The 72,089-nt window shown below is 38.6% G+C and overlaps 1 protein-coding gene and 1 pseudogene across 3 annotated transcripts; both read left to right on the top strand.

The window, feature by feature from the left end:
• Positions 1-36,615: 36,615 nt before the first annotated feature.
• On the top strand, positions 36,616-61,916 carry Ndufaf6 (NADH:ubiquinone oxidoreductase complex assembly factor 6). 3 transcript variants are annotated; one of them, XM_005328668.5, is made up of 9 exons: positions 36,616-36,854; positions 38,665-38,764; positions 40,965-41,087; positions 47,684-47,740; positions 50,536-50,638; positions 51,811-51,944; positions 52,792-52,893; positions 57,333-57,389; positions 60,885-61,916. In XM_005328668.5, exons 1-9 carry the CDS (start codon positions 36,655-36,657, stop codon positions 61,011-61,013), a joined length of 1,005 nt encoding a protein of 334 aa, XP_005328725.2. In that variant the 5' UTR covers positions 36,616-36,654; the 3' UTR covers positions 61,014-61,916. The 3 variants fall into 3 exon arrangements, with proteins under 3 accessions (XP_005328725.2, XP_021584349.1, XP_077873018.1); XM_021728674.3 differs by having other exon boundaries at positions 36,714-36,854; positions 38,665-38,768; XM_078016892.1 differs by lacking the exons at positions 36,616-36,854; positions 38,665-38,764 and adding an exon at positions 41,558-41,680.
• Positions 41,687-47,744, top strand: LOC120892946 (peptidyl-prolyl cis-trans isomerase A pseudogene; annotated as a pseudogene).
• Positions 61,917-72,089: the final 10,173 nt, after the last annotated feature.

Here is a 72,089-nt window from a genome sequence, read left to right as displayed (position 1 = left end):
AGTGCAATTAAAATGGTCAAGAAGGTAAATTTAATGTTATGTATTTGTAACCATAACTAAAAAAAAATAAATAAAACTTGAGAAAAAGAAGGAATGAACAATTCATTCTAAAAGCACTGGGAAACCATTTTAGAGTTTTATACAGGTCAGTGACCTGCTCAGTAAACCCCTGCTCATCTACTAGTCTGCCTTCAGTTCTTGCCTCTACTTGTCAAGTTTGGGTCTGGTCCTGACTTCTCTCCAGTGTTCCATGCTAGATCACTAACTACCTTTGAACAGCTTTTTTTCTAGGTGGTCAAAACAACCATTTTAAATTTAGTGGATTTAAATTTAATAGATCCTGGCCCGTGCACTGTGAATTTAGTATGATAGTCCCAAGCCTTAAGAGTCTCCTGACAGATAAATGTGACAGCCAGCCACAGGACAATAAAACAAATGCTGCTCTTTTTTGGGGGTGGGTGGGTGGGAATGTCCTCTATCTTTCAGCCCTGCCTTTGCCTAGGAACCAGGTCAAGAATCACACACCTCTTCTAAGGTCTCTTCTTGGACTTTTCAGATTTAATCATTCCCTCCACAATTTACACTTGAGGCCATTATTGCTATTGGGTTGTCTGTAACTGTATTTTCATGTGTTTAACTAATTTATAAGCATTAAAATGAGATATTCAAATGGGAATTCTTCATTTTTCTTTGTATCCTAGGGATAATAATTATTGCCTCTTAACTAACTAGAATCAATAGTTGATCTAATTCAACTTTCTCAAGAAAGTTGGGGTGATGCAGCCTGTGTTCCAGCAGACCCTGGGGTGCTAAGGATAATGTATGGTGTTGCTCACATGGCAAAGGAAGTAAAAATGGTGTTTGGGGATAAAATATGCCCCCCCTCCCAAATTCTTATGTTCAAGTCCTACCCCCAGAACCTCAGGATATGACTGAATTTGGAGACAAGCTCTTAAAAGAGGTGATTGTGTGAAAATGAAGTCATTGGGATGTCCAATCCCCCAATATGACAGATAGCATTTTAAAACAGGCACCGAGAGAACCCCTGAAGGCACCAGGAGAAGATGGCTATCTGCAGGAAACCAATCCTGTTGACACCGGGATTCTGCACTTTCCAGGCTCCACTACTATGAGAAAATTAATTTCTGTTTAAGTCACTAGTCTGGGGTGCTTGGTTACGGCAGCCGTAGCAAACTATCACAAAGTTATACCATTGCTTTACAATAAATCAAGAAAATAACTAATTTCAGAAAAGAATCTGTGTTTGGAAACACAAATCCAAAAGGGCCCATCTCAAGACCCTCCTGTTTGGAGTTCGCTCTCCCTTCTGAAGAGGAAGATGTGAGGTAGAAGGGGGCAAGTGCTCTGTGCCTACACACATGGCTGGCTTGTGAGTCACAGGGCAGGTGCTGGCCAAGGGCCAAGCTCACTCTGCCAGGATTTCATCAGGAACTCAGAAAAAAAAAGAAGAGAGGGAAAAAGAAAACACAAGAGAGAAATTTGGAGTATATAACCTAAGAAGTAAAAAAAAAAAAAAAAAAAAAAAAAAAAAAAAAAAAAAAGATTCTATTATTCTGCTAACAGCTATGTTTGCAACATCATGATGATACTCCTAAAAGTAGCCATGGACATATTTTTTGACTTAGAATCATTTCAGTGATTTTAACAGAGAATGTTTTGCTTGGTCTAAAGAAGTTTGAAGATCTCCACAGCCATTCTTGTTCCAACATGCAGAATAACTGGCTCTCAATTAGTTGTCTTGTTAAAAGGATTCACAGGGCTACCTATTATTAGTGTATATTATTTTTCTCAATGCTTCAGACACTTAGGCATTTATTTTACTGTTGCCATGGGAACCCAGGTCTGTAATAAGCAGCTCTTTTAATTCTGACAATTAGGCTGATATAAAAGAATATTTTAATGAGGTGAAGAATATTGAGAGCCCAGCCAGAGGTCTGGCAGAAGAACTTTGTTCTCCAAACAGTTTCAAAATTAGCTTAGACTGTCCTTTGTTACAATTGTCTTCTTTGACATCTGCTGAGCATTCATTAGTCAGACCTCCCTAAGGATCTGTGGTTTTTCCATAAAGATTGGAGGTTTGCTTATTTCTTAGAAACTGAAGTCTTGTTCACCCCAGTCTCTCTCTCTCTCTCTCTCTCTCTCTCTCTCTCTCTCTCTCTCTCTCTGAACACCTGGGCTGCTCTCTAGTTAGAAAGAGAAGCAACTTCTCCTTTGTGCTGTAAATCAGGAAAGACTAGGTTAATCGTTAGGCATCACAGACAATAAAGGTGTCCTCTCTCTTTTTTACTAATATAATTTTTAAAAACCATGCCTTTATATATTATGGAATAGCTGAAAGCCATAAATTTTGTTTTTCTTTCATTGCCTATAAAATATTTTGGAGGACTATTTATTAATTTAATTAATTTTAGTCATAGATAACGTTTGCTTGGAGCATAAAAATCAAGAGGCACCCAGTGAAATATTAGTGTTCCTCTATCCCTGGCCACAGGCGGCAAACATTATTACCACTTTCCTTTGTATTCTTCAGAGATATTGTCTACCATCAAACTCTGTCTCTCTCTCTCTCTCTCTCTCTCTCTCTCTCTCTCTCTCTCTCTCATCTGCTGAGCATTCATTAGTCAGACCTCCCTAAGGATCTGTGGTTTTTCCATAAAGATTGGAGGAAAGAGAGGTGGATGCACACGGAGGGAATCTGGCTTTGCTCAGGTAGGTGACCCGAGGGCTCAATGGCAAGATACTTGAGCAGCATTTTGAAGGGTAATACAGGGGCCTTCAGGTAGACAAGGAAGGTAAGTTCATTACAAGTTGAGGGAACAATAAATGTCACGTCTTATAGTTATAACAGCCTGGTGTTTTGGGGAACTGAAAGTGGTTTGTTATGGCTGGAAAGCAGGATAGGGGTTTGTGTGTGTGTGAATTAGACTAGATCAGTGGTTCTCAAACTTTCTGACCACAACCCACAGTTAAGAAACACATTTTACATCATCACGTTGTATGTATGCAAATGTCTGTGTGCATATACACATATGTAAGACAGAAACAAAATTTCATGAAACAACACCCCTATTAAATGTATTCTGGTATTTTTCTACTAAATTCTATTCTGGTTAATTTTCTAAGTGCTGGTTGTGACTCACTAAATTGTTTTTTTGTAAACCACTAATAAGCATTATCTGCAAGTTGGAAAACTCTGGACTACACTGTAGATTCTGATGCATTAACCCAGTCAGCCTTTACTTGACTCACATGACCAGGACTACTTTTTAATTTATAATATGCTGAAAAGCATCAAGAAGTTTCATTTGGACATTCATTCAGAAATATTTATTCAGCACCTGCAATGTCTCAGACACTATGCTACATACTGGAAAGACAGTGGCAAGGGAAACTACTTGACCTATACCCCCACAGAACCAAAGACTGGTGCCACAGATGCATTATTTACTGCAATAATTTAAAAATGCATATTTTAAGATGGGCATGGTGATACAAGACTATAATCCCAGCTACGGGAGAGGTTGAGGCAGGAGGATTATAAGCTTAAGGTCAGATTTGGCAATTTAGGGAGTCCCTGTCTCAAAATAAAAGGGCTGGGGATGTAGCTCAGTGGCAGAACACACTGGGTTCAGTTCCCAGAACTTAAAAAGCACATTTTAGTCTCAAAGTAGAATAAGCTTGTTGTAAAAAAATTCAAACTATGTAAAAGAGTGTAATATAATAAGCAAAATTAAATTTTAAAGTGCCCTTACTTTTTTGTGCATAAAGTTTTCTGAATTAATTTATTTTATTAGGACAGAAGGATGGAACATCTTGAATTTCTGGCCTTTGAGAAGTTTTTGGGGGTGTGTGACTCAGTTTCCCAGAGCTTGATCACCCCCACCCCCATGAGAGAGCTAGTCTCATCAAGTTTGTGATCTCAACAAGTTTGTGATCTGAATGTTTGGTCCTCACGTTGATAAGGTTGTTCTTCAGCGACATCCTTCCCAGAAGCCAACCAACTGGACTGTCTCTATTTTCACTGCAACAGGAAAACTTTTAGGGGACTAAAGACACCCAGTGTTTTACTGCTGAGATGACATAATCACTTCTGGCATATTTGCCCAGATGCTTTTAGCCTGATCCCTCCAAGCTGTCCAAAGGTTAGATTAAGATTTTTGGATCTTTGGATAAACTTCTGCTTCGATTTGGCTATCAAGGACTAGACTCTCAACCTCTGAAGTGGGCCAAAGAGGAAACAATGTGAGGAAGTTGGATATAATCACACATTGGGGAGGAAGATTTAATTTGAGTTACTTGCCGTCTATTCAACAGATATTCCCAGAGGAATATCTGTTTTCCACAAGTCTTGAGGCCCCCAAGACTTGTGGAAAAGTCTTGGGGGCCTCAGAGTTAAAAAGAGCTCTCCTACCCTGTCTAAGCTGGAGCCGGAGCAGCTGGAACACAGGAAGCCTTATCGAGAGTTCTCTGGGGAAACAGAACGTTTTACAGCCATTGTGTTTACCCAGGGTTAGACACACATCCAGGTCAGATTAACCTGCCCCGATTTAGTTGCAAAGAACCTTGAAGACATGGAAAAGAGCATTTAGTGAGTCCTACGGTTATTAAATTATGTTCAGTGAAATGTGTCTGACTTTAAGAGTGGTTTTATGTTTCCTGTTTGGTTCCTGATCTATTTATAAAATGTTTCTGATCTTGTTCTGCATTTTTTTTTGATACTTCTGATAAAAATATCCTTTTCTCTCAGTCTAGAGCTTTGTATCCATAAAGTATATATGTTACTTTTTCTTCTCCATTATTCATTTCCTATTCAGGCCAAGGCAAGTCACAACATCACTTGTTAAACATGTGCTGCAAGCACCTCAGGAGCAGGAACTGTCTCGCCTTCCCTTCTTTTTATCTTCTGCACAACAACTGGCAAAGAGGAAGCCAATTTAGAACAGTTAACTTACTGAACTTCTACTATGAAGACCTAAGCCCTGCCACCAACTTATCATCTGACAGGGAGAAAGGGCCGAGAACACAAACAGCTAAAATAAGAAGCAGGCGCTGGGAGTGGAACTTGGTGGTACAGTGCATGCTTAGTATGTGTGAGGCCTGGGTTCAATCCCAATGTCAACCACACACACACACACACACACACACACACACACACAGAGAGAGAGAGAGAGAGAGAGAGAGAGAGAACATACAGAGCCTATAAAGTGCCACCAGAAGTTATAGTATTTGTTTTAGGGTTCTGGGAATAATTCTGATTCCTAAATGAATTTAGTAAACCATTTTAAAAAAAATTAAGTTTAAATTATATCTGGAATGATTGTTAGGATTTTAAGTTATTTAACATTATTGAGCCTTTATTGTGCTGTGGAGACTGTGATGGGACAGTCTCCACATCTAATAGAAGACCTAGCGACTACTAGGGGAGACATCACATGTAATCATCAAGACCCTTTTGGCGGCAAGTAAGCAAAACCAGCTCCTGCTGGTCTAAGCAATAGAGACCCTTGATTGGCCCATAGAATTGAAAAGTCCAGGAGGGGAGACACTGTCAGGCATAAGTGGATCTGGGAAGTCAAATAATGTGGTCCCATCTGGGTCTCCTCTGTTTTTCTAGGCTCCTTCCATGTGGCAGTGGTTAGAAATCATGGTGTTGAAGTCAGCACTTGTGATACATGCCTATAATCCAAGAAACTCAGAAAGCTGAGGCAGGAAGATTCCAAGTTTGAGGGTCGCCTGGACAATTGAGCGAGGTCCTGTCTCAAATGCAAAATGAAAAGGATTAGGGATGTAGTTCTGAGGTAGAGCACCACTGGATTCAATCCCCAGTATTGGGGGCGAAGGGAAGAAGAAGAAGTCATGGTGTTGAAATTGGCCACAGACAACTCTCGACTTTCATCATCTCGGCTAGTAGACCCAAAGAAAGAGATCTTTAGCCGGATGTGGTAGCACATGCCTGTGTAATCCCAGCAACTTTGAAAGCTGAGGCAAGAGGATTGCAAGTTCAAAGCTAGCCTGACAACTTAGCAAAACCCTATTTCAAAACAAAACCTGAAAAAAAAAAAAAAAGAACTGGAGGTGTAGCTCAGTGTAGAGCACCTTTGGGTTTGATTCCCAGTATGAAAGAAAGAAACAACTGAAGGAAGAAAGAAAGGAAAGAAGGAAGGGAGGGAGGGAGGGAGGAGAAAAGAAGGAAAGGAGAAAGAAAGAGGGACCTTTTATTTTCTGACCCTGAGAAAAGATGTTATGTGCCCACATTACAGCTGGAGGATCCTGGAGCCCTATTTGGACCCCACAGCAGAACCAAAATGAGTGACCGAGGGGCAGTTCTCTGACTGCAGGGTGGACGTGTTGCCCAAGGAAGGGGTGCTGGGTAGAGGAACACAACAGATCCCCTCTAAGTGCAAACCGAAAATTACAATAAAATGTGACAAAGGCTGTAATGAGCATGTGTAATAAGTACCATTAGAACACAAATAAAGGAGTGATTCACTTTTTTCCTTAGCAGTTTTTATTTGTTCTTTTTAGATATACATGACATTAGAGTGTTTTAAAAATATTTTTTAAGTTGTTAATGAACCTTTATTTTATTTATTTATATACAGTGCTAAGACTCAAACCCAGTGCCTCACACATGTAAGTCAAGTACTCTACCACTGAGCCACAACTCCAGCCCAGCAGAGTGTATTTTGACATGTAATACATACATGGAGTGTAACTTCCCATTCTTGTGGTTGTACATGATGTGGAGTTTCACTGGTCATGTGTTCATATATGAACATAGGAAAGTGATGTCCAATTCATTCTACTGTCTTTTCTATCCCCATCCCCCTCCCTTCCCTTCATTTCCCTTTATCTTATCCAAAGAACTTCTATTACCCTCCCCCTTATTGTGTGTTAACATCTGCATATCAAAGAGTGTATCTGGCCTTTGGCTTTTTGGTATTGGCTTATTTCACTTAGTATGACAGTCTCCAGTTCCATCCATTTACTGGCAAATGCCATAATTTCATTTTTCTTTATGACTGAGTAATATTCCAGTGTGTGTGTGTGTGTGTGTGTGTGTGTGTGTGTGTGTATGTGTGTGTGTGTGTATGTGTATAGTAAAGGAGTGATTTATATCACAGAGAGGATACTCCTTGGGGAGCAAAATATGTAAGCAATGACAAAGAGGTAGGAAAGCAACAGAGATATCTGTGGTCCAATTGGGCTCAATATGGGTAGGTATGCCATGGAGCAGAGGAGACGAAGGATGTGAGATGAGTCTAAACTGCCGTTTTAGGGGCCCTCAAAGATAGGGCTCAGCCTATATGTACCTCAGGGATTTATTGGGGAAGGTTTTTAAACCCAAGTTTAGTCTATGCTTCAACTGGTAGGTTCAAAGGACGGGCTGGGATTGGATCCTAACCCTAGAGACAAGAGTGTGAACACATAGCAATGCTCCACACTTCCTAGTCCCTGACTCAGTCTGTCACTTCCCTGTTCCAGAACCCTGGCCTCCTGGAACAGCTGCTCTCTTCTATTCCCATGGAACATATTCACTGTCCGGACTCCTAAGCCTCCTCCAGCCACGCCTCCCTTATCCCTTTCCTCCTCCCCACAGTCAGACTCGGCCAAACTCAGTCATGTTGTCTCCTTTCACTTGCTCCGCAACCTGCTGTGCCTGGCTTCTGCTGCCTTCTTTCCACTGACCAGTTCTAAGGTCATTATTCACCTTTCTTAACCTTTGTATTTTATTTTTTTTCAGCACTGGGGACTGAACCCAGGCATGCTCTACCACTGATTATGTTTTGAGACAGAGTCTCTCACTAAGTGGCCAAGGCTGCTGGAACCTGGGATCCTCCTTCGCAGCCTCCTAAATCGGAATTATAGACGTGTGCCATCTTACCCAGGCTTTTTTAACATTCTTATGGTTCTCCTTCTGCAAACATTCTTTTCCTTTGGCTTCCAAAATGCTACACTCTCTGGCTTTCTTACCAACTCTCTGGCCATTAGTTTTTTATTATGATAAAATATACATATCATAAAATTTATGATTTAAATTATTTTAAGTATTTAAATTCGGTGGCATTAATTACATTCATATGTGAATTTGGTTCATTAATTTTATTTGGCTTCCTTCAGTGGCTTCCATGAGACTGTAAGCTGGGTGATGGAAAGAGGGAGATCAGCTCTGCTCCCGTGGTAGCCACCGCGTCTGTACCAGGCTTTGTACATATGCACTTGTTGAGTATATGAATAGACAGAGAGCTGGTTATTCCCCATCTGCCCCTATCTGATCCATTTTCCACTTGTCTGCACAAGAAGGCTGACTCCTGTGGACTTGGCCCCCTGGCCAGCTGGCATCTGACCAATTTCAAGCAGAGAGAGAGGCCAGCAGATCCGAAGGTAGGAAGAAATGGAACTAGGTTTCTGAGCTGATCCCACCACGATGATAGCTCTACCTGACTACGGCTCCCTACCGGCTTGGGGACCCTTTAGCCCCAGGTGTAGCCACGACATCCCACTGTTGCCGTTTTCCGAGTGTCTCATCACCACCGTTTTGAATTCTATATCCTTCCAAGTAGTTCCTCTGCGATCCTGACTAATATAGCAGAAACTGGCTATAAGGAAAAGAACAGGTAGCAAGCTCCTGTACCAGGGAAAGAGAGAAAAGAAAGATAAGGACTGGTGTACAATAAAGCATCCAATAGTTTGCAGCTGATTCTGTGTATAAACTATAATCTCTCTGAGGGCAAAAACCATTTAATTCATTCTTTAACTCCATAGCCTAACTCTTAATAGGTGCTCAATAAGTATCAGTGGAATGATTGATCAGAAGAGTCAAAGATGATTCCAAGGTTCAAAGCCGGGTGATTCCCCCTAAAGAAAAGGGGAGTCAGGTCAATTGTCAAGCAGTAATTAAAGTCACAGTAACAATGACACAGAATGATAGTGTAGAAATAGAATTTTTAGGGTCAGGTGGATCTAAATCCCAATTTCCCATTCAAACTTTGTCAAATGACTTGACATCCCTCTTTGAGGGAAGTTTTCTTCTCTGTAAAAAGGGGCATAAAAATCTCCAACTCATTCTGTTTCTGTGAGGGACATGTGAGATTATATATGTACAGCATACATCCATCCTGAGAGAGACTCTACCAAGCTGAACATCTTCAGATGTGATACAGAGACAGAAAGACATCAGGAACTATTCACAAGGGTCTCCTTTGAAATATATTTCTTATCACCATGAAAGAAGTCATTAGTTACCTGTATCTGAATGATCCAAGGCAGAAGAGAAAGTCTTTGTTAGTGAACATTGTTACACCTGTTCCTGGAATAGCATTATATTTTAATTTTTATTTTATCTATTTATTTTAAATTTTGATACTGGGGAATGAACCCAGGAGTGCTTTACCACTGAGCTATATCCCAAGTCTGTTTTGTTTTTTTTTTAATATTGAGACAGAGTCTGGCTAAGTTGCTAAGAGGTCAGTTGCTGGGACTGGCCACCTTGTGATGCTCCTGCCTCAGCTTCCTGAGTGGCTGGATTATAGGCATGTGCCACCATGCCTGGCAGCATCACAAATTTTCTAAAAAATCTTTCTCCCACCTGTCTTTTGTGGAAGCCTAGAGAGTTAAAACCTGTGGCATCGTTACTCAATAGACTGTGTTTTAGCTTTCAGACCTCTGTGCTGCCAGGTAGGACTGATGCTCTGAGCCTTTCTCCTGCTCTTGTGCCTTTGTTTTAAGCACTAGAGTCCATTAGTGACACATCAATCCTGGAGGAGGGATGGAATTCAGACCCCAAACTTCCTTTCACCTTTGGTGTCCTTTGTATCTTAGTCTCTCCTCTTCTCTAAGTGCCCTTAGTCAGGCTAGTTCTTATTGATCTCAAAAATATCATTCCCACAACCCAACGAGGCAGTTGGCTACACATTTAAGTCATTAAGAGGTACCAAAATGACTATCTCTGACACTACTGAATTTGTCTTAGTAACTACAATGCACTTTCAGGAATGGGGCAGACAGGAGGAAGAAGTTTCTACTCAGGGTATTTGTAGGGTATTTATAATTCAAATAATGACTTCTGTTGACCAGTCATATAGAAGTAACCTTCCTTTCTAACTCATGAGAGTTAATTTTTCTATTGGTTTACTGCCAGTTCTTTCTCCTTGTAAGACTTCTGTAACAATTAACTCTCAATCTCTATGTACCAGGTTTTATTTTAGGACCCTAGGCCTCAGTATCCAAGAACACTAGCTCATTATCATACAGTTTACTCCAGTTGAACATTCATAACTTTATACACATGCTATTTCTAAAAAAATCTACCAAAGCAATTTAGTAACTTCAGACTAAAAATCATAAAGAATGCTTTAAAGGTGCAAATTTTGCATATTTTAAATATGCATTAACATGTTGGAATAGTAAGGATGAAAGATTCCTCTGAGACATGTGTTTTTGGTGATGCCGAGGATTGAATCTAGGCCTAGCACATGCTAGGCAAGTGCTCTACCACTGAACTACTTCCCCAGCCCTTAAAAAAAATTATTATTATTTTGAGATAGGGTCTTGCTAAGTTGCCCAGGGTGGCCTTGAATCTATAATCCTCTTGCTTCAGCTACCCAAATAGCTGGGATTCCAGGTATGTACTGCCACACTAGCTTTGGAGTCCTTCAAATCCAACATAAAGGTGGGTGAGGAGTGTATGCTTAGCTTTCATTTGAAATGTACAGCTTGTCTACTATTTTTTCTTTCCATATGTTTTTTATACTGTACTTTCTTAATCTTATACAAATATGCTTGTGGAAACATTTATACTGAAAGCACACGATTCAGGACTTTTCAAAAACTGAGAGAACCAAGCTGCCTCCTTTTTTTTTTTTTTTTTTGAAGTTCTTCATATGTTAACTTCTTTCTTTCTTTCTTTTTCTTTTTTGGAACTAGAGATTGAACCCAGGGACACTTTACCACTAAGCTACACATCCTCTGTCCTTTTTATTTTCTATTTTGAGACAGGGTCTCCTAAACTGCTGAAGGTATTAACGTTTTTTATGCTAAAATAAGCTTTAAAATTGTGGTTTATTTATTTATTTATTTATTTTCAGTGCTGAGGATCAAACCTAGGGCCTTCCACTTACTTGGAAAGCACTCTACCACTGAGCCACAACCCAGCCTCATAGTTCTTTTTAAAGAACTGCCTCAGCTTCCTGAGTAGCTGGATTATAGGCATGTGCCACCATCACAAATTTTCTAAAAAATCTTTCTCCCACCTGTCTTTTAGGGAAGCCTAGGAAGTTAAAGCCTGTGGCATCATTCCTCAATAGACTGTGCTTTAGCTTTCAGACCTGAACCAGATAGCCTTTTGGCTCTGTGCTCTCTTATCCTCCTTTCTTATTGCCACAAACTGAGAATAATTAGTTAATATTGGGAAAGCACAGTATTATTTAATAATAAACAGAAAATTAAAGATGATCAGCAATAAGTCTTATCCATTTTTAAAAAATTTTTTAGTTATTGATGGATTTTTATTTTATTTGCTTATTTATATGTGGTGCTGGGAATCGAACTCAGTGGAATTGAACCCAGTGCCTCATACATAGGAGGCAAGTGCTCTACTGCTGAGCTACAACTCCAGCCCCAAGTCTTATCCATTTTAACTGTGTAAAAAAAAAAACTTTGAATAATCCTATTTGGGGAAAGGCAACAAAAGGCAGATTCTAAAGCAAGTTTCTCCCTCAAATACAGAGGCCTACATTTTCCTTAGCTGATTTTCATGTGGGTCAAATTGATATTTCTCGTTTAGATCACTGCTCCTGACAAAGAAACTCTATCCTGAGATAGTACTAAAAGAGTAATTAATGTTATTGATTAATGCCCATTTAAGATGTTTAAAATTTAAGCTGGAAAACAATTTTCCACTTATGCTATGCTATACTATGCTATGCTATGCTAACATTTACTCATCTTTATTTATAGATGTGGACATTTCCTGAAGTTCATGCTTGTGAACTCAGATACCAGCACTGGTAGTCAACACATCATACATATCCATATGCACACATCAGTAAATATCATTCACCAAATGATTTTATTTCACTTGGAAGCACCCTGTGTCAGTTTTAGTGGCACAGAAGAGATGTTCAACCATCTGTGCATAATTTATAGCTAAAACCACCCTTTTCTGTAGATGAACTGGCTGATCCATGGTGTTGATAAAACCAGATACAGTTGAACATAGGTCATTAGCCATCTTGCTCTGAGAGCTACTGAGTCAGTGGGTCACAGTATAGAGAGGGTGAACAATGCTGCAGAGATCCTCAAAGCAGCAACAGAGAGAAGTTTAGGGGCATGGTCTTCCTGAGAGGCTGAGAATTGTCCAAACTTTATCTGCTTTGGGCCAGCTGGGACAGAAAGTGGATTAATGAAAGTTAAGCAGCCAGGTAGGAAGTTGAGCTTCTCCTTTTTATAAAGGGCCAAGTGGAGATGTAATTTCAGCAGAGATCGGAAAAGAGGGCAGAGAAAAAAGAGTTTAAGAATAAATGGCATTGACCAATATATTCCCCTATTTAACATAAAGAATGAGACTAGGGTTGGGTTGTAGCCCAGATATAGAGTCTGTGGGCTCAATCTGCAGCACCCCTTTCCTGCAAAATGATTTCTCTTTTTCTCTCTTTTTGGGTACTGGGGGATTGAACTCAGGACCTCACAAATACTAAATACCCTAGTAATATCCCAGTAATCCCAGCTGCTCCAGAGGCTGAGGCAGGAGGATCAGAACTTCAAGGTCAATCCGGGCAATTTAGAATGACCCTGTCTCAAAATTAAAATTAAAAGGACTTGGGATCTAGCTCAGTGGTAGAGCACTTGTCTAGCAGGTACAGGGCCCTGGATTCAATCCCTATCACCAAAGGGGGAGAAAATAGTGTTATCTTAGCAGTTTCAAATGAGAGGGTATCTAGCTGTGCAGTTGTGCTTTCCAGGAAGCAGATAATGAGAAGGGTAGGGGTGGCCAAGATTTTTCATGGGGGAATAAAAACTGTGAAGAAGCCCTAAGTGGTGGACCACATCTGTAATCCAAATTCAAGGCCGGCCTGGGCAATTTAGTGAGACCCTGTCTTGAAAGAAAAGATAAAATGGACTGGGGGCGTATCTCAGGGGTAGGCACCTGCCTAGCATGTACAAAGCCCTGGGTTCCTTCTCCAGGTCTGGGGGTGGGATGGAGATGGCTGTGAAGACAAAGGGGAGGGAAGCAGGCTTGGGCGGGGAGCCACTGGACCCATCCAGATCTAACAAACACTCTGGCAAAATGAGAGGAGCTTTAAGTACCGCGCACACTGTGTCTGGTGGGAATGCCTAGGCCCTGGTCACTGCCTGCCTTAGGCAGTACGGGGAATGCCTCCCCACAGAGCTGGGACCTCCCTCCAATCCCACACTGAAGCTGGTCCTGAGGGAGCTTTCAACTGGGCTGTTGCCAAGCCTCGCTGGAGCCCGGAGGGCCTCAGGGACCTGTGCTAGAAGCACTGCCGCTGCACTTCTAGGGAATGCTTCTCCTTTTAGTCAGGAAACTCCTCAAATCTCACCCGTTTCCTTGCCCCTCACCTTCTCTCTTTCCCAAAGAACATCTGGTTTTCTCTCAGTTTGTTGCTCGGAAAGCAGTTCAGCCCAGGAGAGAGACCTCTCCTCTCCCTGCAGGGTAGGGAGTCACTTCAAAGAGGCGCACCAAGCACGTTCCCTGGGTATAAATATGCACTCCCTGGGTGACAGAAAATGCCTGTGAGAAATTCTTGCTCTAAGTAGCACGTCCCCTTCTTATACAGACCCAGGCAACTAGGACAGTGAGAGCAAAGAGGGAAAGTCAGGAGCAAAGCTAAGGATTCCCCTGCTAGTGATGCAGAGGGTGGCCTCCTGTGCACACCCTTTTGATCGGTCCCCTTCTAAGCTCACCTTTGAGGCCTACAGTTTTGTACAGATCTGAGACTGTTTGAGGGAGTGAGATACAAAAGCTCAAAAGACATTTTCTTAAACATTCATGACCTAACTCCCAAAGCAGAATTTTAAGGAATCAGATTTTTACCCCTAGTTGATATTTGATAATTGTTGATTGTGGTGTTTAATTAATAATTAAATCTGTAGAGAATGGGAATTTTACTCTATGGATTCAGAAGCATAAGAGTATATTCTTGCCAGGCAGGGCAGCACATGCCTGTAATTCCAGCGACTCTGGAGGCTGAGGCAAGAGAATCACAACTTTGAGGTCAGCCTGAGCAACTTAGTGATAAAAGAACTGGAGATGTAGCTCAGTGGTAAAGCATCCTTGGGTTCAATCCTCAATTACTTAAATGAAAAAAAAGAAAAGAACTTTCAGAGACTTATTGATAGTATCATTGTGAGGGCTCCCCTTTTTTTGTGTGTGGGCTAGGTCTCTCAATATAGGACTTTCAAGTTAAAGTGTAAGTATATTTTGAATCTGAACACACAGTTCTAAATACTATCCCACTCCCTAAAGCATGAATGTCTGTTTATCCATATTCTCATCAGCCTGGAAGTCATCAATCTTTTTAATTTTTACTAAGCAGATGGACAAAAATGCAACTTTATTATTATTTTGATTTTCATTTCCCTGGCTATTGATGAAATTGAGCAATTTTTCATGTGTTTATATGGCCTCTGCATTTCCTTTGATCCTTTGGTTCTTTTGTCTTCTTACAGATTAATGAAGGCTTCATGTAAATATGGGCTCTTAACTCTTTTGTGTGTGTTTATGCTACAAATATTCTCTTTTAATTTACTATTTATGTTTCAAGTGTCTGGAGGCTAGCAAAGATTCCACTCCCTGCGCCTAGCTCATATTCCAGAAAGGGCGAGAGAGGAAAGACATGGAAAATACATTTTGAAAAAGTTACACACAGATAGTATATCACACTAAATGCTGGGGTGGGGGCACTTCTAATATCTGCGGCAGCCTATATTCACATTAAAAATACTTTTTCAATGAGTAACGAAAAACTGTAACTTCACTGAAGACCACTGGCATACTTTATCATGATAGCAAGCAAATGATCACTACTATTAGATTTTGCCAGAGCTTGACCATACTAAACCTCATTCAGCTTCTATCCCTTCTCACCTTCCCCTTGAGTTAGAATAAAGAAATTAAAGACAGGTAGAAAGAAACCAAAAGATAAAGAGATTACAACCTTAACCTAAAAGCCTTGTGCTAAAGTTCCTCAGACCTTCGCTCCCCAAGTCAGTTTACCCCCAGGCTCGTCACTCCCAAATTTCTGGGAAATCTACAAATCTCCACTCTCAATCTTAAAATTACTGGAAATTCATGCAGTTATGAAAATTGGCCTGTACACTATTAATTAGCCCACAAACCACATGTATTTTTAGATTAGATTGAGCAAAGGAAGATGCAAAACCTAAAATACAGGGTATTTTCCTAATTATCTATGGATCAGATAGTAGAGATGTCAACCTAAGGATCCTGAGACCTGCTAGACCACTATAAACTGTCTTTGGATCAACAGGTTGATGTTGAAGTAGGAGAGAAAAAATAAAAATTGGAAAGGAGGCCAAAAATAAATAAATAAAAGAAAGTCAAAGAAATGTAATTTAAAGTTCCATGTACTTTTCCAGGACTGTCACTCCAAAGTTTTGGGAAATCTGTAAGTCTTAGAGTTATCATAAATTCATCCATTTATAAGCTAGGCTTGGTGGTGGGTTCCTGCAATCCCAGAAACTCAGAAGACTGAGACAGGAAGATTATAAGTTTGAGGCCAGCTGGGTAATTTAGCAAGACCCTGTCTCAAAATAAAAAATAAAATAAAATAAAAAGAGTTAGGTATAGGTCAGTAGTAAAGGACCCTGGGTTCAAGGTTTAGTCCTAACTACTGCAAAAAAAAAAATTTTTTTTTAATTCACCTACTTACAAAAATTACCTGTACACTGTTAATCAGCCCACTGATGAACAAGCAAAGAGAGACATATTTTAAGAAACCTGTAATTTAGGGGACTTTTCAACATATGCTGATCAGATAATGGAGGCCACATAACCCTAAGGATCGCCAGAATTACCAGACTCCCCAAACTGTCTTGTGATCACCCAATTGATATCATCCCTACATACTTTCCCATGCCTACCTCTCATCAAATTTCCTTTAAAAGAAGAATGTGAGAACCAAAAATGCAAATGTGTCTTTCACTCTTGAGAAGGCCTGCATTCTCCCTTGAATATGTCACCCTTCCTTTCCTAAATATATCTCTGTGCCTCCAATTGACACATCCTTAAATTTATTTCTGTGACTTGTTCTGAGTCTCTCTCTGGGAATTTCCTTGACCTCTCCAGTGACAATTTCAACATTCCCACCTAACTTTCTTGCCCAGCCCTGCCCATCTCTCACCAAGTTTTTTTTAAAAGAAGGGCTGAGACCCCAAAAGTGCTTCTCCCTTTCCAGATGGCTCACATTCTCCCTTGAAGGTGAACTCCGTGCTTTCCTGAATGAATTTCTGTTTGTGTCTCTATCTGACACATTTTGAAATCTTTTTTTCTGTGATGTTTGTCAAGGACCCTGTCCTATGTTGAAGTCCCCCTGTCTGGGACCTCCGCTGACCACCTCTCACCTCTGGTAACACCCTATCAACCTACAACTCCCAAATTCTATTCTTACTCAGAGTGTTTCTATTCACTCTTCTATTTTATTTTTACTTTAGTTTGTAGATGAACACAATGCCTTTATTTTATTTATTTTTATGCGGTGCTGAGGACTGAACTCAGTTCCTCACATGTGCTAGGCAAGTGTTCTACCTCTGAGTCACAACCCCAGCTCCACACCCTTCTAATTTCAAAGGAATGGTATTTGTAAGATTTTTACAGAGATTTTAGGTAGGTTGTTAATAAGTCTTAAGGTTCTGAATATACACATGAAAAACATTTGAAAAACCTTTTCTTCTTCAAATAGTTGACTATGTAAAAAAGAAGTGTTGTATTTCAGTAATTTAAAATAGGAAAGTTTGCTTCCTAGTTTAGTATTCACTTAGTTACCAAGTATTGATTGCGTATCTCTATACACTAGGCACTTTTTTTTGTTTTTCAGTGCTGGTAATTGAACCCAGGGCTTCCCAGAGGCCAGGCAACCTCTCTACCCTCAGACTAAGCAGTCTTTTAAGTACTGTGGGTATAACATTACATCTTCATGTTCATGGTTCGTACCTCCTAGTAGTGAGGGAGAGAAACATTAAGCCAATAAAAACATATGTGTATTATTGGTCAGATGGTCATAGGTACTACAAAAAAATAAATAAATAAAATAAAATAAGACAACATAAAAAGGGTGGGTTTTTGTTTGTTTGATACCAGAGATTTGATACCAGGGCTGTCTAATCTCTGAGCCAAGTCCCCAACCCATTTTTATTTTAAGACAGGGTCTTGCTAAGTTGCTTAGGGCCTCACTAAGTTGCTGAGTCTGGTTTTGAACTTGTGATCCTCCTGCCTCAGCCTTCCGACTGCTGGGATTACAGGTGTGCACCACCATGCCCAGCATAAAAAGGTTTTTTTTTTTTCTTTTTTCGGGGAGAGGGGGTGTTGGAGAACTAAAATCGGGGGCACTTGACAACTGAACCACATCCCCAGCCCTATTTTTTGTATTTTACTTAGAGACAGGGTCTCACTGAGTTGCTTATTGCCTCACCTTTGCTGAGGCTGGCTTTGAACTTGCCATCCTCCTGCCTCAGCCTCCTGAGGTGCTGGGATTACAGGTGTGTGCCATTGCGCCCAGCAAGAAGAGTGTTTTGAGTTTAATTGTGTTTCCCCAAAATATACGAAAATCCTAGTCTCAAGTACTTGTGACTGTGATCTTAATTGGAAATGGGATCTTTGCAGATGATCAAATCAAGATGAGATTATCACAGTGGGTCCTCATTCAGTATGACTGATGACCTTTAAATAAACAACAACAGACATTTGGACAAACAAACACAGAAAGAATAAATGTGAAGATATTTTGCTTCAGAATCTAAATAAATAGAATATCACAGAGTTGAATACTTATTTTTTTACTCTCTTATTATAGGGTCTTGATTTAACATCCATCTTATGAGATGAGTTTTGCTTTCCTGTACTTCCTCTTACCCGAACTCCTCCCACCCCCATTAGTGACTTACCCCATGGTACCACAACCCTAAGCCAATCCCAGAAGGACACGACCCCTTGCCCCATGGTGCCATGGACCTCAGCCAATCTCAGCCCATTCCCACCCACTTAGCTTTGACACAAGCACCTGAGCCTGGCCCACAGTGCCACAGCCACACCTCCAAACCCTTCCCCACAAAAGCTGGACACCCTCAACATCTCAGGGCCTCTGTTCACTCTATAGAGGGGTGGCCTTTATTTGTCAGCTTTCACAAATAAACTTTTGTGTGGCTCTCTGCCTGGTCTCAGTCCTTCATTTCTCGCTCACTGTCTCTGGCTTTCTCACTTTCCTTATATTTTAGTGCCCAAACCTGGGATCAGGTTCCCTGGTATTCCTTCGAGGGTCACTGAGCATCCTGGGGCCCTAATCTGAATTCCCTTGTGGGACCAGGCCCTCCATTCTGCTGAACACTCTCTCTGCACACACCACTGGACATTCCAAGTAAGACCCCTGTCTCTGGTCAACCTAAACGAACTACAGGTCCTGGGAAGTGACTGTTGAATGTCTGGCATTCCCAGGGTTACCATGTGGTCAGGGGCACCCCCAGCCATAGCTTTCACAGTTATTGCTGATCCCTACTGTCGATCGAGTCTGTAGGAGGTCTTTTATTAGCACCCTGGGTTTTGAGACAAACCACCAAGAATGATTGGGAGTTGTTCCTGGTGACACCTCTTGGCCTTGGGTTCATCTCTATGGCTTTTGCCCCTACGTAGTCCTTGTCAGGTGCCCAAGTGCCTCTACAGGCCCCTGATGCTTACCCAGACCTGGTGACAATCTCTGAGCATAACCGTCCTTTCAACTAGGTGATACTAGAGACTGGGGGTTGCCCCACCTCTAAACTCACCTCCTATGTCTCACCATGGGCTGCTCCTTATCCATCCCCTCCCATAATCCCCTAGGCTGCCTCCTGGTTAACCTAGGATCTCTCTCTGTCACACTGGACCTAAAGCCCCCAAAGCTTATCCCCTTGTGTATCAGATCTGGCCTCAATACCCTTTGGATAACAACTAAATGGCCGCCTAGCAGCACTCTAGATCCCAATATTATCAGGGATCTTTTCAACTCTTGTAAGTGTTTGGGAAAATGGAAAGAGGTCCCCCTACCCTCAGGCCTTCTCTTTCCTTCCTTCCAAATCACCCCTTTGCTCTTCCTGTTCTCCAGCCCAGGTTCTGCTGGCTCTTAAACCCTCTCCTCTTGACCTCAAGACTCTCCTGAAATCCCAGCCTTCGACCCTGCTGACAAACACCCTTCCTACCATTTTACACCTTCTGCTCCAATTCTTCTGGGTCCTCCCTCACCTTCTTTCAGTCCACCCACTGCTCACTTTCGTTCTCGAAGGGACCCCTCTACCCAGCCCGCACCTTTGCTTTCCTTTTCTGTAATAGCAGGGTTGGAGGGAGTTATCTGGATACACGTCCCTTTCTCTCTCAGTGACCTCTCCCAAATCAAAAGGAGGCTAGGGTCCTTCACCTCCAATCCTTCAGGGTACATTAAGGAATTCCAAGACCTAACCCAATAATACGATTTAACTTTCCATGATCCTACCCAACACTACCTGAGGAAGCAGGCGAGTTTGGGAGCAGGGTTAGGGAACAGCAGTTTCCCCCAGCTCCTTCGAGACCTATGTCAAGAGTTACATGGAAACGTAGATGGAAGAAGCCTCACACTATACTGAACCAAAAAGTAAATTGTAAGGTACTTTACTAATTACCAGCCAATCATTTTTTTCTAGGACTCTTGTTTTTTCTTAAATTACATATTTTTTGAGCTCATGATTTTGGTCCTATGCACCTAGGTTAATTATTTTTTTCTGATCAGTCCTACTTTTTATTCAGCTTTGGAGATTTTAAACATCTGTAACATTGCAATGGAGATTCACCTGCAGAAAGCTATAAGGCCTTTACTTTTGTATGCGTGCACACTGTGTGTTTTCTCTCTATAAATGTGTGTTCATATGTCATGTATATGATATCAAAATTGGCAAACTGAAAATGAGTGCTCATACATTTAAAAAAATGGATCCAAATACCTTTGATTCACATGATTTAAGAAGATTCGATTTAAATTGGGTAAACAGATGAAAGTAGAGATATCTTTAAAATTAAATTTAACTCACAAGTCTCTCTAGGTGGTCAAAGAACTAATAAAATGTTAATATCTACAAAATGTCTAATATCCATTGTTTCTAGGACTTTTCTTCAACATGGAAGGAATGACTAATACTGTTCAATATACTTGTCTGATATCTTGGTAAAAATAAGTAAAGTAGATTTGACATGGGATTACTCATAAACGTGTTTGTTAGACATCTGATTAACTTACAAGGTTAAAATGCTAACTATTAAATATACCATCAAGGACTCTTAACTCAGATGATATTAAGTAAATTAACTACATCTTATGGAGATGGACATTTATTACATTAAAAATTATATGTTGTGTTTACATTCCTGATAACTCTGGGGATGTTAAAGATTTACATTGCCAAATAAGGTCCTTATCCACTCTGGCCTTATTATGGGGACAGCTTCTCAGTCCTCACACCTCCTGGTGAGAGATTATTGACTGTTATCATCTTCATGCCCCAGACACTGTAACATTTATTCAGTAACTCATGTTTTTTGTTTCTGTCTCATAGAAGCACCCATCCCCAGATGACTTTACAACCTGTTCTACCCCAACCAGACTTCAATCTGACCTGACTTCTAAAAGGGAACTCTACATTTCTCTTTCTAAGGATTTGTCACTGATATACAGAAATGCCTTTGGTTTATGGGTGTTGATTTTATATCCTGCTACTTTGCTGAATTCATTTACTAGTTCTAGATGTTTTCTGATGGAACTTTTAGGGTCTTCTAGGTATTGAATCACATCATTAGCAAATAGTGCCAATTTGAGCTCTTCTTTACCTATGTGTATCCATTTAATTTCTTTCATCTGTTTAATTGCTCTGGCCAGGGTTTGAAGAACTATATTAAATAGAAGTGGTGAAAAAGGGCACCCCTGTCTTGTTCCAGTTTTTAGAGGAAATGCCTTCAATTTTTCTCCATTTAGAATGATGTTGGCCTGGCGGTTAGCATAGATAGCTTTTATGATGTTGAGACATGTTCCTGTTATCCCTAATTTTTCTAGTGTTTTGAACATAAAGGGGAGCTGTATTTTGTTAGATGCTTTTTCTGCATCTATTGAGATGATCATATGATTCTCATCTTTAAGTCTATTGATGTGATGAATTACATTTTTTGATTTCCGTATGTTGAACTAACCTTGCATCCCTGGGATGAATCACACTTGATTGTGGTGCATGATCTTTTTGATATGTTTTTGTATTTGATTCGCCAGAATTTTATTGAGAATGTTTGCACCTATGTTCATTAGAGATTCTGGTCTGAAGTTTTCTCCTCACCTCACTTCACCCCCCTCTCAGCTCTGAAACTACCAGAGCCGCCATTGCCCCTTTTCCTTACAGCAATAAGGAGTTCCTAAAATTGGAGGAGAGAATGAAGCCAGAATTAGACAGGCAGTTGGTATAGACAGGTAAATCGAGTCAGATGGGATCAAGGAGGCCAATTTTGATTGAGTTCTGCAAGTTGAAGACTATCTCCTGAGGGACTGAAATGTTAATTCTTTCAGAGCCCTTCCTCCACCCTTATGAAGAACCTGCCCCTGCTCTGACCTGTTGCTAAGGTAACCTGTCCCAAGAATTGCCCCTCCGTAGAGGGAGATATAAGGTTGTTAATTAATGTGTCCTGGGCTGCTCCATCCTGCTCTTCCCCCTTCAGCTCACTGATTTCCTCCTTTGGGCCACCCCACCAGCATTTCCTAGGCCTACCCACAGGAACTCAGGAATAACCACACGCATTACCTATTTTCATCATCGGCTGATAGGGGGTATCCAACAGGTAGCTGAGTCTATACTAACACTCCAGAATCATCTGGACTCTTTAGCCTCTACGATCCTACAAAACCACCATGAACTGGACCTATTAACATCAGAGGGATCACAGCTGGCATTGCTACGGGTACAGCTGGTATAGCCATCTCTATGTACTATTATCAGGAGTTATCATTCCAATTTCTAGGGGACTTACAGCAACTTGCTCGAACCAAACTAACCACACAATCCCAGCTTGATTCTTTAGCTGCTGTGGTTTTGCAGAATCGAAGGGGCCTTGATTTTCTTATGGGTGAAAAAGGCGGACTTTGTCTACTCATAAAGGAGGAATGCTGTTTTTATGTCAATCAATCTGGTATTGTCAAAGACAAGATAAAACAACTCCAGCAGGACCTTGAACTTCGGAAACCACAGCTCTCCTCTGTTGGAGGATGGCAGCCAAGTAACTTCCTTCTTCAGTGGACACTTCCTTTCCTGACCTCTCTCCTTGTCATAGGCCTTCTGCTGATGCTTGCTCCCTGCGTCATTTGATTTGTTCAAGACCAGATTCAAAAATATTCTAAACCAAACTGTGAATTAGCTTCTGTTCCAGGAATACCAACCCCTCACCAAAATTGGGCTTTCTGGAGTGAGCATTGCTAACACCTCTGACCCTCACCATTACCTCAATGACATCCCATGCCCCAAACAAGTGTCCAGACACTGCCCCTTCCCAGCAGGAAGAAGCTACAGAAGATTTATCTACGCCCTAGTCCCTTAAGGGGGTCCAGTAAAAAAACAAAAAAAGGGAGGAAGTGGTTGATGGGTGATATTCACAGATAGGCCATATTCCCCAGTCACTTGACCCGTGTTATGACACACATAAACTATTTGCAGTTTATGGCACAGAACTGCAACTCCACCTTTTTTTTCCCTCTCTTGTTGCAATGATGTTATCACAGAGATAACCTGGAATCATTCTCTATCTATCTATCTATCATCAATTTTATCTATCATACTATTTAAACTTTGGTTCTTCAGGTCTTATTGGAAACAGTTTGCCAGATGTGACATAGTGGTGTAGACCTGTAGTCCTGGCAACTCAGGAGATTGAAGCAGGAGTTTTGCAAGTTCCAGTACCACCTGGGCAATTTAGCAAGACCCAATCTCAAAAAAAGGTGGGGGAGGTCTGGGGATGTAATACAGTAATAAAGTACCCCTGGGCTCAATCCCCAACACTATGAAAGAAAAGAAAATGCTGGGGATGTGGCTCAGTGGTAGAGTCCTTGTTCAGCATGCATGAGGCCCTGGGGTTATCTCTTTTTGATCTTGCCACAGTAAGGAAAAAAAAAAGAGAGAGAAACAACTTGTGCAGATATAATTTACCATAGCTTGTGATGTGAAGATGCAATTCACCATAGTTATGCCCCTTCCTATGGGCAGAGACAATAGCTATGTGATAATTTTGACAGATATTGTGTAGAGGCCACCATCAATCTTCCTTTTTTACACATATGATTTGTGCCTTAAATCTATGAAACATTTAGTGGCAATATCCCCAGAATGGCTGATAGTCTATTTAAGATAGACGAGTAGGAAGAGATGGAGAAAAGGCTAAACAACTAAAAAAAAGGCAGCTTCTGCATTGAAAATGTGGCCATGTAAGACCACAGTGGAAACCATATTTAAAACTGTAATTGTACTACCATAGTGACCTCCTTGCCTCTGTTTCTGATAGTAACATGGTAGGCACCCTTTTAGCAAATAAAAAATCCTATCACTGAACAGGTATTTGTTACTGGCCAATTTTATTTAAGTTAATAGTGCTTGGTTCATGGTAAAAATATAACCACTATGAAATACTCAAAAAATATTTGTTGAATCAGTAGAAGACTAACTTTCAGGTCTAAAATTCTACAATTATATATTTTTAAAAGATGGTAATTATGGTACACTAAGAAAAATGATACGTTCAAGTTCTTGCTCAAATTGACAAAAACATTCCCTAAAACCAATAATTGCAAGATTTGACTATTAAAAAGTAGTGGAAACTTTTCACAAGGGGAAATATTATTTTCAACTTTGTATTTTCCTCATACTCTGCCATTCTTGAAGTTGCTGGGTCTAATTTGCTCTTCCAGTTGGTACAACTGCAAGTGTGTGGTGCAAGCTAGGAGTCCCTTCAGGGCAGATGCAGCCCTGCAAGCATGTGCCTGGGTGACCATAAAGGATCCCCTGCTCAGAGACAATCCCACATGGGTCCACGCCAGCTCCTCTTGCTGTCTTGGCTGGGCATGCCTGTGAAGTATACAAACTGCACAACCAGATGCCTTGTTCCCAGTGCCAAAAAACTTGGCTTTCAGAACAATACAGTAAACACCTCCCAATGCTGGGCACTCAGCCAGGCACTAGAGATAAAAAGAGGAATAACACAGAGGCTACCTTTGGCAGATGGAGAAGAGGGCCATGTAAATAGATTAGCACAATAACATCAGGTAATGTGATCAGAGAGAAACAAACTGCTCAGGATCACAAATGAAGGAACTAATTTTTCTTGCATGTGTCTACGGTCAAAGAAAATTCAGAAAGGAAGAGGCATTTGAATAGGGTTATAGGATGTGCAGAAGTTCATGAGGTGGGTAAAAGACATTTACACATTTGGTGAATAAGATGAACTCAAGGTTTTCTTCCTGAACCCCCAAATCTCAGGAAAGCTTGGGGTTGCAGCTTTATCAATTGGATCTAGGTCTTGGGTCACATGACTTGTGTTGAGTTTGTCATTCTATGTGTCTTTCTGCCTTTGAAGTGATTCAGACAAGCCCAGCAGTGGGGGTTGTAAAAACGGTATAATAAACATGTTTATTTTCCAGAACTGTCCCTCTGTGTAGCTCTCTTGGGAATTTGTAGAGGCCCTAGGTGGCTGGTCAAAGGCCAGGGATTTGGGATCATCGCCAAATGGCCTCCTTGAAGATACTGAACACAAGGACATTCCAGGAAGAGGGAACAACTTAATCTCCCAGTATTTTGTTTGCCAAATGGAAATATCCTTGGTGACAAACAGGTGTGACCTTTAGTTTTGCAATAAAATTGTGAATCAGCTAGAACGTAATTTCTGAAAGATGTAAACTGCTTATTTCTCAAGAAAGAGCAGTAGTTTTGCCCAAACAAACTGTTCTAAGATCATAGATTACTAACGCCAGTGAGCCTTTTTCCCTTATTGGCACATGCCCTGGGTTGCCAGAAGGCTCCAGGGTATATGTGTGCACAGAATAGCTCCACACAAGCCACTGTAGCTCTCTGAAAAAAACAATTCAGAAAGTGCGCTTTTGGCAGGAAGTCAGAGACATCTTCTCTGGGTCATTGAGAGAGCACAGTCAAATATAGTATCAAACTGATTATATTGAGAGTGGGGTGGGAGAGGGGTTGGGGAGGAGAGACTACGACCTTTATTTCTTCCCCTGTAGTGGGCACTCTGATATTGCTCTGGTGTTTTGAAATGACGGTGTCTTCTGAACTTGTTTGTGGAGTTCAAGGTGGACTAGAAGCTTCACTGGGCACTGTTCTGCACAGTAACCACATCAACAACAACAAAAGATTCATCGTGTTTTCACTGATTAGTTCCAAACTAGCTGTTCCAGGCACACATCCGTAAGCTAGGTTCTCCCTTGATGACCCTGTTGAAATAAAACGTGGTGGTGAGTTAGGCAGCACTGGCCCTCAGTAGCTGCCAAGGGCCCTCATTGCAACAATCTGATAAAGCAGAATGTTGAGGAGCACCTCCCACCTTGTTATGATCCTCTGGGCCCCAAACACCCCTTCTCAAGCACCCCATTGGCCAGGTAATGAAAACCTAGCTTACGTTAGTACCCAGGAAGCAGTCATCAAAGGAACAGAAGGTAAACTCAAGAATACTTTGTAAACACTAAGAGAACATTCCTACAAAGCAGGCAAGTACATTAGAACAGGGCAGGTTAAAGAGTAAAAAGTCAGGGCAAGAACAGAGTCCAGAGATGTGATCAACTTGCACTTAAGGATCCTGCTCAAGGGAATCATATGTCAATGAATATCACCAAGAAAGTATGTATCAAAATATCCTCCACCATCCCTTAAAGACTTCACATTCCTCAGCTCAAGAAAACACACACCCATTTCCCAGCTGTTTCCATAGAAAAACTAGGGACCATTACTTATTTCTTTTATTCATTACCTTCCCCCATCAATCAATCAGTCAATCAGCAACTGAATCATTTTTATGGGTGCATTATGGTTGTATGTAATGGTGGAATATGTTGTTACATATTTGTAAATGCACATGATACAACAATATAATTTGGTCAATACCACTCATCAGTAATTCCTCTTTCTGTTCCCTTCTCCCTCCACCTGGTCCCTTTCCTCTCTTCTACTGATCTCCCTTTGATTTTCATGACACTGTACCCCACTTCTTTATTTTTCTCCTATAAGAGAAAATCAACCGGCAAAGTATAGGTTGACTTCTCTACCTCTTTTTGTGTGTGTACTGCCATCATTCCAATCCAAGCCACAATAATTCCTTGTCTGGATAACCTCCATATGTTTTCATATGATGTTTTTAATGATGTTTTCATATTCAGGCCAGCTCCCCTCCAACTGTGATTTATGTATAGGGAAGGTATTTCTCACAAAAGCAAATGGTATACATTAACAAGGGAAAAATTCTGCCAGGTGTGATGGTAGATACCAGTAATTCCCAGCAACTCAGGAGGCTGAGGCAGGAGGATTGCAAGTATGAGGCTAGCCTCAGCACCTTAGTGAGATCCTCAGTAACTTAGTGAGACTCTGTCTCAAAATAAAAAATAAAAAGGATTGGGGATGTGGCTCAGTGATAAAGTACCTGATCCTCTGGGCCCAAAACACCCCTTCTCAAGCACCCCACTGGTTCAATCTTCAACACCAAAAACAAAAACAAGAAAACCCCTAAATAAAAAGTTTTATAGATTTGATAACAAAAAATCTGAGGACTGGGAGATACAGCTCAATGGTAGAGCACTTATCTAGCATGCACAAGGGCCCTGAGTTCAAACCCCAACACTATTTAATTAAAAAAAAAATTATGACACATATTCCTTAGCCCTGGGATTTAGAGGACAGAGACCTTTCACTTTTTACTGTAGATGCTTCTGTATTATTTAATTTATTCATTGATTATGTATATATTTTAAAACAAACAAACACAAAATACAAGGGCCAGGGTATATAGCTCAGTGGTGGAGCACTTGCCTAACATGCATGAGGCCCTGGGTTCAATTCCCAACACCACAAACAAATAAACAACACAAACAACAACAAAAAACTCATCTGGATTTAAAAGAAAAACATTAAGAGTATCTAAATTAAAATGGGCAATAACAAATTACACTTTGAGATAAACTCAGGCTTTTAACAAAAAAAAGGTGCTGTTAACAATAAAACTCTAAAAAAATAAGTATATAGTAAACAAGAAATGTTCTATACTATTAAACAAATTAAAATTAAAAGTGAGATATTACTTTTTGCCCATTAGAGTAGCAAGATTGTGGGGTTTTTTAAATGTAATAAATCTAATATTTTCATCCACATTTTTTTCAATTTTCTTGAAAAGAAATTTGGCAATTTCAGTTATCTCAAAGATTCGGTCTTTGATTAGCAATTCTATTTCTAGGAAAACATTATAAGGTAAAAATTACAGCTAAGGACAAAGCTTCAACTATAAATTGTGACAAAGTGAGAAATATATATTAGATCTTTGCCTACTAAAGCCCTTCTAATTTTCCTGAGTGTCAGGGGTAACAAGAGCATCTTTGGTTATATTTTGTTATAATCTTTGTCTTTGTCTCTGGTTCCTGACACTGAGCTCCTAAGTCCCTTGGAATTTCCTGGGTGGTAGGAGGATCTTGTGTTCTAATGAGGTGAGTACTGGTAAGTTCCTGGTTAGCTTCAGGATGGGGCTGGTCACAAGAGGTCTTGATTAGAAGTTTGGAACTTCCAGTTCCATATCCTCTCCAGGAAGGGGAGAGGAGCTAGCAATTCAGTTAATAATCAATCGTGCCTGTATGAAGAAGCCTCCATAAAAGTCCTTCAACTATGTGGTTCAGAGATCTTTGTGGGTGGGGAAAATATTAAGGTGCTGGGAGAGTGGTTCGCTCAGAGATGGCACAGAAGCACTGTGCCATTTCTTATAAACCTTATCCTATGTCCTCTTCCTCTGGCTGTTCATCTATATTCTTTACTATCTCCTATATAACACTCAAGAAAACCTATGTGTTTCCCAGCATTCTGTGATCCACTGTAGTGAATGACTGAGCCTAATGAAAACAGACCTGACAAACCCTGATCTACAGACAAACCAAACTGAAGTGTGGGTAACCTGGGGATTCACTACTTGCTATTGGTGCTGGAGTAGGAGACAGTTTTGTGGGACGAATTTCTTAACAAGTGGAGCCTGCTAACTCCAAATAATTCATTTTAGATTTGCTGGATATTAAAGAACCACACATTTGGTGTCAGAAGTGTTGTGTGAGTATAGAAAAATAATTTTTTTCTTTTTGATAATGATTAATTTGAGAATTGTTTAGTTGGCAAAAGTATGATGACTGAATAAGGGTATATATTAATGTTTTACATACATCAATAAAATGACTAGAAGGTTGTCATAAAAAATGTTTATAAATGTTCATTGTAATAAAAATGCCAATTTCTCATAAAATTAGTTTTATATATATATATATATATATATATATATATATATATATATATTTTTTTTTTTTTTTTTTTTGGTACCAGGGATTGAACTCAGGGACACTAAACCACTGAGCTACATCCCCAGCCCTACTTTGTATTTATTTGGAAACATAGTCTCACTGAGTTGCTTAGTGCCTTGTTGTTGCTGAGGCTGGCGTTGAACTAGCAATTCTCCTGTCTCAGCCTCCTGTGCCACCATGCCCAGAAAGTTAGGTATAAGTTTAACATGATCCTAATGCAAACATCTTCAGAAATTTTTAATAGAAAAATGGATTCTAACATTTAAATGGAAAAATAAAGGCGAATGCCCAGGAAAACTCTGGGAGAGGAAAAGAGCAACGAGGAAGAATTAAGTCTAACAGATATACATATCAGAACATATTTTAAAGCTTCAGCAACATCAAGAGGGTGGCAGGAGAACATTAATAGACTAATGCAATGGTATTGACACAAAATACATATATGAGCTTCTCCTGTGAAAAAGGAAGCACCTCAAATCAAAGGGGGAAAGGGTAGGTTATTAAATAAGTCATGGTAGTAGATACAAAGAAAAAATATCATAATTCTTATCCCTCCAAAAAAAAAAAGTTAAAAAACAAGTAAGATCATTCCTTTGGGTTTTTTTGGTTTGTTTTTGTGTTTGCTTTTGTTTGGTACCAGGGATTAAACCCAGGGGGTGCTTAACCACTAAGCAGGATCCCCAACTCTTTTTTATATTTTATTAAAGAAATGGTTCACTGAGTTGCTTGGTTGCTTAGTTCCTTGCTAAGTTGCTGAGCCTGGCTTTGAACTAGCAATCCTCCTACCTCTGCCTCCTGAGCTGCTAGGATTACAGGAGTGTGCCACCTTGCCTGGCTCCTTTCTCTTTTTCTTTTTCTCTCTCTCCTCCTTTTTTTTTTTTTTTTGGTTAAGGCCTTTCTAAAGATGACATAAAACCCAGACATCATAAAGATGATGATATATTTGACTACATAAACATATATTACAAAATGTCTACATAGAAAAGATTTCACAAGCAAAACCAAACATAGAGAAAATCCATATTCTAGATCACAGGCAAAGGACTCATCTCCTTCAAATGACATGGTAGCTGACTTTCACATAGAGAAAGTGATGAAAATATGATAATGGAGTTTTTCCTCAAGTTTCATTGGCCAGATCAGGGACACATACACTATCCTGGGACAATTACTGGTGATGGAAGTGGTAACACAGAGCTTAAATTCATTAATCAAATGTATCACTTTGGACCAAGGATGGTGCTAGGCTCCTCTAGAAGAGGCTAGACATGAAGGAAATGGGCTCCTCCAAAAGGAGGAATCAGGCCTTACCCTTCCCCGACTCTCCCTTGCATCAACAAGTTCTACTGGCCCTAAGTCTACCAATATGTCTGAAATCCACCCAATTTTCTCCATCTTCATAACTATACTCATCTAAGTCACCAACAATTCTGTCTGGGGTCTCCAGCAATATGTTCCTATATGGTCTCCCTGCTTTCAAGCTATTTCCCAAGCAAAAGCCAGAGCTGTCTTTTCAAACCTAAACTAGAGGAGCTGGGGATGTAGCTTAGTGGTGGAGTACTTGCCCAGCATGCATGAGGCCTTGGGTTCAATCCCCAGCATTAAAAAAATAATAATAATAAAATTAAATTAAAAAAAATAAAATCTAGCTAGATTATGTCAAACACTGCTTTAATTTCTCCAATGGCTTCCCAATTTATTTAATATAAATACCCCAGATCTCAACTGGTCCTACAGGGACCCCATATCATTTGATTTTTGCTTACCTCACCAGGGTCTCATGGTCTATCCTGTGTACTCAGCTCCAGGTACACAGCTTTTACTGTGTTCTTTGAGGGCTCTGAATCCTTTACTAACTCAAGATTTTTGTAAATGAAGTTCCCTTTTGTAGAATATTCTTCTTCCAATGCACTCTTTGCCTGGTAGGAAAATATAGAGATGAATCAGTTTCTGGAGAGGCCTTCCTGAGTGTAAATTCTGCCTCTGCCAATTACTAAGTGTGTACTGTTGGGTAAAAATTACTCACTCTTTCCATACTTTGTTTTAAAATGGAGATGATAACATTAGTATGGGTAGGGAGACAACTGCTCCGTTTGCCTGGGGCAAAAACTGAGGTTTCCTAAGCTGCACAACTTTCATGACCGTGGGATATCCATGCAACTCTAGATTGCTTATACTTAAATTGCGATTTGACAGTCTATCTTGTTTAAATCAGTTATTTTGTATCTTTATTTAAACAGCTAAATTTATACTCTTTTGAATACAATAGCAGTTATGGCATTTTGTATTTATATGTTTATTTGTGATGTCATTTTCTGTATTTTTTTTTTTGTGTGTGTGTGTAGGCTAGGCAAGTAGGTGTTCTTCCACAGCTAGATCCCCTGCCTCTTGTGATGATTTTTATTTGTTTAATGTCTTTATCTACCACCAGATATTATGCTCTTTGAGGAAGGATATGGGGATATTTCTATTTATTTATCCTGGCAATCTAGCACTTGGTCCAGTTTAGGCACATAGAAAACTCTCAATAAATTTATCTATCTATTTATTTATTGTGGTACTGAGGCTTGAACCCAGGAGTGATCTACCACTGAGATATATCCCCAACCCTTTTAATTTTTTAATTTGAGACAGTTCTTGCTAAGTTGCTGAGGCTGGCTTTGAACTTGCAATTTTCCTGCATTAGCCTCCCAAATTGCTGGGATTACAGGTATGTGCCACTGCACATACTTTTAAACAAATGGAATACTAGCATAAGGAAATGTTTATGACAATGTTAGGCCAAGTCAATATATAAAACAAGCGAAAAACCGATTCACAGGAAAAGGATGGAAGAAAATTTAAAAATATGAATAGTAATTGTTTGAATTACAGGTTTTAGCATGATGTTTTTCTAGATTTGCCTGTGTTTTCCAGATTTCATATATTTACTTTTCCACAGAAAATATGTAATGAAATGAAATGAATGAAGAAGTTCGTTGATCCCCAAGAGCCTTGGATTAGAGAGAATTCTTGTCCAGGAAGTTTAACCAGCTGTGGTCTGATATAGATTCTCAGATCCTTTAGACACACAAGGTGTCATATGAAAGCTGAGGGCCAGCCTGCCAACTAACATAATCAATGGAGTTCACTTCTTAACAAAAGGCCATGGTAAACACAAAGGGTGAAGTAAAGGTTGGAATAGTAAGACATAACTAACATGCTGTATGGCATAACTCACAATGTAGCAATCAACCAAAGAACAATCTTTATTGGGCTAAAACTTGGAAAGAAATGTTACTACGTTTCATTGACAACTACACAGATCCCTTATATCTTTATGGATAGAGTCATATACTTGAAGGGAGCCCAGTGAGCAAATGACTCAGCAAAAGGCCAAGTTAACAAATTATGCTTCTGTGGTCATTTATGTTTACATTATTTTTTTTGGATAAGCACAGAGCTTCAGCCTTGGTTATAAATAAATAAAAGTGTATTCATATTTCAAAAACAATGGTTTTGACACTAAGGAATTACACAAAGGAAATAAATTCACATACTCACAATTATTTAATAAGCCTGTAGCAGAGTTAGGTAAGGCAACACACACCTGTAATCCCACCTAGTTGGGAGGCCGAGGCTGGGGGCAGGTGCAAGTTTGAAGCCAGCCTAGACAATTTATCGAGACCGTTTCTCAAAATAAAAATATAGAAAGCCTGGGAGTGTGAATCCAGTGCAAAAACAAAACAGAACAAACCTGTAGTAGTAGTACGTATAAGAAAAAAAATCACTCAAATTTTTGTAATATTAGATTTCAATTAATGTTAGTTGGCAATAATCTATTCTTCCTGGTATAATTTTAAAAGTTCTTAATTTTTTCCTCTATAGACATTAATTGGAAGCCTGCTGACACATGGATGTCCACCAAAGATCCATATGTTGAGGGTTTGGTCATCAGCCTATGGCACTGCTGTGAAGCATTACATCCTTCGGGAGATGGGGCCTAATTAGAGGAAGGCATGCCTCTTCTTTGAAGGGGATATTCTTCTCTTTGCTTCTTGGATGGCTTGAAGTGAATAGCTTCTTTTACCATGTGCTTCTGCCATGATGTACTACGTTGCCACACACCCAAAAGCTACAGGGCCAGGTGAACATGGATTGAACCCATGAGCCAAAATAAAATTATCCTCTTTTTTCCCCACCCTATGGTACTGGGGATTGAACCCAGGGGTGCTTTACCACTAAGATATTCCCAATGCTTTTTATTTTTTGAGATAGTGTCCTGCTAAGTTGCCCAGGTTGACTTCAAACTTCTGACCCTCCTTCCTCAACCTCCTGAGTAGCTGGAATTACAACACACCTGTCAAGTTTTCCTCCTTTTAGGTTGGTTTATTCTAGGTATTTGTTATGGAAACTGAAAGCTGAATAACAGATTTGCTTTCAGATTTAATATCTCTTTAGGCTCATATCACCTTTAGTATTCATATCTGACGATGAGAAATGGTTGTATTTTTCAACATAGACTCTTTGGCCTAGACTAATTAGGAAATAAGTGAAACAGGTTCTTCAGAAATATATGAAACTGGATAATAGAAGTACAATGGAATAGCTAAAGAAGCTGTTAATTTTTAAATGCTATGAAATCGTGACTTTCATACAGATATAAGATGAATGCATTACATCAAACATTTCATTCAACTCATTAACTAATTAATGAGGGAACCAGTAAGATGTTACAACTAGTTCAAAGGAGTACCCAAGGTACCAGACATACATAGGCAGTCAGGGATACATAAATTAATCTGCTTAAACTGGTAAAACTGGTCAATAGTCATAGAATAATAATCAACTGAATTTCCATTGAGCACAATTTGCATATTTATGAGCAAGAATAATTTTTATTATGGTCACTATAACTTCCAAAACTGTAAAATATGGGTTCAATCCCCAGTACCACAAGAACAAACAAACAACAACAAATAAACCTGTAGAATAGCTCAAAGACAATGTACATACACCACAGAGGCAAATATGCTGACTCTGTCTGGTTTTCTTTTTTAATATTTATTTTTCAGTTTTCGGTGAACACAACATCTTTATTTTTATTTTATGTGGTGCTAAGGATCGAACCCAGCACCCCACACATGCCAGGCGAGTGTGTTACCGCTTGAGCCACATCCCCAGTCCTCTGTCTGGTTTTCTATGAAAGAAAACCAACAACCCTTTTTTCTTCATTTGAAAAGCCTTTCATAATGTTTTCCCTACATAGCTAATTTTTGATGAGTGCTTATTATGGGCTGGGTGCTTTCTCAGTTACTTTAGATGTGTTAATTTACTTAATTATCATAGTAATCTTGTGAGGTTGATTCTATCATTATTTCCATTTTATAGGTGAGAAAACTAAGGTACAAGAAAAGGCAGGTAATTCACCCAAGGTCATGAAGCAATAGGAGGTGGAGCCAGGATCTGAATCCAGGTACTTTTGCACCAGCTAGGCTGCCATGGATGCAAAATTATTAAGTATATTGCATATCCAACCAAAAGTAATATTATTTTAAAAAAATTAGGTGGAGAATCTTCATGCAAATATGTAAAGGAAAGGACCAGATAGATTATACTAGATACAGAACAGGAAAGATGCAAAGATGATTCAGAAGTGTTTCCACTGATTGTGAGAGGGGGGACACTGTTCAAATAAAATGATGAGGAGGAAAGTTCGTTTGATTTGGTTTTCAGACATGTAGACTATGACGTAATAACAAGATGTCAAGATGGAAAAAAAAACAGGCAGGAGATCAAAATGAAAATGTGGATGGGTAATTTTTTTTTTTAGTGGAGTGGATTTAAATTGTAGTATTGAAAACACTGGCATGTATCTATCAGAGCTAAAAGACAAGCTCAGAGAGAAGAGAGGACATTATTGCAAAAAGGGCTGGAGCAGGGCTAATGTATAGGCCTAAGAGAGGCAATTTCAAAGAGGAAATCCAAAGCTAGGTGAAGGGGTTTTTAGGTCCAGGGAACAAGGTGCTGTACTTTGGTTTAAACAAACATTAAGCTACAGTCACAAATGCAAATGGGCAGAATTGAGGCTGAGGGTAAATAGAGGCTACACCATAAAGGGACTGTATCCGACACATAGTAAAGGTTGTCAAGTAGGAAAGGGCCATGATCAGATGCACATTTTAGAAAGAACCAGTATGGCTGCAATGCAACACAGAACAGTTTGCATTGCAAACTGGAGCCGGGAGGAGTCCCTGGGATCAAGGTATAGGCAGCTGGTGGTTTGGGTCAGATCAGTGATGGCAATTAACTAAAAATTAAGGGGCCTGAGGGTATGAATACCAAAGGAGGTCCATGTACCATGTGAACAAATATTTAAAAGTTATAAATCAAGCTAAGAAACTATAAAAATATACTTGATCTTTCTACCTCTATACACACATCTTCATAAGGACCTAAGGTTTAAATTGAGAATTTTCGGACTTCTTGGAGTTAAATGTTGGTCCTTGGGGGCCCAGAAAAACAGACTGTGGCTCCTTCTCCTTCTCTTCTCCTTCTCCTTCTCCTTCTCCTTCTCCTTCTCCTTCTCCTTCTCCTTCTCCTTCTCCTTCTCCTTCTCCTTCTCCTTCTCCTCCCCTCACCAAACACCAATCTAAAATAATACAGAGGGCTGGGGATATGGCTCAAGCGGTAGTGCGCTCCCCTGGCATGCGCAAGGTCCTGGGTTCGATCCTCAGCACTACATACAAACAAAATAAAGATTTGTGTCCAGCGAAAACTAAAAAATAAAAAAATATATATTTTTTAAAAAATAAAATAATACAGACATTTTGAATACTTGGACCATATCTGACCTTACCTTTAAGTGAACTGAGGCAAATCAGTTTCTATAATGTTCAAAGGACTGGCATTGGGGATAAAGCAGGAAATAAAATGATGAAACCACCCTCGGGGAGTGCAGTGGGAGAGGCAATCAACAAGCAGGTGAGCTACAGGTAGTGGCTGACTGATAGTGACCATTAGTGTTTTTCTCCCTAAGGAAGGTGACCAGTGGTTCCCAACCAGGGCAACACTGCCAGAAACCTCTGGGAATGTGTGTGGGCTTCTGGAGGTCACCATACCCAGCCATTAGGGAATGGCAAACTTCTATCTAGCAATGTGCAGGACAGTTCCTCCCAGAAGGTGCTGCAGCTCCCGAAGTGCCAAGAGTGCACCGGTTTGCCAAACTCAGAAGATCAAGGATCGTATGTTTTCTCTCATATACGGAGAGAGGGAAAAGGAAAAGTAAGGTGTGGGGGTGGTGGGAATCTCAATAAAATCCAAGGGAGATCAGAAAAGGAAAGAGACCACGGGTGGCCAGAGGGGAGTGTTGCGGAGTGATATTGGCCAAATTATATTGTTATATTGTGTGCACGCAAGAATACATAACAACAAACCCCATCATTATGTACAACTATAGTGCACCAATAAAAAATGTGGAAAGACAAAAAAAAAAAAAGGAGCTCCCCTGTTGAGAACAGGGCAAGGCAGCTCCTTTAAGAAGAAGGCATCCTTCACAACTCAGGTGCTGCGGGGAGGAATACGGGGGTTCCCTGGGTGGATGTGGGAGGGGTAGCCCGGAGGAATCGGCCGGACCTGGGCTGGGCTTTCCCGGAATCTGCGGCAGGGAGCGCGGTGGCCCAGATGCAGAGGACCACAGCGCCACCTGGCTCTTCTCTGAGCCGAGACGCGAGGCTGCCCTCCCCGGCTGCTAGGCGGCCTCTGGACCTGCAGGGGGCGTCGCTGCGCGCCGCCGGCGCGGGGTCGAAGGGCACGCGGCGTCAGTATCATGGCGGCCTCCACGGTGGGCTGTGGCTGGCGCCCGCTGCACCTTACCATCCCTAGTCTGTGCGGCAGCGGGCCGGGGCCCCGTAGTATGTGGACATGCGTGCGGCGGCTCCCGGGGCCCGCGGTGACCCGGAGGAGCGTGGTGGCAACCAGTGGGCCGGGCGTCTCGGGCACTGACCACTACTGCCTGGAGTTGCTGCGGTGAGCCAGCCCGGCCTGCCCCGGCGGCAGGTCGTAGAGCTGCCCTTGGGGTCAGGCGGTCGCCGTTAGGGCTAGTGTCCTGCCCCGGCTAGGGGATCAACGCCTTCCTTGTGTCTCTCTGGGCTGTGTGCGTTGTGATGCGTCCGAGTGCGCGCGCGTGGAGGGAGCGAGGCGACAGGGACATTCACATGGGCCACTACTAAATCGTGGCAAAATTTCTTCGCTTGTCCACACCTATCACCTTTCCAGAACCTTGATTTTAACCGACATTCGTTTTTTGCATGCATACCCACCCCTTTTTATTATAACAATAGTTTACATTGTGTTCTTTCTGCCGATGTGCATTACTAAAAATAGTTTATAGGTAATTGTTTAATTCCCGTTATAAATTGTGGTGGATAAATGTAGACCTACCATTTAGGGTTGTGAGAAAGCATTTAGAACAGTGCCTGGCACATAATTAAGGGCACTTTAAGTGCAGTGTAAGTCATTATCTGACGGAAATGGGGTTTAGGGGAATTTGAAAGAGGTTCACTAGAATAGCCTAATGAAGTCAGAGACTTGAAGTGTTTTGTTTCTTTTGGTAGCTCTGGGAAAAGGGTTGGCATTTAAGAATGGCTCTTTATTTAATATTTGTGGAGGTGGGTTGAGCCTGCCTTGTAATCCAGGTCTGACTATAGAGACCAGTGGCTTACCACTCCACCCACCCACATTGGCATAAAGGTTTCGTTTTTTGATGTTTTGTTTTGTTTTTCCACCCCTGCTAGGGATGAACCCAGGGCCTTGCTTCTACTACATCAGCATTCTAAGTGGTATCGTCTTAAAAGTACTTGGTTTCAAGGGCTTCTGATACTAGAATAACTAAACTACCTTGGATTTGATTAGGCAAGGGAATTTTAAAAATACATGTGTTTCAGTGTTTTGTTTTTGTTTTTGTTTTCTGTGCTGAAACTTTAACCCCAGGGCCTCCTGTGAACTAAGCAAGTGCTTAACCATTGAACTACATCCCTAGCCATTATTTTATTGTTTTTTTCCTATATCATCTTGCTATGTTACCCAGACTGACCTTGAGTTCCTGGGCTCAAGTGATCCTCCTGCCTTAGCCTCCTGAATATACCATTACCTCCAGCTATCTTTATTCTTTTTGATGCTCAAGTTATTGCACACTAGGCCAAGCCAGTTTCTGTGTTCTTTTGTCACATCTCCCGCTTTCTTTAAAGGTATCTTTCTGCTCAAGAAGATGTTTCAGTCCTGTCCTTTATTTTCCTACCCCAGCCCTGAGTTGTTCTTCTAAGGACCCCTAGGTTCTTTCAGTGGAGAACGGTTTTAGGAACAAGTTCCAGGTGCTTGGTATGTTCACTGATGCTGGGAGTATGAGAGGATATTGCTTCTAGGTTCTTTAAGCAAATGTTGGTGGAAAATTGTGTATACACAGTCCTATGTTGGTTTCCATGTCTTATTTCTCAGATTTATTTATCTCTATATTAAGAACTCTGAATTAATACCAATAGGGCATAAAGTATTGATTTCTTCTTTTGTAGCTCATTCAAATTCTTATTTCAAGCAAAGTGACTCTGAAACAATTAAAATTATAAGTACTACCTCAATAATAATAAACTGAAATTTATTTTTAACTGTCCTGAGATTGGGAGCAGGTACATTTTTTTTTATAATTAGAAATAATTGACAAGATAAGAAAGGTCAGAACTGTTCTGAATGAAAGCCTCATTGATTTCAGTTAATTTTCGTCTGTATTTGTGTGTAGTTTGAAAAGTAAAGAGTAACTACCTTTTTTTTCTATTTGTTACAGGAAACGAGATTATGAAACTTATTTATGTTCCCTGCTGCTCCCTGCCGAATCCCGAAGTTCTGCTTTTGCATTGAGAGCCTTCAATGTGGAACTGGCTCAGGCTGGTATTAAAATACCTTAAACTGTTACTTGCAAGATGATGATATGTTTAATACTGAACAAATATAACTATATTAAAGCAATAATTATTATATTAGGTGTATTTTAGATCCCTGATGGTACTTTCTTTTTTTATTAACTATTTAGGTTTAATTCAATACCAAAAATAAAACTAGCTGATAAACTTAATTTTTCTACAAATTTTATTTGTAAACAAATAAAACAAATCCTGGAATTTTAAATTTATTTTCTGAGGATATTACAAAACTATGCAATTAACATTGCACATTTATCTGTTAAGTTAATCAGAGCATTAGTGCTTATTCTCTCAAATTACATAATCTACATGTATATGGAAATTTTTCAGGTGTGTGTGTGTTTGTGTATGTAAGTGATGGGGGGACACAGACATACTGGGTTTTGAACCCAGGGGCACTTTACCACTGAGCTAACATCTCTGCCCTCTTTTTTTTTTTTTTTGGTGTGTATAGGAATTTAACCCAGGGCCTATGCATGCTAGGCAAGTGTCTAGTTATATCCCGAGCCCATCACCCCCTTTTAATATTTATTTTTGAGACAAGTTCTAGTTAAGTTGCCTAGGCTGGCCTTAAACTTGCAATCCTTCTGCCTTAGGCTCCCAAGTAGCTGGTATTACAGATATGTGCCCTCATGCCTAGATTTTAAAACACTTTTAAAATTAATATTATAAATTTAATGTGAAGTGAGGATGAAAGAAATTTTAGCAAACTCAGACTTTAGAGCATGCTTACTCATTTTTGTCTTAAAAGTTTCAAAGGAAGGAGACTTCTTTTTTTTTCAAATGTAGAGTATGTATGTGACTGATAAAAAACAAATTGAAATGAGGAGTGGAAATGAAGGAGTTTAAGTAGAATGGCATTTGTCTACTCAGTAAATTGAATGGAGAGTTCAGATATTGAGAGTAAAGGAGCAGGAAAGTACTGGAGTCTTGAAAAGAATGGTAAGTTTGGTACAGTTTCTCTGCTTAATATTATAGGAAGTGAACAAGGAATGAATAAAAGGATGTAAGTATAGCACCAAGGTAAAACTGAGATTCACAACTATGAATCTGTAGTGTTTATGAGACTGGCTTTTTTTTTTTTTTCTCTGAAGTATTCCTGGATGTCATGGATTGTCCTTTCTCAAGTTTAAACTGCACATCAGCATGTTAAGTCAGTCACAGTTTAGCTATAAACAGTCACCACTATGGTCTTCCACTATAATTTATCAGTGATTAAAATTCCATTTTTAATAAACCCTCAGTGTTCCCTCTGAATCCTCTGTCACTTTTTAGAAGCATCTTGCTACTTTTTGTATGTGTTTGTTTGTTCACTGATTCAACAAGAATTAATTTTCTAAAATATGCTAGATACTATTTTAGGTCCTTGGGGTATAGCATTGAATAAAATTTGCAAAGTTCCTGCATTTAATGAACAAATAAATGTATAATATATCAGAGGAGACAAGTTCTGTGGGGAACAGTAAAGCAGGTCAAGTGGGAGAGTGGGAAACTGAGCATAGCAAGGTTTCCTATTTTATGTAGTGGTCAGGAAAAACCTCACTGAGAAGGAGGTATTGGAGCAAAAAATTGCGGGAAGTGAGGGAATGTATTATATAGTAGGTAGGCAGGATGTTCTAGGCAGAAAGAGCAGCAAGTATAAAGGCTCCAAGGCATGTGCATGCCTGATACAGTCAAAGAATAGAAAGCCAGTGTGGATAGCAGGGAAAGGAGGGCACAGAAGGTGAGGATGAAAGTTGAGGTCTTGGGGATGACTGCAGTCACTTGACCTTTACTCTGAATGAGATGGGCAGCCATTGGAGGATCCTGAGCAGAGAGGGACATCATCTTTTGGTCACCTTTTTTAATACCTTATTTATTTATTTATTTTTATGTGGTGCTGAGGATTGAACCTAGTGCCTCACACATGCTGGGCAAGTGCTCTACCTCTGAGCCACACCCCAGCCCCTCTTGGTCACCTTTTAAAAGGATTACCTTTGCTGCTGTATTGCTGTGCTTACTACATGCCACCGGGATCTGAACCCTAAACTTTGCCAAGAAATCCACCCTCCACCATTTGCTCAATCATTCTGTCTACATATGCAGTTTTTTTTTTTTTTTAATAAATACTGTACTTTCAGAGTGTTGACAGTGTATTTATTAAAGTTTTTAACCTTATTTACAGATCAAGGACTCAGTCTCTGAAAAAGCAATTGGACTGATGCGAATGCAGTTTTGGAAAAAAACTGTGGAAGAAATATACCATGACAATCCACCACATCAGCCAGTGGCCATTGAACTGTGGAAGGTAAAAAAAGAAATTATTGCTTTTGATTCATAAGAATTTATAAGTCTACTTTGGATACAGTTTCCGTAGAAGTGATGATAGTAGAATCCTGAAAATTTTCTTAGGCCCATGTAATATTTAGATCTGTGTTAGTTTTGGCAGAAGAATTTATTTTTTATTTATTTTTTCTTGGTAGAAGAAAAATTGCTCACTAATTATTAGGTGTTAAGAGAATGGATACTATGGACTAGAATATTACTTGTATTGCTAGATGTATAGAGTAAATGGCTTTATATTAAAGCAAGTATATGGATTCCTCGTTCATAAACAGGCATAATTTAGAAACATGCATAAATTATGCACAGAGGAAGGGAATTAGATGTCTTTTTGTCACTGATCTGTGTCCCTATTGTAATATGATAAGTGCCAGAACAGGGTTTCTGTAACAGGAGCCATCAACAGACCTGACAGTGGTACACACCTCTTCTCAGGTCTGTGCACGAGCAGAGACAGGCCTGGTTTCTGGGCTCCAGATTGACTTCACAGAGCCCCAGTAAAGATGGAAAGCCAGACCCCCACACCGGGTACTCAGAAGAAAGAGTGGATGGGAAGCTGTGAGTATTAGACTAGTTGTTTACTACCTCTATTTGTCCCACTTCAAGGTCAACCAGATTACTCAGTAGAAAGAAAAGTTCCTCTAAATTCCAGAAACCCTATTGATTATTTTACACACAAACCTGACTGCAATGCAGGTTTATGTTGACTGCATCAAAGGTTCGTGGCCTTTTTCAGGAAATACAGTAGAAGATCAGAAATTCCTTTAATGCAAATTTATCTTTCCTTAGTGTCTCTTAAAAAAACAGATGATACATCTGAATTGCAGTATGCTTATGTATGCATCAATTTTGGATCGATAATTTGTCAAATTTTAATAAGCACTTGTTATTTATTTATTTATTTATTTTTGTGATGCTGGGGATCAAACCCAGGGTCTTGAACATGTCAAGCAGTGCTCTACCACTGAGCTATATCTCCAACACAGGTGCTTAAATTATGATGATTAATATTGGCTGACTTTCCAAAGTGACCTATCATAAAGTTAATATGAATATTTAAAAGAAGCAGGTGGTGTCCAGAGCAGTTGTTCTTGTTGAATATTCTCTGCCTCTCACCAGTCTGTTGAACTGTGTGCTCATTGTGATCCAGTAAAACTTCCCATTGGTTCTTTGAAGATTGTCAGGTCCTTTTTAGAGGGGAGACAATGATACTATGTTGTCCGGAGAGCTGGGGTCTGGTGGGTCTTCCAGCCCTGATAGGAACTGAAATTGAACAAGAAAAAAGGCCCAAATTATTTATTTAAGGGAAAATACATCAAAAGATTTCAGTGTGGCAGGCTTCTTAAGGAAAACAAGATAAAGATGGGAAAAACAAGTTGTTTGGGGCTAGGGAAGTTATATCCACTTTAGGGGAGGTGGGGGCTGCGTTTGAACCTAGGGCTGTGAGCTAAGGTAACGTGTCAGCTTTAATCTGAGCAATCTACAACTGGTGGATTCACACCAAGAGTTCTCAGAAAAGCAACCCCCCTGCCTTGTAATGGCTCAGACAAACCCATAATTCATACATAGCTTCCAACACTTTTCTGTTGTATTGTTCCATTGATATTTTTCAGGGTACAAAATAGTTGAATATTTATAATTTCTTATACATTCTAGATAGGGTACTCATTTCTCTATGTATGAATATGAGTTGTAGTTTGAATTTATGTTTAGAATCAAGATTTTTATTCAGTTTGGCTTTATTTTCCAAAGTTGATACTTTATTCAGCTCTTTTTCAGTATTCATTCTTTTACCATGATCTCTAAGTTTTTTCAGAATTAGACAGAACCATATTTTGTGGTCATGGAATTGTAACTGTTATAGCTTCATCCTTAAGTAAATAGGAGTTTGACTTTTCATTGATTAAATATTTATTGAGTACTCTGACATGTCAGGAATAGCACTAAATGGTGTAGTAATAAAGATCAAATATGCCTAACCCACTCAGATACTATAAACTAAAACAAGAACAGGAGTCTAATGACTGATTGGCTGACTTCTGGAATTTGGGAGAGAACCCATGGGAAGTTCTGAGAGAAAATAGTAGTGCTCAGAACATTTTGGAACCAACTTCACACACACAGCCCTGTTAGCTTCTATCAGGCTCCCACCAGGCATTGTTGGCCCTATTCTTTATACTTACATTTTTGTTACATTCATGTGCATTGATGAGCATGCTGCCATTTACTTTCTAGTATCAATTGTATATGATGAGTCTTAGTTGAAGTATAGAATATCCCTAAGACTTAATGTTTCACTGTTATATTTATGTTATACTTAGTGTTGATCTGGCAAAAAATGTTTAAAAACTTACTTGGGAGTAATTTCAAACTTTCAGAAAGGTTACAAGATTGAAAATAGTACAATGAACATCTTTATATCCTTTACCTATATTGGTATATTATTAACATTTTTATCTCATGTTAAAATCATTGATGAGCATTCTCTTTTCCTTCTTCCTCTCTCTTCCCTCTCTCTCACTTCTGTATATTCACATATATGTGAATGTGTATATATATTCATGTTCATAATTTCATTTTCCTGACTCAAAATTTAAGTTATTTACATTATGACACTAACCTAAATCATTTCAGTATTTCCTAAGAATGTGGATATTCCCTTATATAACACTTTTGTCTAATTTCCCATTCATATTACAATTTTGTTAGTTGACCTAATAAGGTCCACTATAACATTTTTCCCCTCCAGTATAAGAACCAATCTAGGGTCAAGTATTTAGTTGTTATATATCTCTCTTTGCTTCCCCTGACCACCTCTTTCTCTAGCAGTACTGGGGATTGAACCCAGGAATGCTTTACCACTAAGCTTTGCTCAGGTTTGTTTTTTTGAGATAGGGGCTAACTAAGTTACTCAGGATGGCTTTGAGCTTGTGATTCTCTTGCTTTAGCCTCCCAAGTAGCTGGGATTTTGGCATGAGCCATTGCACTAGCCTGAATCTTTTGTCTTTTATGACATTGACTTGGGAATTGAACCCAGGACCTTGTGTGTTCTAGGCAAGTGCTTTACCACTGAGCTATATCCCCATCCTGACATTGATGTTTTTTAAATATAGCCTTCCCTCTATTTTTCCTCCCAGAATACTCATTTTGGATTTGTGTAATGTTTTCTTATTATTATATTTTGGTTATAGATTCTTGACTGGAACTTAATATGTGATAGGTCCTTCTCAAGGGATCATATTTGGAAGGATACTTTATCCATTTTTCCTTTATTGGCATTGTTAGTTTTGATTACCCAGTCAAGATGTTTTCTGTTTTTCTTACTCTAATTATAATCCTCTTTGCAACTTAAATAGCCAACTTTGAAGAGATACTTTAAAACTCTGCAAATATCCTGCTCCTCCTCAAAAATTTTCCCCTAAACTTAGTTGTCATTGGTGGTTCTTATATATTCAATCTTTATCATTATGGTTGCAAAATGATAATTTCTCAGCTCGGTATAGTGGCACACACTTGTAATCTGAGCTGAGGCAGGAGGATTGCAAGTTCAAGACCAGCTTGGTAAGTTAGCAAGACCTTGTCTCAAAATAAAACTTAAAAAGGCTGGGATAGCACTTTTACATGCCGCTGTTGCCTGTGGTCATTCTCTCAGCCATGGTCAATGAAAGAAAGACTGGACAAGGCTTGTTGTCGGAGAAGTGCCCGTTTATTGAGGAACAGCTTTGCACATTTATAGAGCCGGGGGTGGTTTAACAGTTGGCACGGGGCACTTTCTGATGGGTGGGTAAGGATCATGAGGGTCAGCAGGGCTCACTATTGGGTGGCTCTTCTCGCCACTGTCTCAGGTGATGGGAAAGTTATTACTGGAAGAGAAGTGCAGTCAGCGCCATCTTTGGAGCCGGGGCAACTCCCAACAGTCAACTCCATTGTGTTCTTTGACATTGCCATCAAAGATGAGCCTTTGGGTCGAGTCTCCTTTGAGCTGTTTGCAGACAAAATTCCAAAGATAGCAGAAAATTTTCATGTTCTGAGTACTGGAGAGTTAGGATTTGGTTATAAGGGTTCCTGCTTTCACAGAATTATTCCAGAATTTATGTGCCAGGGTGGTAACTTCACATGCCTCAATGGCACTGGTGGCAAGTCCATCTATGGGAAGAAGTTTGATGATGAGAACTTCATCCTGAAGCATACAAGCCCTAGGCCAAACACAAATGGTGCCCAGTTTTTTTATCTGCACTGCCAAGACTGAGTGGTTGGATGGCAAGTGTGTGGTCTTTGGGAGGATGAGAGAGGGCATGAACATTGTGGAAACCATGGAGCATTTTGGATCCAGGAATGGCAAGACCAGTAAGAAGATTACCAATACTGACTGTGCACAATTCTAACACATTAGACTTCTGTTTATCTCAACCACCGAACCATTCCTTCTGTAGCTTTGCAGAGTACCCCATCTGCCCCATCTGTTTGCAGTATCCCATAATGTTTGTGCTCTCGCTGCAGTTCTTTAGGTTCCATATTTTATTTTCCTCCCAAGTCTAGCTATATTTCAGAATTAAGTTTATGATCATGAATAAAAACTAAATGACAAAAAAAAAAAAGGTGAGAGGGCTGGGATATATAGCTCAGTGGTAGAGAGCTTGCCTACTATGTGCAGGGCCCCAAGTTAAATTCCTAGTATTGCAAAACAAAAAATTCCAAAAAGATAATTTTTCAATTCCAGCACTCTGTTTATATCTATCAATTGGCAATGGATATGAGCTCTTACTCTCCTATATTTAATTGTTTTCTTATTAATCACTGGGGTGTGTGTGTATGTGTGTGTGTGTGTGTGTGTGTGTGTGTGTGTGTGTGTTTATGTGTTTTTGTTTGCAGTGGTTCATAATTCATTAGTGGATTTAATCATTTTGGTGTTCAGATTTCCCAGAGCTCTCCCAGAGTGGGAGCCCCTTCAAATTGGCATCTCTATCCTTATAACAGCCCTCCATCTTTTTTTTTTAAAAAACACTTTCTTATTTTCTGGCACAATAAGATATTTTGGGATTATCTTAAACCTTCCCTGTCCCAACTCTGGAAGCACACATTTCTCCTGAACTGTGATTCCTTTGTTGGGAGTTATTTTAAGACTACTATCTGGGTTCAAGGTGGGTTCTTTGCTTTTGGAGTATATTACTTGGTAATATAACAGTTTTCCCTGAAGAGTATTTTCATTGGAGTTTTAGTTACTCTTTTCATTTTTAGAGAAGTGGTTAGTTTTGCTAAATAAAATCTGTATCCTATGGGGGAAAACTTGTATATAATGTATAAACGTAGACATCAAAGTGTTTCACAAATAGAGATGTTCAGTATTTAATTCTTGTTTTTATTTGAAAGTGGAATTGTTAAATTACTAATAGTATGGGGGTGGCAAGACATTTATTAGAAAAGTATTAGAAATATTATCTTGGAAGTGGTTTTTTTTAGATGCCTCAGTTTATTTTAATTTCTGTTATCAGAGGTGTTTAAATTTTGATAAATTTGTTTTATGTTTACTTTTGAGAAAATGATCATCTAGCTGTGTTCCAATGGGAGGTGTGGAAGAGAAAAAACGTTCCATCACAGATGTCTTTTGTAAGACTAACATTTTAGGAAATAAGTGGAACAGGGAATTGTGAGATGACATTTCAACCTTCTGTCTCCCCTTTCTTCCTATGTAATCTTTATCTCTGCTTCTGATAACCTTATTAGAATTCTCAATGAATGGAATGGGCAAAAGGAAAATAACTACCACAGGGTCAAATTTTGCTTCTAACCTTAAGAAACTAGGTGTCTATTTTTCTAAACATCCATATTTTAAGAAATAAATGTTGTTGCCAGGCACCGTGGCACACACAGTGAAATCCCAGTGACTCAGGAATGCTGAACCAGGAGGATTTCAAGTTTGGGGCCAGCCTCAGCAACTTAGTGAGACCCTGTCTCAAAATTTAAAAAAGGACTAGAGATGTAACTCAGTGGTAAAGCTCCCCTGGGTTCAATCCCCAGAACCCCTTTCTATCTCCCCCCAAAAAAGAATAAAAAATCTAGGAGCAACTTCACTGGTTGTGTTTGGCTTAGAGTCTTATGGGGTTGCACATTACAGAGGCCCTGGAAGATGTACTTCCAAGTTGGGTCACTCATGTGGCTATTGACAGGATGCCTCAGTTCTGTACTACTTAGACCTCTGCATAGGACTGTTTGAGTATCCTCATGGCAGAGCACTTGTTTTCTTTGAGTGAGTGATGGTGTCAGGTTTTAGTTCATAGTCACTTGACCCTATTGCTGTGAGGGCTTGTGAGGCAGAACATCTCTGTGGGTGTGGCTGAGCAAAGCTGCTCATCTCATGGCAGCCGGGAAGCAGAGAAAGAGAGAGATTGGAAATGTTTCTAAATGCTTTCTAGTGATACTTCTCTAACACTGATATCTTATCTGGTGATGACTTATTACAAATGCTACTTAGTTTTGCATTTGGTTTGTCTTTTAGTCTAATCTGCGTAAGTCATTTCTAATACTTTCCAAAAATTTAACAACACTCTTGTTTTCTTTTAGGCCGTCAAAAGACATAATCTGACTAAAAGATGGCTTATGAAAATCATTGATGAAAGAGTAAGTTGAAATTGTCCAAGTCTTAAGGTTTTTTCTTTTTAATCCTATAGCTTATTCTTCAGGGAGGAAATATGTGTGTATTAATATTTTAGATGAAGAAGTTTTTAGAGAACTGTGTCATTTTATCTATCCTTCATCCTTTCATCCTTCATCCTTATATTCCACTACCCTAGTCTCTCTGTTCTTACACCTGGAGACACATAGGCAAAGACAGGTATCTAGGCAGAGGCCTGTATATGCACAACTGCACTCTGTTTTTTTTTTTTTAATTTTTAAATTTTATTTTATTTTGTGATACTGGGGTTTGAATCCAGGGGCACTTAACCACTAAACTACATTCCCAGTCCTTTTTATTTATTATTTTAAGACAGGGTCTCACTAAGTTGCTGAGGTTGGCCTCAAACTTATGATTCTCCTCAAGCCTCCTACCTTAGCCTCTCTGGTCACTGGAATTATAGGAATGCACCACGACACCTATCTATTTTGGTTTTCTTAATTGGGCATTTTCATACTTTTGCAAAAATAGAACACCGTAATATAATTTCATGTATCTTCACCTGGCTTTAATAGTTACCAGCACATGTCCAATCTTGTTGCATCTGTATTCTACCAACTTCCCCCACCCCCATTAACCTCCACTATATTATTTTAAAGTACATCCCAGACATACCATTTCATCTTCAAATACATATATATCTTAAAGATGTAAAGACTTCAAAAGCATAACTACCATACAATTATCATACCTTAAAAATTACTAATAACTTCTTTTTTTTTAAGAGAAAGAGAGAGAGAGAGAATTTTTTTTTAATATTTATTTTTTAGTTATTGGCAGACACAACATCTTTGTTTGTATGTGGTGTTGAGGATTGAACCCGGGCCGCACGCATGCCAGGCAAGCGTGCTACCGCTTGAGCCATATCCCCAGCCCTAATAACTTCTTAATATCATTTACTCAAGTAGTCATATGCATACTTTTATATACATCCCAATGCATGGATCTGTGTCCAAATAGCAGAGGGAAGAAAGTAAGTCTGACAATTCCAGTGATTGGAATCCTGTAGTATATTCTTAGAGTTGAGTTTTGGGTGATGACTTTATCATTAAGAATGAAATTGCTCAGTTAACCCACAGAGTGAGAGACATTATGAAAATCTGTTTTTAAGGTATTTTTGTTTTTACAAGATAAAATGAGAAAACTTAAGACAGAGGTACCTTTTTATTTAATGAAAAGTAACATTTGCCATTTGAAAGGGAAGATATTTAAAAGTAAAGGACTGAGATCAAACATTGACCTACAGATTTGACAAAAATCAAAATTACAGCTTCTTTGCTTTATATAGATTGACAACTCAACTTAAAATTCATGTGAAAGTGCAAGGGACCTAGAGTAGCCAAAACAATCTTGACAAAGAACAAAGTTGCAAGACTCACATTTCCTGATTTTCAAACTTAGCTATAAAGCTATAGTAACTAAGCTGTGTTGTATTGATAAAGAATATAGATCAATAAAATAGAAATGAGAGTCTAGATATAAACCTACTTATTTATGGTCAGGTGAGTGACAAGAGTGAATTTTTTTTATTTTTTAAATTGATGTATTTGTTTTAATTAATTATACATGATAGCAGAATGTGTTTTGATTCATAGTACACAAAATGGAGCACAATTTTTCATTTCTCTGGTTGTACACAAAGTAGAGTCTCACCATTTTGTGTCATCATACATGTACCTAGGGTAAGACAATTTAGTGGGGGAAAAAAATAACTTCTTTTTTTTTTTTTTGTGTGTGTGTGTGTGTGTACTCCTGGAGGGGGGCATTAGCCTTTTTAACAAATGGTGATTATCCATATACAAAAGAAAGAATCCATACCCCTATCTCACACTATACATGAAAACTAACAAAGTGTATCAGAGACCTAAATGCTAGAGTTGAAACTACAAACTCTGGAGAAAACGTAGGTATAAATCTTTGTATTTTTAGGTTAGGCAATGATTTTTTTATTTAGGATATCAAAGGCAATTCAAAAAAAGGGAAAATAGATAAATTGGACTTCATCAAAATCAAATACTTCAAGAAGATGAAAATTCAGAGAACGACAATATTTTCCAGTTATATACTAGTATCGAATGTATCAGGAGCTCTTGCAACTCAAAAAGACAATTTGAAAAGAGGCAAAGTAAAAAACTAATTTGCAAATGCATAAAAAGTGGGACAGACAAAGTATTCAAGTAGATATTTCTCCACAGAAGATATAAAATCACAAATAAGCACCATGAGATCCCACATGATTAGGATGACTATAATAAATGAACAGTCCTAATCATACTCATTGAGATGGATATAATACAAAAGAAGTAACAAGTATTTGTGAGAATGTGGGGAAATTAGAACCCTTCATACATTGCTGGTGGGAATGTAAAATGGTACAGTTGCTTTGGAAAAACAGTTTGGCATTTCTTCTAAAAGTTAAACATAGAGTTACCATATACCCACCCAGTAAAATCAAGGTCTTTTATTACTTTGGGCTTTAGGAGGAACTAAAAATTAAGCCAACCCCATGTCTGTGGAGATTTGTGCACTGAGATTATTCCTGAGTTTTATTTCGAGAGCTGATTTGTAAGTATTGAATGTGTAGTACTATAATATTTTAATTAATGTTATTTTAAATATCTTACTGCCTACTAAACAAATATGCTAAATGATACTCTTATTTAGTTCTTGAGGATAAAAATAGCAATTTTCTATATAAAATATAGATAACAAACAAACTTTACTTGCATTTTCTTTGTAGGAAAAAAATTTAGATGACAAAGCATATCGTAATATCCAGGAACTTGAAAATTATGCTGAAAACACCCAGAGCTCTCTTCTTTATTTAACACTAGAAATATTGGGTAAGTTGTTTTTCCATTTCATATTTCTTTTTTCAAATAAAACACTTTTCAGATTTCACTATTTCCTAATGTAACAGTGTAACCAGTTTAGCACTGAAATTTTTCTTTGTGTTATCTATAAAGGTACATTTTTTTTTTTCTAACAGCAAAGGGGGAATATGTATATTCTTCTTTGCAAACAAACTATTCCAAGTACTCAGGCTTTCACAAAGGCACTTTAGATACTTCACAGGAATGCTATCATTTATAATCTGGTAATTGCTGAGAGTTTTACTTTTTTACTATAGCATCTCCTATAATTTGGAAGTCCTGTACCTGAAGCTTCCTTCCCAGTCAATAATATTTGACCACATTTAAAAAGGAGAAAAAAAATAAAGAAAATTGTCTTTATAAAAGTTTTAATGAGATTTTTCTTTCCCTTTCTCTCTCTCTCTTTTTTTTAATGTGTATTTTTTAGTTGTAGTTGGACACAATACCTTTATTTCACTTATTTATTTATGTGGTGCTGAGGCTCGAACCCAGGGTCTCACATGTACGAGGTGAGAGCTCTACTGCTGAGTCACAACCCCACCCCTCCCTTTCTCTTTAAAACATTTTTTAGATGGTTCTTTTCCTCCTCTCACTTTTCCAAATTAGTGATGTCTTGTAATGAGGAAATTATTTGGCCTGAGGATAATACTATCTCATTTGAAGAAGGTTATATATTTTATATCCCCCTAAAAGAAAAAATACAAGTCCCCAATGAATTTCCTAGGCCTGTTCTGCCTGCACCCCTGGTGATGTTTGCTGTTACAGTGAAAGGAAAAAGCAAAGAGCAGAATGTTTGTAAAGTATATATTTTAAATGAGGTCATATGGAAATTACACAGAAGAGAAAAAATGGAAGACTTGTGCTGTTTTTCTTTGATAACTGATTAAAATTCTAAGTGTGTTCTTGGTGTGCTGAAGTTTGAGGAAAACATTTTAAAGTTTGGTACAGATACCTGCTAATAGGAAAATGGTCAACTTGTTCTTTGCCCAGTTTGTTCTGCCTAAAGCCTGTTTTTCATATATAAAAAATAGGACAAACATCTACTTTAATGTATTTAGGTTGTTTCTCTATGCTGTTTCTATATTGATTTGTCACACACTTAAAAAGAATAGAATGGCCATGTTTCATTTCCAAAATCATAGGTATAAAGGACCTTCATGCAGATCATGCTGCAAGTCACATTGGAAAAGCACAAGGTATTGTCACCTGCTTGAGAGCAACACCCTATCATGGTAGCAGAAGAAAAGTATTCCTTCCTATGGATATTTGTATGCAGGTGAGGCTGTAATTTGCACATTCTAATAATTTACCTCAGGAATGCATGGAGTGAAGTTATCTCTTGGTTCTTGCTTAGTCTATTCCAATTTGAAAGTAAAACTGATTGCTTCCTGCAAATGTTCTTCCTCTTTTTTGCCCCAGAGTTAATCAAGTCAGAATTTAATTTGTTAGGTGTGTTAGGTCTTTGGAGGAGCTGAGTAAGAAGGTCTAGAGAACTTCATTTTTTTGTAGCTTCAAATTGATGCTTTATTCCCTTCCCTTCCAAGCAATCACAGTAATTATTCCTAGTATTTGCCTTGGCCTGTTCTTTATTTTATTAGAGGAAATAGTCTTTTTTCTTTTTTTAAGTCCTGGGGATTGAACCCAGAGCCTCATGTATGCTAGGCAAGTGCTATACCACTGAGCCACACCCCCAGCCCAGTCCAAATTTTAAAATGTTATTCATCAGAACTTTATTTTTCTGTGTGAGATTCTTTATTGTCTTTGATTTTAAAATTCTTATGTGTTTGATTTTTGGCTTATGTAATTTTGTTCTTCCTACAACTATTGTTAGTTAACATCTTATTGCATATTCCAGCAGTGTGTGTGTTTCTCTCTGTACACACAGACATGCATACATACATATATTTAGTTTTTAGAAAATAGGCATTATATTATATATACCATACTGTTCTATCACTTATAGTCTCCTTGTTTTTTTTCTGGGGATCAAACTCCATGCCTCATATATCCTAAGCATATATTCTATTAGTGAATTACAACCTTATCCTCAGCTGTTTTCTTGGGTTAAGCTAGTTTTAAGTATGCTTATAGAGTTCTGATATAATGTATATTTTCATACACAGCATGGTGTCTCACAAGAGGACTTTCTACGGAGGAACCAAAATAAAAATGTAAGGGATGTAATATATGACATCGCCAGCCAGGCACACTTACACCTAAAGCATGTAAGTAGCGTCTTTTTTGAAAACCATTTAGGAAATTATCATTTCAAGATGCGTCTATTTCTAGAACATTGTTCTGGTATTTTTACCTTAGCAGTCAGTCTTTGTTCCATTTTTCATTAAATTCCCAGTAAATTTATCTCAGGGACTATTGTAAATGTTTCCTCCCCCCCTTTTTTTTTAGGTACCAGGGATTGAACTCAGGGCACTCAACCACTGAGCCATATCCCCAGCCCTGTTTGGTATTTTATTTAGAGACAAGATCTCACTGCATTGCTTTAGTGCCTCGCTTTGCTGAGGCTGGCTTTGAACTCACGATCCTCCTGTCTCAGCTTCCTAAGCTGCTGGGATTACAGGCATGTGTCACGGAGCCCGGCTAACTTTACCCACTTAAAAAAGAAAATTCATGTTCCCTCTGCCAGCAGATGAGTGCACCCTTTACTAAGTCAAGCCTGAACTTTTGTATGTGGCTTCCTCTGCTTTGTTCACAGGGTATCTTGCCATGTGCCATGGCTGCTGGTGTCTCTGTCCTTCCTTCCAAGGACTTTGCATCCTCAGCAGTCCCCCACTGGTGTTTTCAGTTTGGGTCTCTGATAACCTGCTCCCCAACCCTTTGATTTTTTTTTTTTTTTTTTTTTTTTTTGGAGATGCGGTCACATTATGTTGCCCAGCCTGGTTTCAAACTCCCGAGCCGAAGTGATTCCTCTTTAGCTTTGGTTTCCTGTTAAGTTGCCCCTTTAATCTTCTGGTTTGTTGCTACTGAATTTACAGGTAGCCCGTGAAACCTTTTATTTCTTCTTTTTCTCTCCTAGTTAAACTTTTTGAATAAGTGGTTTGTAATTCATTGTTACCCCTAGACTCTTCCCACACAGGCATGCTCATCCTGTTATAATTTGTCTTCTCTCTACTGTAAAACAGTTGCTGTTAAATAATCTTATTGCCAAATTTAATGGCTCCTTATTTTATGTTTTTTTTTTACCAGGAATTGAAACCAGGAGTGCTTAACCACTGAGCCACATCCCCACTGCTTTTCATATATATGAATATATACACACACACACACACACACACACATATAAATATATATTTAGTTGTTGATGGACACAATACCTTTATTTTATTTATTTATTTTAAATTCTTTTTTTAGTTGTTGATAGACCTTTATTTTTTTTATTTATATGCGGTGCTGAGAATTGAACCCAGTGCCTTACACAAGTGCAATACTGTTGAGTCCCAGCCCCAGCCCAACTTTATTTTTTATTTATGTATTTTTATGTGGTGCTAAGGACTGAACCCAGTGCCTCATAAATGCTGGACGAGTGCTCTGCCACTGAGCCACAACCCAGCCCTCCAAACCTTTTTAATATTTTATTTGGAACTAGGGTCTTTCTGAACCGCTTAGGGCCTTGCTAAGTTTTGAGGCTGGGTTTGGACTAATGATCCTCCTGCCTCAGCTTCTCAAGTTACTGGGATTACAGGTATAATGGCTCTTTAAAATTCTTGTTCTTGTTAACTCTTCTTCCTTTTTAATACCTTTTTTTTTTTTTAATGACCTTTTTTCCTCTTTGAAACTTTGTTTCTTCCCTTGATTCTCTAACTTGGCTCCTGAATTGCTTCTTGATTTCTCCTACATACCACTTTAAATAGTCTCCAAGAGTTTTCTTCTAAGACTTCTCAGTCTTGAACTTGTCTTCATTTTGGGTTTTAATGCTGTTTACTCTGTCTTTCTTGACACTGTGTTCTTTATCTCTGTGCTATTCCGTACCAAAGCTCCTGTACCATTGCTTGATTTCAGTGGCTTCTGAAGAGTTAGCCTTCTGTGGATACTGAAGACTTAATCATTTACATGTGCACCTCAGCCTTTCTACTTCCTGTTTTTCTGTTTCCTGTCCTCTCCACCTTACTCTTTATAGTCAGTGCTTACATGTCACCTTATCAGAAAGATATTTCTTGGCCGGCTTATTTAAAATAACATCCTCCGTTTTCATTACCCCTAGTCCCCTTACCCAGATTAGCACTTTTCACTTTCTGACATGAAAAGTGTGTTTGTTTGTTTATTGCCCCCCCCTACTTTATGGAATTGTAAACGACTTTGGTTTGTGCTGTATTGTTTAGCATCTAAAGTGCCCAGTACATTATAGGTACTCATGTATTTATTAAATAAATAATTAGATTGAAAACTCTTTGAGGTTAAAGACTTTGTCTTAAGCTTTTAAATTTCTTGAAGAATATAACCCAGTTCTCTGCCATGACAGAAGTATTGATAAAATATATGGGACTTGGGGCTTGGGTTGTGGCTCAGTGATGGAGTGCTCGCCTAGCATGCATGAGGCACTGGGTTCGATCCTCAGCACCACATAAATGTAAAATGAAGACATTGTGTCCACCTAAAACTTAAGAATAAATATTTAAAAAAAATACATGGGACTTTAGATGAGAAATACTTAAGATTAGCCAAGTTTAAGGTAAGATCTGAGAACACTATAGATTTGCAGAGGCAGGAAAGCCCTGTACCTGTATGTGGAACTGAGTAGTCCTAGTCAGTGGACATGTACCCTGCCTAGGAAATAGCAACTCCTATGCCTTACTTCCTGGATGTGGGTACAGTAAACCTGGACTGGTACTAAATTTCCAAATTCTTTTAAATAGCTAGGTTTGAAAACTATTGGTTTGTAGGTTATATGAAATCCAGTCCTGGAAAGTAAGTGTGGAATAGTGGATGAACAGAAAGTTAGGGAGCTGTAGAGGCTTTTGAGAAGCAGAGGAGCATGGTCTATCATTTACTAATCATGTGACTATAACCTTGCTGTGCCTCAGCTTCCTCATCTGTAAAAGAGGATCATATTAGCCCCTAGCTCAAAGAATTATTTGAGTAAATGAGTGAACTTACATGAAGAGTTGATAACAGCACCTGGCATGTAATAAGTGCAATAGAATTAGCCTTCATCATCAACATCAAGTAAAGCAGTGGCATTAGTGTTGCACAGTAGAAAACTGCCAGCAGTATTTGAGAATACACATTTTGGAGGTTGGGAAATCAGTTAGAAGACTTACTTAGGAGAGGGAACAATTGTGATTTAAAGAGAGTAGATGTTTATGTGTTATACACACATGTACATAACTGAAGTGGAATCAATGAGACTTGACAACTCATTGGATTGAGACAAGATCAGGAAGAGTTTCCGGAAAGTCAAAGATTGCATGAAAAGTTCAAGTATAGATGATAATGGTGCCGTTCAGAAATAAACACAGTAAAGAAGCAGTGATATGGTTCATGCTGATCTTTAGACTTCTGACTAGCTGCTGCACATAATTGAATTTAAGGGGATTAGAGGGCATTTTGGGAGATAGGCTATTGAACAATTCAAGATCGTGACTTTAAAAGGAGGTCGGGACTGGAGATAATAGATTTGGGAGTCATCCATATGAAAGGCTTACAGTTAAAGCTCTAAATTTGAGTGATGTGGTTCAAGAAGAATATACATTTAGACAAGAGATGGGCAGAGAACCTTTAAGGCCTTCCTCTATTTATAAAGTGAAAAGAGAAGAACCTTTATTAGAAAGAAGGAAAAGGTAGAATAGTTAAAGAAACAGGAAAACTGAGTTACTATACTGAAAATTTAGGGAAGAAAGGAATAGCAAAGTATTACTTGGTGGTGAGAGATTGAAGAGAACAAGCATGGATTATCTTTGACCAATTTTAATATACTTTGGGGGTAAACCCAAAGTGCAGTGAAGGAAGTGGAGGCGGTGAGTATGTGCTCTTCCTAGTGTAAAGAACACTATGAGTAAAGACAGGGATAAGAGTGGGCCTGGTGAATGCAGAATGATAGGCATCAGTCTTAGACCACGTGTTCATAGCCAGAGTAGTAAGGAGTGAAGTTGGATAGATGGGATTAGAGGTGAGGTGTGAAGGCCTTTGAATTCCAGGATGAATAGTTGATACTTGACTTATCAGGGAATTAAGTTAAAAAAAAAAAAGTACAAAATGAAGTGCAAAAGTTGCAAAATGCCCCAAGGACATTAATTTGTCTGTGTGGAATCACTTAAGAGGATTTTATATTCATCTAAATGGGAGATAATGTCACTCTAAGCTAAGGAGGTGCTAGAATTTACTGATGCAAGTATTTCTTTGTTTACCCTTTATCACAGCACTGAAGGGCCAGAGTTATTATAAAATGTTATAAGTTAGTTGGAAAATGCCAAGGTCAATACATAAGAAAGAATGGAATTTTTAATATAGTGTAGTAGCCACTTTCTCTCAAGTCCATTATGCTTTGGAAACTAATCTAATTGGCAGGAAATGAGCTGTTTATTTTTGGTTTTGAGAGGCCTTTAGTTGTGTTATTAAACTGCTGGTGTTGCTTTGTGTTCACTTTCAGAAGGAGAGTATTTATTTGTAAAAATATTTCAAACCAGTTTTCTTTTCCCTTCCTTTTTAGGCTAGGTCCTTTCACAAAAGTGTTCCTGTGAAAGCATTTCCTGCTTTTCTTCAGACGGTAAGTACATTAGCAGAGAAGGCTGTATAATTAGTGAAGCAGATGTGCGTGATTTCCTTTTGTACTTTACAAGGTTTGCAGTGCAGTTCTTCCATTTAGAGCCTTTGATTTTATTTCCTCCAGTATAGTGGGCTTTATTAATTACGTGGTGTTTTTGGTGATGGTTATTCCTGTACTTCCAGAGGTTGGGGAGCTGAATTGTCATTAGCACTGACTACAGCCAGACTGCATTGGGTTGAATCTGCTTTGCCCTTATTTGCCATGGGATCTCAACTTTCTTAATCCTTGTGTTCCTCAGTTTACCCACTGATAAAATGGAAAATAATAGGAGAAACTATCTTATAGGATAGGATTGTTTGCTACTAGTAGCTATATAATTATTGCTTACTCTATTAATTTTTTCTGCATAGCAAACTGAGCATATTGTGGAATTGGTTTCTGAACAGTGGTTCACAGCCCAGTACTGAGCTGGCCACATCAGAATAATATGGAGAGCTTTTTTGGAATGTGGATTCCTGGGGTTTCATTAAATAAAACTCTTGATATTGAAGAGGGGACACCTCCTAGGAGACTCTGATTTTTAAAGAATAATTCTATGTAACCAGTTTTGGGAACCGTTGTTCTAAAATAGAGAACTATTGTTCTACATAGAGAATTTATAATTTATTATTATTATTATATTTATTTTTGTAGATGGACAGAATGCCTTTATTTTATATGTTTATTTTTATGTGGTGCTGAGGATTGAACACAGTTGTGCCTCATGCATGCTAGGCAAGCACTCTGCTGCTGAGCTCCAGCCCCAGCCCCGAGACATTATGATTTCTTCCAGTTATCTGGAACCCATCATGGGACAGGCTCTGAACTAGATTTTTCCATACATTATTGCTAGTCTTCCTGGGAATAAACGTAGGTATGGCATAGAAAGCAAACTTCAAATATTTGTGATCTTTGAAAATTGTGAACTCAGGTTTTCTATAAAACCAAACATATTTTCTTCTATCTTTTCCCTCCAAAATGTCTTTAAAGATTTATTTTCTATTCTTTCATGTATTCTATGCTAGTTTTATCCTAAGTTTCTAGGTCTGTGTGTTTGAAATCATTTTCTTTCTTTATTGATTTGCTTATTATAAAGCAATACCCTTAACATTTTAATGTTTGCATAATATGAAAGGATGTAAAAGAAGGCATTAGAACTCCCACAATTCCACCTTATACAGAAATAATGTCTTCATCTTAATATTGTTCTATTATCCTTTTTGATAGTTATTTGGAGGAAGTCCCACCAGCTATTTAACATACAGAGTAAGCTCAATAAAGTTAAGGACTTTGTTATGTACTTCTATTTAAAAAAAAAAAAAAGTTGTTCTCAATTTTTCCTGCCCATTAGAATCAGTTTGGGCATTTAAAAATAAAAACTAAAACAATGCTTGGACTCTTTTGCAATTAAATCATAATACCTAAGAGACTGGGCAAAGGCATTATTAATTTTTAAAAGGTTCCCCAGCAGTTGTAAAGTATAGTTTGACCCAAGAACCACTAACTTAGTCCCACAGTTCTCAACATATATTCTGGAACCAATTCCCCAAGAACACTGAGATGAACACTAAAATATTTTCAGAAAAAAGGAACATGTGAAATAGGTGCACTAAAATATTCTCTAAGGATTTTTTAAAACTTTATAATTTTTAAGATTTTTAATATACAAATCAATCTATGAATGTATGTATGTTGTATGTATTACAAAGCACAATACAGTTAATACTCATGGACTTACCAGTCAATCCAGGAACTAGAGTGTCACTGTTAAATTGTACTTGTTTTAGGTGAGTACCATGACCCATGACTATAATCCCAGAAACTTGGGAGGCTGAGGCAGGAGGATCAAAGTTCAGGGCCAGCCTCAGCAATTTAGTGAGACCGTCCTGGGAATGTAGCTCAGGTGCCCCTGGGTTCAATCCCACCCCTCACCAAAAAAAAAAAAAAAAAAAAAAAGAAAAAAAATTGTACTTGTTTTCCCCACTTCGTCCCCCTGCTTTTGCCTTTCACTTTCACTATCCTAAATTTTGTGCTTATTATCCCCTGGCATTTATTCCATAAAACTTTCCTCATTTTGTATTTTCCTAAACAATATGTTCCTTAATTTTATTTCTGAGCTTTATAAAAATGGGTCGTTTTCTGTTTGTCTTCTAGGACACACACACACACACACAACGTTTTAAATTTTTTTTCCATATTACATCTGGTTATGGTACCTTCATTTCACTACATTGTAATATATCATTATATGAACAATTTATCTTCATTGTCAGAGAATTTCTAGCTTGTTTCCAGGTCTTTAGTTAATATAAAACAAGGCAGCTATGCATTTTAATGCACATATTGGTTGTTGTACATATATATATAATTAGGGCATTAAAAAAGTAGCTGCTAAATATGTATGTATACACTCATGTTTATAAATGCATAGGAAGAAAATAATTTGAGTTTTCTTTCCGTCTATATATTTTAAAGAATTTTCAGGCATAAACCCTGTGTTGTATTATCCATGTTCTATGCTGCAGAACTCTAGGGGGCGCTGGGCATGTGACTTGAGAAGGGAGTGGTGCCTCAGAATCATGGAGTGCAAAATTAAATGGCTTCTTGTTTAATAAAAAAAGTTATTAAAATAGGATTTTATAAAATAGCAAAAAATGACAGAAAACCAAAAAATAAAGAATATCACATGTTGCTGTTTTGTTTATTGGTTTGTTTTTTTTGTTGTTGTTGGGTACTGGGGATTGAACCCACTTTACCACTGAGCTACATCTCCAGCCTTTTTATTATTTTGAGAGAAGATCTTGCTGAATTGCTGATGCTATCCTTGAATTTGTGAACCTCCTGCTTCAGCCTCCTGAGTTGCTGGAATTATGAATATGCACAACTACACCTGGCTTGTTGGCATTTTCTATTCTGCCTCTATCTGGAAACATTTTGTCAAATTTTATGTGATGGAGAAAGGATAGATGACACTTATAGGAACCTGTGATTATTCTCTGTAGTTGAAAGATAATATTTTCTATTAAGAACATGGTAACCCATTAAACTTTTCACAAAATAGTTTTTAAAAAAGACAACTTGATCTCCCTCTTGCCACATTGCATTTGTGGGACAGGATGGGGGATATTTTACATACCATGATTAAAACATCCTTTGTGTAAGACTAGGAGAACATAATTTCCTCTAATCCTTGCATCTTGACTAGAACATTATTTATCATAAGCAGACAAGGCTTGGCATTTTATACTAGCTTTGTGATACTTTTATTGTCCTAATCATAACTTATTGGACGATGTCTTTATTTTCTCTCTCCCTTTCTAAATTCCCATTTAAATTCTTATTATATAGAAGACCATCTTGAAAGTCTAAAATAACTTTAATACTTGTACTATTGCTTAAGTTGATTTGAAGACTTGATTACTTTATGACCTAGTAACCTCTATTCTTTTTTTTCAGGTTTCTTTAGAGCACTATTTAAAGAAAATTCAACAAGTGGATTTTGATATATTCCATCCATCTTTACAGCAGAAAAATACATTACTTCCATTATCTCTGTATATTCAATCATGGAGGAAAAGCTATTAGAACAATTTCATGATGTTGATATGAGTTTATTTTTAGTTCATTAGTTTTACAGAAATTTTCTAGTTAGGGTTCTTGTTTAGCAACAATAGCAACTAACTGTTTGTTTAAGTAGAAAAAGAATTATTGGTTGGGAGTTGAGTTAGCTCACAGAACTGATGTGAAGTTGCTGTGGGACTGGAGTGCCAAAACACTGCCAAGATTCTGCCACACACACCACCATTGGCACCACCAGCCCAGACAGGGTCTGTTGTGCCATCCCTGGGAAGTCAGAGCCCAGGAGGGAGCCATGCTCCTGCCAAAGGGTGGGGAGAGGGAATATATTCCTTCTTCCATCACCCTTAGGAAGGGAAAGGGGAAGAGACTCAACTAGCACTGGGATTTATATGCTAAACATCTGAAACTCAGGTGTTCTGTACAGCTGGAAATGCATTTATTTGCAGGTCGTGAAGGATGAACTTAACCTTTGAATAGTATCAGTTTCTATGTAGAGGGCTTTATATCCCTTATGTTTAATCTTTATGATCTTGTGTGAAAGTTTATCATGATGTTGAAACAGTTTATGTAAGGTACAGCACCTTCTGTGAGAACTGGAGCTCTAATTTGATTTTAGGTGTGGTTGGTCTGGAAGCTCTGACCCTATTGTTAACCTTACTGCATCAGTCTGTCATTCAGTATTATGATCATGAACAAACTGTTTTGGCAAAATTTGTATTAGTGTTAATTATGTTAATATTGTATTGAACATCCATTAAGTAGATGTATATTTTAAAAACTTGTATACATTGATACAAGTTTTTAAAACTTGTATCTTTCCTCATGATCAGCACTGTAAACAAACATATTGTGTGTGTATTCTCATTTGATCTTCTTAAAAGCCCTATGAAATAAATGGTAATTAATGTATTTTGTGTGTGTGTGTGTTTGTGTGTGTGTGCAGGGAGGTGCTAGGGATTAAACCCAGGACTTCATACATGCTGGACAAATTACCACTGAGCCCCATCCCCAACCCTCTTTTGGTAATTAAAAATTTTAAAATATAAAATACTTTCCATAAAATACATACCAGTTGTAGAAACCAACATTGTTTACATTAGTGGTAATTGATAAATTTGGAGTGTGACTAAGTCTTTAATTCCAGGATTCTCCCATTATGCCACTATTTCCTTTGTTCTGCATTTCAGTTTTCCTGTTTTTCATGGTTTTGTCTCTCTCCTACCCAACTAATGTCTCTAGTGTATTGGTCCCATTTCTCCAAAGTCTCTGGACCTAGCTATGAATTAGTTCCTACTTAAATTGTGAGTTAAAATATTACATTGTGTAAATAAAATTCAAACCGAGAGCTTTTCACAGACAAGAATGCATTGTTTCATTCGTCTTGGCACCTCAGTAACTAGAGTGGCTTCTGAGCAAGCCATTCTTACTTAGAGCAAGTAGAAATTAATAAATGTTTAGTTGAAGGAATGTTTAACATGGTGTTGTGTGTTATGCTTGGTTGATACTGATGCTGAAAGAGCATCCTTTATTTAATGCTGTGGCTTTAGAGAGCCTTTTAGCTTATCTTTAAATAAAAGTACAAAGAAATGGGACATGTTTCCTGTTGGGATTGCAAATGCTCCAGGGTTGAAGAGTTCATTAAAGAGAGTCTTTGTTAGCATTGTCTGTGGGTCTTCCCAGGTTAAATTTGGCACTAATCAGCTGCTAAATATCTTGGTTCCTGTATAAGGGAATTAAAAAGAGGGTCTAAACATTCAACTGGATTACTAGATTCTTCACTAGCTCAGAAGCCAATTTACTATTAAGTAAATAATTTCAAAATACTTTCTAAGCTGTTTTAAATTTAATGCTTAGAGATTTGGATGAATTAAAGTTACCAATCTCTTAGAGATTAAAATGGAGTCTTATTCAATAACATTTACTCTACGATTAATTTCCTGGCCTAAAACCTTCCTGAGATGGTGCCAATATTTCTTTTTACTTTGCAAATCTCTGGGGTTTTATTAGTATTTGAGAGAGTCAGATACATTTTAAAATCATTTTAGATGTATTTTGATGCTAAATAGATGGAGAGCAATCAATAACAAATATTAAGTGTATGTTACAATTAAATTTGAGTAGAGTTGTCTGTCATTAAGAAATAAGTTTTGAGGGGCTGTGGTTGTGGCTCAGTGATAGACCCCCTGCTTAGCATGTGTGAGGCATTGGGTTCAATTCTTGGCACCACATATAAATAAATAAAATAAAAGTCACCAGCAACTAAAAAAACATTGAAAAGAAATAAATTTTTAGTAGTTCCTAGTCAATTGGAAATGTTATATCTCTCCTTTTGATGAAATAAATTTCTATTGAGAAATGTAATAGTTGGTAACCCTTCTTGAACACAAACTTAGACAGGTGGTGTACTTATACTTGTATGCTTTCATCTTCACAGTGAGTAGGGTTACCCCCACCTTTAGGTACTGATAATTGAACCCAGGGGCACTCTACTACTGAGCTATATTCTAGCCCTTTTCATTTTTTTGAGACAAGTTCTAGTGCAATTGCCCAGGCTGGCCTTGAACTTTCTGTCCTCTTACCTCAGCCTCCCAGGTACTGCAAAGTAGGTCTTTATTTTCCAAAGATAAAACTATCTCAGAGATAGTAAGTTGTAGGTCACATAGCCATTAATACCAAAGTTGGGTGGCAAGCCCACATCAGTTCAGTGTCAAAGCCCAAAGCTCATTATTTTTACCATTCTTTAGATTTGTAAAACTTCCAAGTTTAAAAGCTCAGAGGTACACAGATTAAAGAAATGAGTATTACTGCATTAATTTCAGGTACAAATCAGATTTAAAAGTAATCACTACACAAGTTCCAAATTAGGTGAAGAAGAAATAGACAATTGAAATAGCAAGTGTTGGTCAATGGGTACTTAAAACTGCCTAGAAGGTCAAAGGTTTCCCAGAAGAGGTGGCATCTAAATAGTGTCCGAAAGGTAGGGTAGAAGCCAAGGCTTGGAGAGTGGGTGTGAATGGTCTTGTCAAGGTCCTGATGGAAGGAGTAGTATATACAAGAGCCAGGAGGCAGAATGTTAAGACTCTTATTACTTTTTTTGGTTTTAGCTTAAGTAAAAAGAACAGAATGTAATATTCAGCATCTTAGAAAAGTTTGTGGATAAAAAGTGGCCACATCCTCTGGACTAGTGAAACACTTTGAATTAAGATCAAAGACTTATAGTTTGCTCATTTCAACAAATCTCTAGTCAACCCTGGGAATGTGTTTTAGCTCACAGGAATTGGCTTTCTCTAAAGACATTGACCTAATTGATTGTCCAGAAAAAGCCACAGACTGTAAACATTTTGCACAGTTATTGAAAATAGAACATTATCCTACTGTGTGTTCCTGTAAGGAGGATTGAATAAGAAACTACACACACCCAGAAGTAGGAAGTATATTGGAAATGGGTCAGAGGAAAAAAGAGAAGTTGGGAGAATACATTAAAATAATGTGGACATTTTTGCCTATTTTTCCTATAGTGAACATAGATACCTTGGGTAATTGCAAAGTTATTTCTTAAAAACTAGAATCCTTCAATATTACTCAGCAAATAAAAGAGAATAAAATCATGGCATTTGCAGGTAAATGGATGGAGTTAGAGAATATAATGCTAAGTGAAGTTAGCCAATTCCAAAAAACCAAATGCTGAATGTTTTCTTTGATATAAGGAGGCTGATTCACTGTGGGATAGGGAGAGGGAGCATGGGAAGAAAAGACAAACTCTAGATAGGGCAGAGGGGTTGGAGGGGAGGGGAGGGGGCATGGGGTAATTAATAATGGTGGAATGTGATGATCATTACTATCCAAAGTACATGTATGAAGACACGAATTTGTGTGAATATACTATGTATATACAACCAGAGATATGAAAAATTGTGCTCTATATATGTAATAAGAATTGTAATGCATTCTGCTGTCATATATAAATAAAAAATTTACATTTAAAAAAACTAGAATCCTTCAAATGAGAAATGTGACCTACAGGGAAAGTGATTATAGAATAATGAATAGATAGGTGGACATAGTCTTTCTGTCGTCATTCTTTATGGCTGAGAAAACTCCATTATCAATATACCACAACTTCTTAATCCATTCATCTATCCACAATTGTGGTATGTAGACAGTGGAGTTTTACTCATCCATAAAGAAGAATAAAATCATGGCATTTGCTAGTAAATGGATGGAAATGCTAAGTGAAGTAAGCCAGTCTCGGAAAATCCAGAACTGAATGTTTTCTTTCATATGTGGAATTTAGAGCAAAATAAAGAAAAGAAAGGGGAGGCTCAGATATTATAAAGACAGAGTGAAGATCAATAGAGTAGAAGGAAGAGTTTGAGAGAAAGGGAGGAGGGATAGGAAAGGGGAGTAAAGAGTGAATCGATTTTTCAAAATCATGCTATGTGCATATATTACACCACAGAGAATTTCACCTTGTATATAAATAGAACCAATCAAAAATAGGTAGATGAGCAAAAGAAAGACCAGTAGAGGAAGAAATGGGAAGAGGGGAGGGAAACGGTGGGGGACATGAACTGAAATCAAATTCCATGCCTGTATGATTTTGTCAGGAAGAACCCAACTAATATATATAATGCTCTAATTTAAAAAAAAAAAAGTGGTGGGGAGGGGTGGAAAGAATGGGAATCTGAAAAAGCCTGATTGCCTGGGTTTAATTCCAGCCTCAACTCACTGATAACTAACCTCAGCAAATTTGTAAACTAGGTAGTCATACCAGCCTCATCAGTTGTGAGGAGTAAATGAGTTAATACCTGCAAACTATTTAGAATCATGACCTGCATGTAGTAATAAACGTTATTACATTCTTAAACAAGTCAGAAATTGGCAGCCTGATCCAAATTAAACACAGGCATGGATTTTGAAAAAGAGAAGTTGAATGCCTTTAGACAGGACAGGTACTCACCAACGCATGAGCTAACCTCACACCCAGCCTGATTCACACATTTGCAGTACTTGCTTGCTCTTTATAGACACTTGAGCTGGCAGCAGTGGTTTAAGAGAATTGGTGGGTGCTGGATTAATAAGTGATCTGCAATGGGAGGCTGGCCTCAGGGAGCACAGCACAACAAATGGAATAAGGAACTGATGAGATACCTCTCTCCCCAAAGGCTGACCATATTGAATTATTGTTTATGCCTTTCTCCTTCACTTTGCCAAATACCTTGAGTGCAAGACACTATTTTACTCATCTCTATATCTTCAGAATTTACCATAGATTCTGATGTTACTCCAAAAATCTTAGTCGTCCGAAAAAACATGCTAGTGGGGTCGTGGACTCCCAGGGAATATTTCAATCTTTTATTTTATTTTTTTCTAATTAGTTATACATGACAGTAGAGTACATTTATGCATTTTGATATACATAAATGGAGTATAATTTCTCATGTTGTAGAATCACATGAGTCATGTAGTCATATATGTACATCAGGTACTAATGTCTGTTTCATTCTATTATCCTTCCTACTCCTCATACCCCCTCCCCTCCCTTTACTCCTAAAGTAACTTTATTCTTTCCTAGTCTCACCCTCTTATTGTGAATTAGCATCCACATATCAGAGAAAACATTGCCCCTTGTTTTTTGGGGGATTGGCTTATTTTGCTTAGCATGATATTCTCCAACTCCATCCATTTGCCAGCAAATGCATAATTTCATTCTTCTTTAAAGCTGAATAATATTCCATTTTGTGTGTGTGTGTGTGTGTATGTGTGTGTGTGTGTATGCCACATTTTCTTTATCCACTTATCTGCTAAAGCACAACTAATTTGGTTCCATAGTTTAGCCATTGAGTTGAGCTGCTATAAAGCTTCATCACTATAATATGCTGATTTTTAAGTCTTTTTGGTATAAACTGAGGAGTGGGATAGCCGGGTCAAATGGTGGTTCCATTCCAAGTTTTCTGAGAAATCTCCATACTGCTTCCCATAATGATTGTACCAATTTGCATTTCCACCAGCAATGTTTGAGTGTACCTGTCCCTGACCCCCTGCATCCTCCCAATCATGAAATTCATTTGGAAAAATGAGACCCAGAATAGCTGGAGCAATCCTCGGCAAGAAAAGTGAAGCAAGAGGCATCAAAATACCAGACCTTAAACTATACTACAGAGGTATAATAACAAAAGCAGCATGGTATTGGAACCAAAACAGTCATGAAGACCAATGGTACAAACTAGAAGACACAAAGACAAACCCATATAAATACAGTTATCTCATACTAGACAAAGGTGCCAGAAACATTCACTATTTAACAAATGGTGCTAGGAAAATTATTGGAAATCCACATGTAACAAAATGAAATTAAACTTCTATTTCTCATCCTGCACAAAACTCAACTCAAAGTGGATGAGACAAGCACTAGAACAGAGACTTTGCACCTAATAGAAGAAAAAGTAGTCCCAGATCTTCACCATGTTGGCCTAGGATCTGACTTCCTTAACAAGACTCCTAAAGAGCAAGAAGTAAAATTAAGAATCAATAAATGGGGATGAATCAAGAAATGGGATGGATTCAAACTAAAAAGTTTCTTCTCAGCAAATGAAACAATCAATAATGTGAAGAGAGATCCTACAAATTAGGAGAAAATCTTTACCACATGCACTTCAGATAAAGCATTAATCTTCAGGATATATAAATAACTAAAAAAAACTTAACACCAAAAAATTCCAAATAACCCAATCAATAAATGGAATAAGGAACTGATGAGATACCTCACAGAAGAAGAAATACAATTGATCAACAAATATATGAAAAAAATGTTCAACATCTCTAGCAATTAGAGAAATGTAAATAAAAACTACTCTAAGATGTCATCCCAGGGAATATTAATTGGGGTTGGGACTAATAGGGTGAAGGCTGAACTGGAAATGGGTGTCCAAGATGTAATAGTTGGGCAATGCATATGGCATTTTAAAAAGTAGGTTTTGGGTACAAATGGAAAGCAGGGTGAGAGAAAGGAAAAGTATACCTGGAAAGACAAATAAATTAAAGGTCACAGCAAAGGAATGGTATGAGATAAGCACTTCACAAATGGCCCGTGACACATATATTCTGTATATATACTCCTGGCTATTATTGCTAGTGCAGCCATATCTTGAGATAAGTAATGCCTTTCAAATCAGATTTGAGCGAGCATGTCCCTGTTGCTATTTGATAAATCTGTGGGTTGGCATTATTCCGCTGCACAAATACTGTTTTCCTTTGAGTCGCCCTTTTCTCATCAAACAGTCCTGCCATGGTGTGCTGTTTTTCCCTTTCATTTTTAATCAGGATTAATCTTCCCAGCTGCTTGGTTATATAATAATGTCCTGTGTGTTTAAACACAGGCCTCCATAATGAATTTCTCAGAGAACAAGTTTAAGAATTTTTTTTTTGTTGTTTTTTTTAAACCACAAGATTTCTTTTTGGGGGTGCTGCAAGGATCCTTTAGGAACTCAACAATTATGATCTAAGAAGCTATTTCTTTCTCTTTTTTAAAATTTTGGTTATAGATGGACACAATACCTTTATTTTATTTATTTAATTTTATGTGGTGCTGAGGATTGAAACCAGTGCCTCACACACACTAGGCAAGCGCTCTACCACTGAGCTACAACCCCAGTCCCCTGAGAAGCTATTTCACTATATCCTATATTCATTCTTCCTGCAGTTATTTTGTATGATGTTAATTTTCTAAATTGTTCAGTAAGTCGAGAGGTATCTCACAGCGTAAAGACACTGTCCTCACCCCTTTCCTTATAAGCTATTCCATGTGGTTGTTAGAAATAGCTCTGTTTGAATCTTGCTTTGAGAGAATACGTGATAATCTTTCATAAGAGGTCATGTTTTTATTTTTTTTTAATTTTTATTTTTTTTTGAGGTCATGTTTTTAAACATTATGTTTTTTTTTTCCCCTTATGCAGCCAGTTACATGTGCCATTGCAGAAATCTTGAGAAACTAAACACAAAAGTTTAGAGACAATTATTTTTTAAGCCCACATAATTTCACTCAGGCAAGCAGTAACCACCATTAACATTTTGGTCTCTGTCCTTCCAATTTTTCCCCTAAATGTAAGGGTCCGGCGAAACGTCGGAGGAAGAGACCACAAGAGACCAGCTTCATGCAATGAGCAGGAGGGAGTTTATTGAAGAGGATCCTAATTCAGCGCACTGAGGCCCAAGACTCACTCAGGAAGGGAGAGTGGCCCAGAGCCCAGAGCCAAGAGCAGAGGTCAAGCAGAGCTTAAGTACACTTTTTTTTGTGGGGGGGGAGGAGGCTTTGCATACATCAGAACAAATCATCGTGAGGCTCGGGAAAATTGAACAACAACTCTGAGACATGATTAGCACATTCATTGGTGGGAACAGGTCGGCGGGGGTGGGGTGGGGGGGTGGGTGATTGGTCACTCCTAAGCGGGGGGGGGGGGGGGGGGGGTACACATTTAAACTGATTGGTTCAGGCCCTGTGACAAACTGCACAGGGCCCTAGGCTCAGGAATTTCAGGTTCTGGGTGTAGCAGAGGAACTTTGCGATGCCCGGTCTTTTACATTTTAATTTTGCAGTTTAGAATCAGCTTAGAAATTTTACCCTTACATATGCATATAAAAAATATACAAGAATGGTACATTTGACATGTTTTTCAGTTTGCATTATAGTTTAATACAATATGAAGTAAATCATATTCAAATATTCTTAGTATTTTTAACTCTATAGGAGTTCATTTAGTGCTTTTTAAAAATATTTTTGTAGATAATGATGAACCTTTATTTTATTCATTTATTTAGATGTGGTTCTGAGAATCAAACCCAGTGCCTCACATATGCTAGGCAAGTGCTCTACCACTGAGCCACAACTCTAGCCCTTGTCTTCTCTCTTAATTTTGAAGTTATAATTCAGATGAATTTAAGGGCTCCATCCTTATGAAGTTGGCCTTTCTTTTAATACCAAATAAAGTATGTAAGCCACTATGCCACGTGATATTCTCTGAAAAATTGACAGGAGCTTTGCCAGTATTTACACAGGGTTCCAAGATAGAGTGGAACATGGGATTTGTGTACTTTTACCCCTCTTCAGTATAGTTTCATTTGTCTTTATTATGGATGAATTCAAACATCTTTCCATATATTAAAAGCCATTTGTTTATCCTTTGATTTAATTATTTCTATTTTTTGCCAACTTCAAGATTATAAAAAAATTTCTTCCCACAACTTCTTTTAATACTTTTGTGTCTTTATATTTTTTTGCATTTATATTTACATGGAATTAGCTTGAAGCAAGATGTGAGATATTGAAGCCAGAATTAGACAGGCAGTCTGTATAGATAGGTAAATCGAGTCCGGTGGGATCAAGGAGGTCAATTTTGCATGAATCTGGGAAGTTAAAAATTGTCCGCTGAGGGATTGAAATGTTAATTCCTTCAGAGCTCTTCCTCCACCCTTATCTAGAACCTGCCCCAGATGCAACTTGCCAGGATAACCTGCCCTAGGAATTTCCCCCTCCCTACAGGGAGCTATGAGGTTGTTCATAGATCCTGGGCTGCACCATCCTGCCCTTCCCCCTTCAGCCCACCTGTTCCCCACCTTTTGGCCACCCCACCTTTTGGCCACCCCACCGAGCATTCCTGGGCCTAGTCAAAGATCTTGTCATGTAAGCATGAAGGAGAAAGATTAGGAGAAGAGGGCAGGAGAACAAAGGAAGCCTACAACACATAAAAAGGGCAGAACACCTAGCTTCTTGGGATACTAGGATACCAGCTGTGGCCTCCATCTCCCTCCCAGGAGGTCTATGTCACCCCTTTTTAAATAAACCCTGCTTCATATGCTTGCCTCGGTGTGCTTCTCTAATGTTCAAACTTCATCATGTGGGGAAGCAGGACTCCTCACTGATAACCGGTGGTATCAATATGGATCCACAGATGGTTGGTAGTGAAGCCTTGACCATCAGATTTGAAAAATCATCTGAACATATATTCAATTTCCAAATATATTTGAGTCTGAAAGATACTGAGAAACCAGCCTCTACCTCAGAGCAAAGCCTGTCCAAGGAAGGGGGCATGACCCTTGTCCTTGGAAAGACCCACAGAGCACTCCTAGGCACATACCCACCCTGCTGAGTTGTTTATCTACAAATAACAGAAGAGATCTGCGGAGTCAGGTGTCCTTGACTCAGGCTAGGTGGGGAGCCATAGCAACCCCCTAGCAACCTTCAATCAGCATGAGACAGGGAAATACCTGGGATGCCAGATGACCCTCCCAGTAGTTTATGGTGGTTGATAACATGTTGGGAAACCATATAGTTCAGCACGTACACCCCTCGTGGTTTAAACCAATCAGTTCAAAGGAGTCCCCTTCTTGTACTAGCCAATCACCCCTACCCAACATGTTCCCGCCAATGAATGTGCTAATCATGTTTTAGAGTTGTTTGATTTTCCCGCTGTGTGTGATGATTTGCTGAGAGATACTATGATGTATGTGAAGTCCCTGCCTTCCCCAAAGAGTGTATAAAACTGCTGCAAACCCTGGGCTCGGGGCTCACAATCAACATCTCTTTACTGCTTACATTGATCTTGGTCTCTGGTAGTCTTTTGGGGGTCCCAAATTCAAGCTTAACAATACTTTAAATAATTTAGAGGAGGTCACCTTTTTAAGAAACATTTTTCTCAATCTCTTATATTAAAAATACTTTTGGGGAAAAAATGTACTTTTAAAGAAGTGGCTAGTCATTCTCCATTTGGTCATTTTGATGTATTTTTTTTAAATCTCTTTTTTGTTTAAGAGGGTATAGTCTAATCAAATTTGAGTCAGTTCCTTAGCTTTTTCTTCTACTTTCACTAGAACAAGAAAAAAATAAGGCATTTAAATAAGGCATTTTCCCATTTGGTTCTCCCCTGCCCTCCATCCAATCTTTTCCCTCTTCAAATAAACAACAGGCAACAGAAAAGAGGAAGAAGGCACACCAGAGGCCTTTGTAAACTGCACTGCAAACCCACATGCCCAAGCAGGAAAACGACACATTTAATAGCCCTAAATCTTCTGGACTATCTCCCTGTG

This window comes from Ictidomys tridecemlineatus, chromosome 7 (assembly GCF_052094955.1).
Source record: "Ictidomys tridecemlineatus isolate mIctTri1 chromosome 7, mIctTri1.hap1, whole genome shotgun sequence".
NCBI classification, from domain to species: Eukaryota; Metazoa; Chordata; class Mammalia; order Rodentia; family Sciuridae; genus Ictidomys; species Ictidomys tridecemlineatus.
Note: the sequence above shows the minus strand (reverse complement) of the source record. Positions and strands in the feature narration are given on the sequence as shown.

Excerpts from the sequence above, each read along its gene's own strand:
- Ndufaf6 (XM_005328668.5), top strand. The coding sequence starts at position 36,655 with ATGGCGGCCTCCACGGTGGGCTGTGGCTGGCGCCCGCTGCACCTTACC. Across the intron at positions 36,855-38,664 it reads TACTGCCTGGAGTTGCTGCG|GAAACGAGATTATGAAACTT; the intron begins GTGAGCCAGCCC and ends TATTTGTTACAG. Across the intron at positions 57,390-60,884 it reads TTCCTGCTTTTCTTCAGACG|GTTTCTTTAGAGCACTATTT; the intron begins GTAAGTACATTA and ends CTTTTTTTTCAG.